Below are 72,089 nucleotides of genomic sequence, written 5' to 3'. Positions count from 1 at the left end.
ATGCGGGATCTAGCGTCTTTGATATTCAAAACTTTCTTTCAAAACACATACACTTTATCAGAGAAATTTTTGGAGCAGCAGCCCCTGCATATGAGTTCGGAGTTGTGACCATTGTAGGTAGAGATGTTTCCATTCCACTTTCTTCAACCTCGATTGGTTCAGGTAGTGGATGTATTGGGACTGGAGGGGCTCCGCCAATGGAATCTTGCAGGAGTTTTGGATGTTCAGAGATACCCAAAATTACCATATTGTCTCGCATAGAACGGCACCGGAGATCCGTGATATCATCTTGAAGTTGTGCATTTTGTTTACTTAAAGTCATATTTCTGCCTGTCAGCACTTTTATTTCACCCTGTATACATTGGATATTTTTATCGTGTGTTATCGAGTTTTTCATGACTGTGTCATATTTGTCATTGATGAGAGTTTGACTCGTAATAACGTCTTGGATTTGTGATTTTGCTTCGGAAATTTGGATTCTATTTGTGGAAATATCTGTTTCAATTTTCGTGAGTCTGGATAAAATCATAGATTGTTTGGTTTCTATATCATCAAGTTTGGATAATTTACTGACTACATAATCGAGTTTAGCAGATATATCGTCATGATAGAGCTTATGTGGGTCTGTATGATGGGGATGCTGTGCTTGGGCACCGACGTGAGGAGCACGAGTAACCCCAAACGGGTTCGAAGTTATGCAGCTCGTTGGAAATACGAATGCCGGAGCAGTTACATTTAGGGAAGAATTTACACTAGGCACAGTTTTAGAACTTGATGGAGTACTATTTGGCACTGAGGTTTGCACTTTATTCTTAGATTTCGCTCCTTTTTTATTGTTTACATCGGCGCTGGCCGCCATTTTTATTTCTATGTCTTCAGTGTCACTTGAATTTGAACCAATCTGGACCTTCTGACGTTTCCTTGGTCAAGGTCATATTTTACTTTGTCAGATTGTAGGTCGGTGTCCTATTTTACTATTTCATAATGGAGCTTAAAATCGATTCGTAAAACACTATGATGCCGCCCCATAACAAAGTTATGGTGAAATTTCTGAATTATGAACATTTTATACTGAAGGTCAAAGTTATTTTTAGGCCAAGGTCAAATTTCGCTCTGTCATATTGTAGGTCAGTGTCCTATTTTACTCTTTCGTTTACAAGTGCGAATATGTTTCGTCAAAGATAGAAGGCTCTACCTTACAGAATGAAGATATTTTGGCCAAGGTTACAGTATACCATTCTGAGGCAGACATATAAGTGTATGCAGTGGATGGAGCATGTTGGCGGCGACAGAGGCATAAAAATAAACGCAGTACATGGTATTAAGCTGATATTTTACGCATACATGACTTGATACAAACATGGTATACGAATGAATATTCCATTGTATATTCGGACAGGAAATAACACCTGGTTTTTTCGCCGTTACAGTAACCTAATTTTGGTTATCTTAAGGCCAAAAACGTCTTTCCAGCAGTACGCTCTACTTAATCAAACGTTTTTGTTTCAATTTATTTCAACATTAAGGACTCTCATTAATAATCACCGTTAATTGTTTAAATAATTAAGCCTGCGGGTAAACGTCGGTGGAGAGAATAAAGGCAAAAAGCGTACAGCTATATCGTTAACGTCTCGTGTTTGACAAGCGTTCACGTCGCCATGACAACGGTTGTCAAAGATCAGACGTTTGACGTAAGATATTGTTGCTAATTATGCATCGAACTGATTTTTAAATCATTTACCGTGTCCGCAGTATATTTCGTATGTTAACAATGACATAATGTGTAGCCTGACACGATGTTAATTATCAAAGAATGAACGACGTTAACGGAAGTCCAGCGCGCGTGCTATTTTACAATTTATTAGAAGTTGTCTCCCTTAACAAAAGGAGAAGCAAAGTACATGACAGTAAAAAGAAATTGAAAAAGATTTGAAAAAATAAATTAGATTGAACAAATTTTTGTTTTATCTTTTTATTAACTGTTAATTAATGAGAGAAAAAAAGAAAATTTGAAACTAAGAAAATCGTATTTTATCAAAAACGAGTAAAAAAGTTTTCCATATGATGTAAAAGGGATTGTATACATCACATATGTATGTTTACAATGATTATAAAAAAATTTATACAAACTCCCATCAGTTTAGATAGTTGACACTTTTCATATGTCATACTAAACAGTCATAAAATGTTTTTATTTTATTTAATTTAAAGGATGTGAACGAAAACCACGTGCACATTATGTATGATCAAAAGAATTGCTATGCAGCCTCAAAATGTCAAAACATTCTTGGTAAATGTCAACTGTTTTAATAATAAGATGAGAACAGTTCACTGTAAATCAAAAGGATGCAGAATAGTGTTGTATATAGATAGAAAATGAGATGCCGACACTGTCACGTCAAACGCCCTTTGTATAAATTAGACAAAGGCAGTCACTGTCATAAAAGTATGTTTCATTTTTTGGGTACATTTGTATCTGTAAATTTTATAAAAAGTACAGTTTTGCTAATATTTTCTTTGTCTGGTCGTTCATTATAGATGAAATAGTTGACTTTTGTGGCCAACTGTGTTCTTCCCTCTGCATAAATTATCATAAAATAGAGCAATATATCATTATATATCTATAAATACATTTGAAACGATCTAATCATAGCCCGTTATTCGCCCTCAAGCAATTTCGGACCACTGTATCAAAAGGCATTCCGCAGATGTACCGTACATATCGGTCTCGAAATCATGCATCTGGCGTCTATTTTTATGACAGATTTGACAGGTTTGTGTTTATTTCAACTGTCCAGTAAAGTCAACAGATCAGTGATATAGTGTCCTGGACACTTGGTATTCGTTACAACGTGTGAAAATGACCATTAGTCAGGAAGTTTTTGCAACACATGCATGACATGGGAATGTTCATGTCTAATATTAGGTCCATTTATTGCAATTATGACAAAATGACCAAATATGGGGCAAAGTAATTAAGTGATAAAGGTCAAATTCACCGTTGTTTACAATGCAATTACGGAACTTTTATGTAGCATTAATTGCTATATGTAAATAGTCCATCATACCCACTATAACAAAACAAAGTATGTCCGAAACTGACCGTATTTCAAAGACAAATATTATCATTTCAAAATCTTATCTAATCTCTGTTTCTTCAAACGTTATGCTTGAATCGGTTTTAAATAGAATTACACAAAATAAATAAAACAATATTGTGCTAGTTATAAAACTCGGATTTGAAAATGAAGAGCTGTTAATTAAATGGGGCGGAAAAAGAAAATGAAGGTCAGAAAGGTCGCCTTCATATGAAGCAAATCGCTTACAGATACCAGCATCGAATATGTTGGGTAATAACCGATTACTCAGGGTAGTGAGCATGGCTTTCACCGGGCGGAAGTCGATACATAAACAATGCATGCTTTGATTAAAAAGGGCATATCCTTCATATAAATGATGCACGTAGACTTCAGAATGCGCGCAACTGTAGAGAAGGATGCAGACACAGAATACAAATAGCTTGTACACTGCACACATCGGTAACACAGGGTTCACATAGCTTGTACAATGCACACATTGTTAACAAAGGGTGAACATAGCTTGTACAATTCAAACATCGGTAACATAGGGTGCGTATAGCTTGTACACTGCACACATCGGTAACACAGGGTGCATATAGCTTGTACAATGCACACATCGGTTACACAGGGTGCATATTGCTTGTACAATGCGCACATCGGTAACACATGGTTCACATAGCTTTCATAATGCACACATCGGTAACACATGGTGCATATAGCTTACATAAGCGTACATTAAAAGTACACAGGAGTAGACTCATTCCAACATTGAACACACAAACTCCATTAACGTCTTATTTGTTAACGAAAAGGTAAAGCCCACGTTACACCATCTTTGAACATTTGTGTGCATTTAATCTCAATAGTTTAAAACGTCACGACTTCAACAACTCCCCATGTGTGTACATCTATAAACAATTAACTTAGACTAATATTATTTTATATACCACTTAAAACAATTTCTTGCCTGTGGATTAAAATAATTCTGGTGTTTAAATATAGAATGAACCTAAGGAATTTAAAACACCAGTAAATCTTTATTTTCTGCCTAATTTACCTCAAATTGTGCGAATCATTACATGTTCCATTCATCTTGAATGTTGGTTTCTGGCGTTTCATTTGTCAAGAATTACTTTTAGAAATAATGAAAAATTGATCAGTGTATTCATACATAATGTATATAACTTTTAGAATTACAGTCCCATTTCGATCTACGAACAGAGTTGAATTTGTTCCCTTTTTTGATAACCTATACTCTATTCCAGTGCAAAGCCAGATTCAATATTTTTTTATTAAAAAAGAAAGAGAGAAAGTATGTTTCACCGAGCCAATCGTTAAAACATGGAGTATAATCATATGTCAGTGACGTTCTTGAAAATATTTAAATTATGCAACATTAAAGAAAACAAAACTTGGCAAGTCCACTCTGAATTTGTTATGTTGAAAAAGAGAAGCCACGAGGCTTACAATTTACATTACAAATTGAGAGTTACGTAGACATTCTTTCATTTGGATAATAAAATTGATATTCTAATAATATTTATGCAATATTTTCGGAGGTCAGTTTCAATATTTCCGGAGCTCAGTTACGATTGACCTTTGTCAGTGTTGTACCGTATGGCGATAGTATCGATGGTCTTGTACCATTGGAACATATAAGACGATTTAAGAATTATGAATCTAGATATAACTTGTTTACACCATGCGTGGTAACCAAATGGATGTGACAAGTGCACCATGATTTGGATACGAAACAATTACGGTCAAAGGTGTTGACCAAGCTGACGTCCTCTTACCAATGTCCACCGAGGTCAATGACCTGTATATTCGATTATTTAAGTATAGAAAATGTCATTAATACGCCAATGGGAAAAATGTTCGGTATAATTTTAGTCATTTATACCAGCTAATTATGCCATTTATTTTGGTAGCACTCGGTAAATTAACCAATTATTGACACTTAGATGAATGTACAAAAGACCACGTGATATAATGCTTTAAGCAAAGCAAGTTAAATGCATCTCATTATTTGGTGAAAAAAGAAAGACCTCAACAAATTTGGTTATTTTAGCCACCACATTCATTGTGAATATTTTACTTTTAAAGTGAATTGGTCTATAAAAGAAAGTATGTAAAACAATAAATAATTATTTTGATAGTATTAAGTATCAGACATAACATCATATACTAGTATGTTGCTGGCACGTGTTAGATATATGATCCCATATTACATATATTTATGTAGCAGTAAATTAAATTGTTAATGCTCATAATGAAAATGTTAGATAGTAGGTAGTTGATTATTCGAACTTCCAACTACCTACAAATTGACGTTCAACATTCGTACTACATGGTCTGACCGGCATGCTATTCCCTTAAAATAATGAATGGTTTTGTCCAAATTATAATTATGCTGGGCAAGTTCATTTAAGATACATGTAAAGGTAAGGTTTGTTTTCAAATACTACATCTACTTATAATTCAGTGTTTTTTTTCAAATGCAAAATGTTCTAAATGTGCCAGTTATTAATTTTCCAAATACTAAAAATTCTATTTTGGTAGTAATAACTTAAAAAACTGGAACCTCTGCAAGGCGACTGTTTTTAGAGAAATAAGCCCTTTAAAATAATATAATCAAATCTTTCCAAGCTAAGATTTAACTCTCCAGAACAAATCAGCAACAGCCAAAAGCTTTGCCTCCCTAATTGTGTTGCTCTACAAAACTAAGATTTAACACCAAATTTAACCTCTCTAGAACAAAACCTCTCTACAACAACCAAAATATTTGCCTGCCAATGGGTTTTGCTCTGCATAGGTCGTACTGTTGTCGACATTAAAGGACAAACCAGCTTCTTCATTAATTGATTGAGCTTATATTTAGTGTAAATAAAATGTTTCACGGTGAACGAAAAATGTCTGGGTCATTTGGTTAATCAGCGAAAATACAATGTTAGTAAAACTATTGCGGATTTTTTATGATGGTCTAGGTCTGCAGGCAAATGGTTACAGGCGAAAAAGTTAAACACTCCTTTCTGTTTGGTGTTTCTATGGGCATTGATGATTATTGATAAAAGAGGGCCTTAATTATAGGAGAATGAAAATGTTGTGTATTATTCAATTAAGTGGAAACTAGGCAACTTTCTTCAATGGCCTTCGTGACATGAACCGATTAAAGAACTACTCTATGTTATATACAGTATGAAATTTGTGGTATGGGGCGACAATAGATATATTTTGACTTGGTTTTAAATTGAAACGCGTCTGATATACACAACAAAGGGCTTCGGTGTTGGTAGTCATGAAGCTAAATGATAGTTCTCTCAATCTTGATTTATTTTTAAAACAACCATGAGAGACCTTTGAACCGTGCATTAGCCACTCAGCGTGTATATAGAGATGAAAATTGAGCCTTTATAGTTTTACGGTCAATACCGAAAATATAAAAGCGGATTATTTGTGCACTGCTAGAGCAGAAAATCTTTTTTTTTTTCAAAAATTCTTTTATATTTTAGATTTTGCAGAGTAAGCAACTCCATCATCAAAGTTCATGGCAAGCATGCTTCAAGGTTGCTCTCACTTTTGAAACACACGCTGAAGGTGAAGTTAGTTAATATTTGATAAAACTACACCGTTCATATAATTCTAAAATAAGTTTATCTCAATTATAATTGTCATTTTAAACCTCATTTACATGCAAAGTCTTATCCATTATAGAAAAAAATGTTGTTTGTGTTGGTGGTTGAAGGTGGTGGTTGTTGTTGTTGTTTAATTTTTTTATTATTATTTATTAATTCATTTATTTATTGATTGATTTCATTTTTTGTTTGTTTGTTGCTTTTTGTTGTTTTTTTTTTTTTTGGTTTTTGTTATTGTTGTATATTCAGTTTTATATTATGTACGTGTTTTTGTTTTGTGGTTAAATGACATTATTTTTGTATTTAACAAGAAACAGGAATTTTTGACAACAATTTATTGGACAGATGTTCCGTATACATTAAATAAGACAAGTAAAACATGTTTACAATAAATGCACTTACTACTGATGCGAAATGTATAATAAAAACAAGATTGTCTCGAATCCGAACATAAATAACCTTTATTTAATCCTTTCTCTGCAACTGTTCGAATTTTGCCATTTACTTTCATACGAAGAAGCTGTTCGTATGATTTGTGGAGGTTTAGTGCGTACCTTCGGTGGTTTCTTCCGAAGAAATACTTCACCCTGGAACACCTTATGTCGTTATTTTACAATTCGAAATGGTATTAATCAAATTGTTTTAATAATCTTTTCATTTTCGGTGTAAGTTATGGTCAAAATTAGTTTTGATAACTCTTTACGGTGCTGCTTGATTTTGACGGATGCTATGAACTTAATTAAATTGTTCTCCAGTTCGTTTACTACACTGATTTCAAAGGAGGACATATGGTCCGTACTTAAAAAGAACTCGAACGCACGATATTTGGACTGGGTGTCCGTACTCTCATTGCCAGATAGGCCGGAGGGACCCCCATTAAGCCTAGAATACACATATTAAATTTGGACTGGGCGCTAGGCACCTTAACTATAGGTCTTAAATACACAATTGTAATTAGAGAAGTATCTTTTAAATAATAGGACGGTATGTAAAAGGAGTACGTTTAAAAATCATCCGATGCGGTACACACACAGCGTGTCTGATAACTCGGTGTCAAAAGGGTAAATAAACAGTCTACTATGTGAACTATTGCGACACTCACACGGTATGTAAGATTAAAGGCTATATCTTCCTTATATCACGTTATACCAGCTGGGGTAACCGATATTTTATACTTATTTAAAACCAATGAAATATTTGATTATAGATAACTTTATCTGTCACAGTGATTTGAGATGCATCAGGGCCGCAAATCAAATTTGTTCCGTCGCATAGTTAAAGCAAAGGTCGTTGACCTATTGCATTACAATTCATCGGGACAAGAGCTCTTTGTACAGAATGAAATACGTCTAAAAATGACCTTCTGTAGTAAGAGTACATTTACCATGTCAGAGCGATGATATTGAAAAGAAATTATAGAAAATTATTATTTTTGTACAACTGTCTGGTGGTGCTGGTGGCGTTGGTAATTATCACTTCGGATCACGGCAGTAAGCCACACTGAATTTACCAGAGCACAGATCAGCCACCGCATTGTTTCTGGCGGCCAGGTTGTCAGACTGCGGATGTCGCACAAAACGCTTATGTCTTATATCACAAATTAATTACGTCAAGTACGGCCGCAACACATTTTCTTTGAAGTCACGCATAATACTAATATGTTTATACAAATGTAGTATTTTTCATCTATTTCAAACTTAAGATCAATCGGAACATCTTGGCTATTATCCGAAGTTCGCCGGAAAGGGCCGAGAGGATGTAATTGACCTAAGATGAGAGAGAAAAAACCTTTGTCATGGCCTCAGTGTCATAATTATATAGTATATTGGCTTTTTTAAATCTCTTTAATTCCAAAGGCTTTCTTGGATCAACGTGTAAGCTTAGTATGACCTGCATTTTATATGTTATAGTTTGTCAAAAGAAAAGTAGGTTCCTATAGTTCAATGACCTACCATCAGAATGTCCAAAACTGGAAACAAACAAAAACTTTTACCGTAATAATTTTAAGTTGAACATATTGTCATTCTTAATATTAAATAAGATTTAAAAACTTTTTAGTATGACATAATGTTAATACATTTAATTTAAGTCCTCTCTATTAATTTTGTTCTTTTAACTTGTTGATAAAAATTGAATTAAAATTAAGGTCAAAGTCAGGAGCACTTGAATCAAATTTATCATAATTGTAAATCATGTATAATAGAAGTTGTAAAGATTAAAAGCTAGTGAAATATTATACAGTTTCATTAATTTATTGCTACTTGAGTGGTAAGTAAAGTAAGAGCCTTAAGAGAAAACGTATATTATTTAAACGTTGTTGTTATTGTTGTTGTTGTTTTTGTGTTGTTGGTTTTTTTTAAATTATTTTAACTATTAGTTTTGATTCTAAGATTGGTTGTTTTACACACATTGTATGTATGGCACCTGCTACAAATTTGCAATGGTCTTGCACCACTACAGTGCCTTACCAAATCAAGTTAAGAACACATTAGTATCGAGTCTGGTTTTGCTAAAGACCCTTTCATTATTACCTTTAGAAAATATTTCACGTCTATCTTCACTCTCGTCAAAAGATGATTGGCAATAACGCACGTTGCAAAAAGCACGTTGCAAAGCCTTTGCAAAAACAAAAACGTATACAAACATGCCATCGTGGTAGTTTATAACAATTTACTTACCAGCGTGTCAGATGTAAATTGCTCAAACTTTTATACCTACTTCACATTTGAACAAATATACCATTGTTACATTGTTTAATGACATGATAAAAATGTCTTTTTAAAAGTGCAAGTTTATTATATGTAAGCCTATATTTGTAAATGCATGTACAGTAGAAAAATATAGATCAGGCAATAGCTCAAACAGTTTAACAAGTTCAAATACCATGCCAACTTTTAAAGCTTTGCACTCGCACACCCTTTCCTTCACACAATGCCCCTTGTGGCCGAGGGGTTGCCTTTACGTGTTGAAGCAGTTATCGTATATCCCTACGTGGCCATAAATGGCGACTTAATGGGTTCGAATTACTGAAATCTTTGCATCTCTTAGCTCAAGCAGGTGAGGTGGTCTTGACCCCTAGTCTTGCTTTCGATTTGTAACACCCAAAGTTAGCCAAAATCATATTTCCTGTTTCGGTGCCATGTGACCTAGATTGTGTTGTGCGCCGTAAAACCAAATAAAACAAAACTAAGCACCAGCTTGTTAATCAAACAAATACTACGGAGGAAAAAGAGCTCATTCCTTCAGTTCGTATTCTTAGTACAATAGTGCTTAATTTATAGCATTTGTAGTGCAAAAAAGATCATAAACAATTTGAAATTATTTAAATTTACAACTGACTATTCTATGACTGAAGATATTACTGATACCTTTCTTGCCAATTGATACCAAAGCAAGAGTTTACTCTCATCTATAATATTTTCAAAACCGTCTGGGATACTTCTTAAAACATTCAAATGACTATAGTAAATATAAAGTATTCAGGAAGCATAGACTGCGACACTTAGAAGTATCACGTGATGTGAAGCCATCCAATGGCAAAGCAGAGATAGAGAAAGTGCACGAACGTATAATTGGCTAAAAGACCCTTACGTCATATCGGGCTATAAATAGAAACAAACTACGTGTGGACATTTTGAGTGAATACAAAGAAATACGCTATCATGATCACAAGAAACGTGAAAACAACGATCAATTTATTGGCAATCATGTAGGCGACAAGGTGTTTCATACAGTTGTCTTTGATATCTACCAAAAAGAAAATAGAGAAGAAAAAAACAGCCAATGTGCCGTTTGTTCTATTAAAAGGGAAAATGATATCAAGGGGAAAACGATTGACAAAATAATCCCACAAACTTTTACAGATTTATTAAGATTTATACAGGAAAATCATCTGGTTTTACTGGTATGCTAATCAACTCGAACCTTGTACCGACATCCTACCTGTCAAGTCGGTTATGTTTGATACTCGAAGATAAGTTACCCCACACCGAGTGCTAGATTACTGGATAAACTTAGCTTCTTTTTTTTTCCTTTCCAATTTTTAAGTAAATGTATTTTATGGACGATGCATTATAAAGCCTGTGTTACATGCCCATGAAATGTTCTTCGACCTTATAGCTTTTGTCCTTCTTTGATACTAGGCTACTAAAATACACCAATCGCTTTTGAAGTTCACATTTTAGCACCATGGAATAAAACATTTTTCATGAACCAAGTTACACCGGAGTAAAGTATAACAATGAAGTTAATAAATTGGTAGTGCCGAACCCAGGACCAATCAAACCTGCAACGGGTGTTCCCCCATTAGACACTGCTCCCTAATTATATATAATTGTTATGTATGCCTGGTTATTCTTGGTCATATATTCCAGTTCATAAAGAAGATTGAAAATTAATATACTGCTAAAGCCGGTGCGGGGGGGGGGGGTAAGAAATATTATTATAGGCTCTCATTATCAGATTAAATTAATACGTTTTTACGACCCAATTATTTTAATTTGGTTTTCATCTAACTTTAAGAATTATGCTGACATTTTGATTTTATCTTTTGGCTTTTATAAAGGACTGGGTTGTATCGGCCGTTTTATTCAAACAAATGGCCGCCTTCCGGCTTTAACAAACAACTTGCACTTTGTATCTAAAACATACCATGTAAATATTTGTATCTCTAAATTGACACTTACGACTTTCTAAAGAAGTGCATGGTAAACAATAGATTCTTTTGTTACCTACCTCGTGACATGTTTTTGGCAATTTTTGTATCATTTATTTCTTTAGACATACCTTATAGATAATAATATTGGACATTGGAAGGATTTTTCCATGATACCTTTAAGGAGCATTGCAGATTAATTGCAAAAAAAACACAAGAAACGCCATAAAAAGTATTAAGCATTTGTTATGAAATGTTGAACCGGATATATTTTGTAATTATATTTTATGTTTGATTTATACTGATAATACAAATTAATATATATTTTCAAAAAAGGATTGTTGAATATCAACAAAAAACTCCGAAAATCATTGAACGTTTGATTTATAATCTCAAAGCGGATGTATTTTTGTAACATTACTAATTGGTTGATTTACAAAGCGCATAAAATCAAAAATGTACTTTCAAAAGGTAATATATTTAACAAATAATTTTCTAAATCATCAATTAACACACAGCTTTCTAAAATATGAAATTATTGGTAAATAAACATAACAGACACGCTTATCAGAATGACTTCACGACATCTAGATATTGAGTTAGCAACGAACAAAAGCCAAATCAACCAACTGTATAGAGCAAAACAAAACAACATGAAAATAATTAACATTCAAAACACATATTTTGTGTGAAGTAAACGTTTTTCTAAAATTTTCAGTGCATACCAGAATAACATTGTTAAAACGTATTTTAACATAACGTCATAACATAATTAATCAAAATAAACAGATACAGAATTAAATATATTATCTTTGTTATTATTGTTGCTTTTATTAACTGACTTCTGTCATGCAATATGTATTTCTAGGTTATTTCTTTCTTTACAACAGAAATGAAAATGCTAATAACTTGGCAAGTGACAAGGACAAAGACGAATACAGTCATCATACTCATTGGTTTGGCATCTATTTCCTTGATGGAATAAAAGTAGCCAATAATAATACTTCCTTATTATTATAATCATTGTTTTTCCTATAAAATGTTCTGATTCTATACTTCGCACTAACACAGTAGAGGACATAAGGCTGTTTTCAATGTTTACTAATGGAGGAAGACCTCAGGTAATTATTTCAGGCATGAACGAGCACCTGAGTAGAACCACGGCCGTTCCGTAATCTAGCTGAATAGTTTTCTCACATTTAAGAATCCTGGCGGGATTCGAACATACAGCATGTGAATGGCAAGCAGTTTGAAGACGTTTGCCATAACCACTTGCGGCCACGGACGCCCCTTAATTCATACATTGCTAGTCTTAAGGATTTTTTTTTCAAAAGCGAAAAATTGCACCTAAATTGTAATGAGAATAAATGCGAAGACCTTTTCACCTTTTTTGACTCACAATTGCTAGTCACAAAGCGAAAAATGCACCTAAATTGTAATGAGAAAAACAACTGCGAAGACCTTTTCACCTTCATATGTACACACAGCATGCAGTCCGAGGTGATACGAGCATGTTAATATTCCACATTATAAATTCGGATTATTAACGCATAACTTGAGAACACTATTTTACATACCATTTAAAATATACGATACTCATAAGTAGCTTTCAAAAGGATGATTGATGATGACTTTGCGTTTATTAGCATAGAATTAGCCCCAGTCAGCAAATTTTAACAGAGTTGATGGAGAGCCAATATCACAGAATAAAAGCTTTGTTAAGCCTAAACTAGAGGGTGAGCCCGAAATGAAATATGTTTTTGCACATGGATAAAGATATCTACGATTTGTTGTAGAAATGGAAGCGCACCTTGTATCAATGGGAACCATTGACATTTAAATAAACTTAAACAACATCACAATATGACACTAACCTCTTCTTTGGTGCAATTACTGACTTTTATCAGATGGAAGCTCACGTCGAGCTGACAAATAAAATCTGTTGTGATTTGCATAAGCAACACAGCGTGTTTTTTTTTTACCTAACAGTAACGTCTTTATTAATGTTGCCACGACCTTTGATGTCATTTGGTGTCTTCAACCGCACATTTGACAGAATGATGTGTTTGTTTTAAAAGAATAAAAGTTACAGCATCAGCAAAAAACGATAGAAAAAGGGCGCAAGGATGCGTGAATTTCGCGACAGGCAAAAAAATAAGTTGGACAAGCAAAAGGAAGAACATAACTTGCTATAGTAATCAAAACAAATGGAAAAAGACGTAAAGTAACGCAGTGGAATGCTGGGGATTGAGGCGTTTTGTGAAGGTGGCCATTTTGATAATGATTATGAAGTATATGAAAAAAGTTGTCTTAGTGTCAAGAAATTATTTGTTGTTTTTTGTTGTTGTTTTTGTTTTATTTATTCATTTATTTATTTTTTGTTGTTGTTGTTGTTATTGGTTTTTTTATATAGCTCTTTAAAATACTAACAGCACTGAAATTTTAAGATATGTAATGTAGCCAGGAAAAAAAATTATATGACGTATAGTATACCTTACACAAAGAACCTTCTCAGTACAGGACAGAAATAGAATCGAAAATTTGACAATTGCAAGTAAAAAACCACCCGAACGCATTTTAAAAATGTAAGAATAAAATTAACTTTGAATGAAACAGAAATGCACAAGCCAATTGCAAGGGAGAACCACAGTAATTTCAATTTGCTCTTTAAACATATTGCTGGAAACATTGTTCATGAAATTGTTGTTTATCATGTAACGAAAAGTCGCATTTCTGAGATATCTTCATCTATGTGCATGAAAAAAAGAAGAATTTTACGTGTTAAAAATTGAGTACCGCTCAAGCCGGTGCTAGGGGGACGCGTAAAGTATGTTGCAATTTTTCATTATCCTCATGTACAGACTTATTCAAAACGAGTATACAAATTTTAATGGATTTTGTTCTGATTAATGCTTCCGAGGGATCACTTTTGTGTCCAGATTTTTGTACAAACATGTCTTCAAAACCTACAACGACTTTGGTATGTAACAAATCAAATGTCATTTAAGGTTACAAAAAAAAGCGTCCTAGGATATATTCACGTTGCGTTCAAGAGCTCAGTTTGTATCTATTTAATCTTACTATAAACTTTTCACAGCTGGGTTTTCAGATTTAAAACCCATGGACTGTTTAATCAAGTATTGTAAGATATGTAAAATTCCTTAACGGGTTTAAAATGTATCGGTGCAAATACAAATGTAATTAAATAGGCGTTTAACTCTTTGAAGGAAAATCAAGCCATTCAATTAACAGGTAAATGTGAAACTTACAATTTTAATAGCAAATGTCAAAGGGCATTAAGCCGGCTTGCACAAGGACAAGTAAATGTTATTGACCAACTGTAATGATGACGTAGAAAAGGGACAAACTAGTGCAGCAATAGCTTATCTGTGATTTCATGAACAATCTTTCCATACTGAGGGAGGAAGGGCGATTAATTGATAATGTTTTCAAAAAATTTGTCCAAACACTTTTTATTTTTTCCTGTTAAGTCACAGATAGTAGCAAAACATATTTTGAATACTTTACTCAGCTAATTTTTACAGTCTATCAATATTTCAAATTATAAATCTAATATCGCCTTTTTTTATAATACCACAACTTGTACTAAAATTTAACAACAAAATGTAAACAAAAGAGGTTCAGTGCGGTGTTGTGGCTTTACGTCTTTACGTTTAACCAGGAGATGACCAAGAATTCGTTGTTTTTTTGTTTGTTTTTTTCACCATTTGTAATAAAAGTGCAAGTTGGTCGTTATATTGTGCACGTTGCACGGGACTCGTTTCAAAGATCACGTGCCGAGTGCAAAATCATCAAAATCTAGAGATTTAAAAAGAAAGTAATAGCTGTCGCACAGATGTTTACACATTCGCGTGAGGTAAGTATTTAGAAGGATTTATACTTAACATAACATAGCAGTACAACAAAAGATATACAAAGATACAATTGTATGTTTAATGACGAGAGATAATTTAAATGTCCTCTATAAATATAGGTTCACAATGTCAAGATATCCACCTGAACAAATGGAAAAGTAAACAAGACAAAACTCGGTGAGAAAATAAAAAATGAATGTTGAAATAAGGTCGAATGAAAAAAAAAAACACGAGAACTCCATGAAAGAATGGTCTCAGATCCTGGTTGATTTATACTAATTTATTTCATTTCGAATGTGTTAGAAGCTTTAGGCTTTTTGAATCCGTTCCTGGTACTAGAAATGAGTCTAACGTTTCTTGCTGGACAGCAATCCTTAGTCCGACTCATTAACCACTCGGCCACCCTTACAGTTCACATATATGTGTACTGGGTGTATATATAAAATACATATGTTGACAAGACGGTGGATTTTGTTATGAAGCAAATCTTTTTTGTTTCTATTAGTCAGATAACGAAATGTTTAGACGGTGTGCATAGTGTCTGAAAGGGGTGAAAATACCCAAATTGTGGCTGGATACGTTGCTTTTCAACGTTTGGTTTTCTATGATAGTGGTGTTATTGTTTTGTCCGTGTTTTTTCTTCTCTTGAAAAAGATTCCGTGGTGGTATGGTAATTGTTTTTTCTATGTTTGTTTCTTCTTTCTTAACGTTTCATATTGGCGCAAAAGCCTGGCTCGTGTTTTTTGTTTTCAGTTTTGGTATATAAAACCTTTTAATTCTACAAAGTGGCTTGCAGGCAAACATTCAAATCACGGCGTAATTATTCTCAAACTAATTTGAAACTTCATTTAAATGCCTTGTCCCATTATAGCCATTTAAATTTGTATTTATTTTTTACCGATCAACTCCTTCTTCGGTCTAATAAAATCTTATCAGGTGTTTACATCAATAAAAGGCCGCTTTCCGGCAGTTTCCAAAGTTGGACTTTGTATCATATACATATAGTGTAAATATTTGTATCTCTAAATTGACACTTATTGAGGTATTAAGACATGCGGAATAACAAATAGTTCCTTTTATCGCTACCTCACACTGTGCTGTTTAGTATAATGTATCAATTTATTTCTTCGTTCTTATCTAATTTGTCGTTTGTTTTTTGGTGTGCGTGTTTTTTTTGGTCAAATACTTCTCTTTTTCCATGCCAATTGGCTGTCTCTTAATATGTGTGTTTGTATTATATAACCCACAGATGAGTACAAAAAATATATGAAAATGATTAAACAATGCGATCAGATGTCATGGAATTCAAATGGCTATTTTAGAGTAACTTCCCTTGATCAGATCACGTGCCGCAAGCGTTTCAATGTCTCAAAAATGATAATTTTTAATTAATATAGATCTTAAAGTAATTTTTCATTGTCATATCTTTTTATCTACTTTTCACGTAACAAGAGTTGAATATTCGTAGTATTTGACATTTTCTGAATGGTAACTTTAAACGAACTATTTTTATTTAAATTAAAATTGAAATAATGAATGTTCCTTACGTCAAACTATGCTGTTTGCATAAAAGAATATTATAAAACACTTTTTCTTGTTACGTAAAGGTGTCAGTTGGTGAAGCTTTAATATTCATATATCCTTCTTTTTATACTTTATATTTTTGATAGGCAATCAGTCAAAAAATATTGCGGAGGATGATTTTGAGTACTACATACCACCGTCAACTTCCTTTAAGGCACTTTATGCCCCAGAAATGCTTTTATTTCTATTTCTAATTTCGGTTTACTTTTATAATTGCCAAAAAGTTACTCATTTGCTAGTTAATTACCTGAATCATCTTTAAAGATCTTCTAGTGCTTATTACAGTACAGTTATAGTGATTAAGTATTTTTTTTCTAAGTGTAATACTACTTTGTTTCCCTTTAGCGACATTTTTGACAAATTATTTCACATTTAGCGCTACTTTCTTCAGGCAACATTTGCCTAACATGCTCTAAAACCATTATTCAAACGTTATAAAATTTATGTTGCACTTTGTAAAGTAGTACCAATTTATTCATTTCTCTGTCATAATGTGCCTTTAATGTAATACATAGTAATTCCTTGATGTGTGTCAGAATTTAGTTTAATATTACCTTTAGAAACTTATGACCAAACTGCGGATATGCGAGTACAATGTATATGTACATTTTTTGTGCTACAATGACTATAAGTTCAACCTTTGTCGTGCGAAATACCTTAAATAGACTTGTCCATCTATCAATTTGGATAAACCATTCATTTTTATTGAACGTTTCAAAATGTACTGACTGAATTGCGCATTTTATATTTCTACGATCTTGACCTTAAAACAGACCTTCAACGGCTGAGTTAAATGCGCTCTTAGTCAAATCATCTGCCATTGGCCAATTTCAAATACGTATTTATCAAACAGTCATTCAAATGATCGCGCTTCAATATGGCCTCAGATAGCTGGTATCAAATCAGAATTCTTATGACATCCCTGATGCAAGGAAAACGTGAACTGACATTCGTCAAATTGACCGAAGTACAAGGCAAGGAATTCAAGATTCCTTTGCCATTGTTACATGTATTTTTGAAAGAAACGCCGATATACTTTCGACATTGGCCATAACCTTTGTCCTAAATGTAATAGCAGTGTCTTTTATTTTTGTCCTGAAATCAATGGCAGCTTATCATGTCAGCCTTCATATATTTTTTTGTCTTGAAAGGAATGTCATCCTAGTCATTTACCTTTATATACTCAAAAACAAATAAAGAAACAAAAAGCAAAAAAAAAAAAAAAAAAAAAAAAAAAAAAAAAAAAAAAACGTGACGTCATATAAACTTTTTTATCAGACCATTCAAATTACAGGTTTTCAACCAGTTTTATGGCAACAGTTAAACAAATAATCATATCAGATAAATTGACCACTTCACGCGCATCAAAGTACCGCACAAACAGTTACCAAATTCACACATCTGGATGAAATACCTGGCTCGGATACTTGACAGAATTAGGACAAACATGGAACAAGTTCTAACGCTGCCGGTACACCGGGATGATACAACAAAAACAATGTCAAGTGTTTGGGTAGATATGAAAATTGGTATGTACAAATATTTACGCACAGAATCCATCATAGTAAAACCAGGTGCGGTTAAGTCGGGTCACAAGTGGCGCATGTCCTCCGATCGGCTCATATACTATAGCGAGATGTCTACAGTCAGTGAAATCCATTCAACATCTTTGTCAAAGAACCTAAAAGTTAAAGTTCAACGTTATTTGTCTAAGGACGCAGAAAAAAACATTTTTTTTCAACAAATAAATCAACAAAGGCCATCCGCAGAGCATTGGGTGAACTTTTTTTACAAAGTTTGTCATAGACCTTACAATCCAAACTACTTCACATACATGTATATCAACCTAAAATTCAATTGCGTTTGTCAAAGATTTAGAGGGAGCAGCATTCGTGTACTACATCATTTCAAGAGTCCTAACTCTTTATTCAATTTTTTAGTCACGTTACAAGGCAATTAAACAAATTCCAAGGTAGCGTCTGTGGCCGAGTGATTAAGGTCGTTGACTTCAAACCATCGCTGAGGGTTCGATTTCCGAAAGGGACTTCGGATTCTTTCTTGTGAGGAAGCTATCCAGCTAGCTTGTGGAACGTTTGGTGGCTCTACTCAGGTGGAGGAAGACTTCAGGTGCCCCTTTATGCATTAATTTAAGCACGAGCGGGCACTTACAAAGAACCACTGACTCTCTATAAGCAAGCTAGATACAGGTGGACTTTGATTATACCAATACGACATTTGGTCGCAGCTTTTTGCCAAAAAAATAAAAGTTCATAAACTTCTTATACGACTCCGTATGATGAAACACCATTCAATCGAGGAAAATTCAGTGGTAGTCAACCTCAAACTTTTCAATTCCGGGTCCGCCCATTGAAAAGACGCGACGCTACCCAAACATACTTCCGGTGCCCAGAAACTAACGGAATATACTTAAAAATACACTCGTTTATAAACTTTAAAAACATCTGAAAATGTCAGCAACCCCAAACATTAAAATTTCAAATCACCATTGTCGTCTGGCTACACAGAAATGTCTATTTTCTACCTACTAGTATTTTCAAACTGTAAACTTTGATCTTGAACTTGTCAAAATTATGCAGGTAAACAAACGAATAAATCTACATAAATTTGGCTCAATTATCATTTATTGATACCTTTTATATTCCAAAACAGTAATACTTTAAAGAATTAATTAACTATTAAATGTAAACAGTGACAATGATTTGCATATGCCACCAGTAAAATAAACAGTTAGTAAAGAAAATACATGTAGTTAGTTTGAAAATTCAAAGCAGTCAGTTACAAAAATTCAGCAGTGTCAACGACAAGTAGGAATTTGATAGTAGCTATGTACATTGTTCCAATGGCCAGGGCATTAATTTTACACTCTGTTAAAATATTTGCCAACTTAAAAAAAATCAATCAAGGCCCTATATAAAACATTTCTTAAAGGTACATCTACCTGTTCATTCTATCATAGATGCAAACACGAAAATAATTTCAAAATATCTTATTTTATGTATTATGAAAATGGGTCCGAGCATTTACAATTGCCCAAACCATCACTCTCTCTCTCTCTTCATGCGATACATTTTCGCATTTTCTCTAACATCTTTGCTAAGAAAATGACAAGAAAAACAAAAAGGTCTTTAACTTTTATTAGCACTTATAAGATTAACAGTTATGATAGAAAAATATGACAGTAAATGGCTTATTCATCTAGATAAATGTAGAATCGTTGACCCTTAACCTCCTGAATTTGTATTATGAAAATATGACCTGCTTTTAATTGAATTTTGAACAGTCCATTCACAGTACAAGGGATCAGTGGATTTCAATTTCAAAATACAATTTGAATCATTAAAAGTATAGAGCCTGGTCAGACTGTGAGGGATTGCAGGCCGGTCTGGTACGGAATTGCAGTCTGGCCTGGTACGGAATTACAGGCAGGCCTGGCTCTATAATGTATGGCAAAGGCTAGTCACTTCCGGTTTCAGCAAGTTATGGGTTGTAAACGTTTAAAATCCACTTAAGACAAAAAATAAACTATATCTAAAATAGACATTTATTATAAATAAAATATAGGAATGTAAGAAAAATTATACAAAATCTCTCATTTAAATATGACACAGCAATAAATAGAGAATTATGTTAAAGTAATTCTTGAAGTATAAAGCTATATACATGTATAATGAAATATTTCATAAAATTAAAGCAGCATTCCTCCAGATTAATGCTAATTTTTATATAAAAGTAAACTATTTTGAAGTGAACAAACTTGCAGTCCAGGTGTATAACAAAAAAGAGATTAAAATATGCAAAAATAGCCTTACTGCGTTAGAAATGCAGTAGAAATATTGTGATGAATACTGCATAATCAATTATAAATTACACATAAAATGTTAATTATGACTTGTATCTTAAATCTTTTTACTTCTTTAACTCTTAGGACATTTTTTCTCAAAGTTTATTTCCTTAATATAGTTCGGCTCATCTGGAGGCATGCAGCTTTATGAAACAGTAAAATCATATTGTTCCAGCCATAAAAAAGAGTCATATCATAGAATATAATGTCACTGTTATTCTACAACAAGAGCTGTCCGTAAGACAGCGCGCTCGACTTTTTTATTGCTTGCCAATAAAAAAGTTTTTGCAGTAAAAGGCAATACAAGAATCTCTGTATTTTGTGAACTAGTTGTTTGATACCCTTGAATATTACAGCAATGTTTATATGACATAATTTATGGTAAAGTGAACAAGTGGATAGGAATGAATTTTTTTAGATTTTTTAAGTTTTTTAGTGCTTGCCTATAATACAAAACATTGACAGTTAAGGGCCATAATTCAAATAAAATCTTTGACAGAATTACCTTCTCCTGGACATGTTTGGGAATCATGATTGTAAACAAGTATTCCAACTTTCAAATTAATATCTCAAACAGTTCAGTCAAAAAGTGGACTGGTACTAAAAACTTAACCAAGATTCTAAGTCGATAAAAGGCCTTAATTTTTAAAACAAATCCTTGACAGAGTTACCTTCTCTTGCGTACAGATGGGGGTAATGATGTGAAATAGCATTAAAAGTTTCAAAGCAATATCTCAAAGGGTTAAGGCAATAAGTGGATTTTACCCATATTCAATGTATTTTCTAAGTCAAAAAGGGGCATAATTCTGTCAAAAACCTTGACAGAGTTATGTCCTCTTGTCTGTTGATGAAAGTCGTGATGGTAAACAAGTATGGTCAGTTTCAAAGCAATACCTCCAATGGTTTTGAAATAAAGTGAGGTGGTACAAAAAACTTAACCAAGCTCAATACACTTTCTAAGTCAAAAAAGGGCCATAATTCTGTCAAAAACCTTGACAGAGTTATGTACTCTTGTCTGTAGATGGAGGTTATGATGGTGAACAAGTATGGTAAGTTTCAAAGCCATACTTGTAATACTTCTGAAATAAAGTGGGGTGGTACGAAAAACTTAACCAAGGTGTGACGCCAACGCCAACGCCGACGCCGACGCCGACGCCGGGGCGAGTAGGATAGCTCCCCTTTTCATAGAAAAGTCGAGCTAAAAATTCATATTGTACGTAAATAGAATAGAATAAAGTGAAATTATGCTGCTATTTCAAGAAGGATTCTAACCATTTGACAAAGATTTCGCGCATGCGCCATTCGCTCTCAATGACATATACAAACATCTTTCTTCCATTCAGGTACCTTAGAACTTTTTTTTTCAAAATTAAAACAATTATTTTGTAAACTAAGGTGATCAGATATATAGCTTTATACACTTTAAGGATATTTCTACAAAAAGTCTTAACAAAGAGTTTCTCTAATAATTTACATAATTATATAAACAGTTTTAGTAATAAGGAGATAGGATAGAAAGTTTCATAACAAAAAGGGTCATTGATTATGCGATCATTTTCGAAATATTTTCCAATACATTCTTTTACAAACAATATTTTCATGATAAAACAGTTACATATCCCAAATTTGTTTCTTTGTTATAGACAACAAAATGCAGCTTTATACACTTTATCATCTTTTTCATCCATAAAACTCAATATATCTAAAAATCTAGTAAGAAAGTAAGAAAACAACATTTTAATAGAATTATAAAACATGCATAATTAAATACTAATATAATATCACATTATTTGGAATGCTTTCAGTCAATTGTTTGTATTACAGACTAGAGCGTTAAAATATATTCAATGATGTGGTCATTCACAAATAACATTTTCAACTATATTATCACTTTTGATGATTCTCCTAAAGAAAACATCTAAACAACTTTAACATTCTCTAGCACACTTATAAAAACGTTGAATATTTCGGAACAGTTTTGTATAGCACTATAATAGTATTACATGTATTCCTTTGTCTTTACATTTGTTGTCATAACAAAAACCAAGAACAGTCACCAAGAATCCAAGTCCAGGCCCGCCCTGATTTTGTTACCGCTATAATTGTTATTTGTAATATTGTCCTCCTTAACACACCATACTGTCAGCGACTGGTTCCATGTTGCATTTATATCATTCATATCACCATCATTCATATCAGCAACAAGAAAGAGACGTTATCATCTTTGAAAATGTTATTAGTAACTGTTATAATTACAAACAAGTATTATAGCACACAATCACCTCAGTACCAAGAGGATACTTCCAATCTTAACCATTAACTTTGCTTCAATATACGTTAACAATCATTCATCTTCAGACAACAACAACAAAAAGTTTAGGTCTTTAATTACAGTAACTAAATGCAGTGATCTTCGCAATATCATTTTATTTTCGTCCGTCTTTATCAGTTAAATGATCCGATTAAGGCACTGATAGTCATTTGACTTATGATCACAGAAATATAACGAAAGCAAGGAAAGAAATAATCAACAAATTCAGATTTCTAATTTTCAAACTGAATGTTAAACTGGGCTGCGAGCTCGGCAATTTTATCTTCTTGTCCGGTCATTGCGTAATATTCCAACAATCGTTCAGCCTCTTTAATCTGACTGTGCTTCTCATCCATCTGCTTTTTCTGCTTATCAACTTTTTTCATCTTCCTCTTATAGGCCAGTGCTAACTCTTCAGTAACTACTTCTTCAACGCGTATCATTTCCTTCTTCAACCGTTCAATCTTATCATGAATATTTGCCAAAGCTTTGTTTTTCCTTTCATTTAACGATATGCATTTACGGCGTTGCAATTCTCGGATGAACTCAGACGCGAGTGAATAGAAATTCACCTCAAAACCATCAGGATCTCTTTCAGCTTTACTTGTTTCTTTATCATTTTTTATACATTCTGAGGCTTTATCTGCAATTGTGTTTTCAGATGTGGTATCAGGATTTGACTTATCGTCGTTTACTATGTCTTGTGATGTTTGTGAAATAGGTGTATCAATATCTTTTGTGGTTTCTTCTTTTGTTGGAAATTCAAAGTCAGAATCATCGTCAGTTTGGTTCCAATCAAGTCTTCTTGTGGCACACTGCTTGTTATCAAAGATGAGTTTTAGCTTATGTCCAAGAGCATTATAAACCTCGTTCCGTATTGTTTCTGTTGATACATTAAATATGGTACGAGGCTCTTCAGTTTCAGTTTCAGTGTCACAATTCTCTTCCTTGTCAGTATTTCCCTGATGAACCATTGCACTGTCGTCTGCTTCCTTGTCGGTGCTTGACTTATCCTTATTATCATCTGTATCAATGTTACTAGCGGTTTTAGAATCTTTTTCCTCTACATGTTCATTACGTTCAGCTGTCTTTACAGTTTGTGCATTGCGTAATCTTTGGTGTACAGTAGCCATTACATCATCAGGAATGTTGTACTTTGCCATGAGGTTTTCAATGAGAGAATATATGGATTGGCCAATCTGATTCAATTTACCTCGTATTATTTCCCTCTTCTCTTCAATTGCAGTGACATTTTCATCACTAACAAGTTGGTCTCCCTGGTTTTCTGTTGTGTTTTGTAGTTCATCATTATGCAAGTTATTTGAAATATCTTTTGACTCTTCTGCATTGTTATCTTCATGTTTCTCACTTCCTTTATCAAGTTGTCCATCTGATAGGCATGTACTCTCTGGCGAAGTTCCTGTTTCATTTTCTTCCTTTTTTTCTTTATTTGCTTTGCTATCAATATGTTGCTTCTTGTCATTCATAATCAGAGTTTTATGAATCTCTAATAAAGTTTTGGTTGCATTCATCGCTTGAACCTCAGCCAGACCAGCAATGGATGCATCTTCTTTTTGACAATCCTCTATCCTCTCCTTGTCTTCTTCAGATGCTAGTTTAGCCTTTTTTGCAATGTCAAACAAATGCACAGCAATTTTTTCAACGTTGAAGGTGTACTCGGTTAGGAATAAAGACATTCGCTGATAGTCATCCTCTGCGAAGTAGGGATCAGAAAGATTTGCACTAAGGTCTTCTTGTTCTTTTACCACCTAAAATGATAGAGTATGGTCATCAGATTTTTCTGGCAACATACAAATATAAAATACCTAAAATTGGATTGTAATTGATTGACAGAAAATGAAACAAATCCTTCAACATACAGCTCTGAAGCTAGTTATATTACTGCACGTTGGTAGGGTCGATTTTCATTGGATAATCGTGAGGTTTATATAGCCTTTATACACTGATGCTGTAAACTTATGGCATGTTTTCATTTTTTCACAAATAGAGGAATTGTACTACATTAATAATTGCTATAAAGATTTCTGGCGGGTTAAATATGGCTTTGTATAAATTGTTGTTTGCAATATAACCCTCGCCAAGCGGCTTGGCTTATATAAACATTCAACCGTTTATACATGGCTGGCCATATCTCATAGAAAAAAAGTTTTATAACTATTTATTTACAACATAATAGGCAACAGAAGTAAAAGATGGTTCAGGTAATTGATCAATGAGTAACTTTACAGGGCATCAAAAAGAGAAAAGATTTTTTGACAAATAAAAGTAACATAATAAGCCTTGAAGATCAAGTAAAGTTTCCATTGACATTTACATAAACAGGGTACTGGTGTCATTTCCACCTTAAGAATTTCTTTATCAGCATTTTTGAGGCATCATTCTACGGGACAATAAAGGGTACAAAGGGGGATATTTTCTATATTTTACTAAAAGAATAAATATATTAGGTCTAACACTACATCCATGTACATGTGTACTAGTATTTAAATTTGATGTATGTTTAAAGATTAAACTGGTGCTAATCTGGGATTATTAAATGTTACTTTTAATATATTTACATGTCAATATGAAATAAAATTCATGAAAGGATAGTTTAATATGTTGATTTGTGGTAACCTGATGTTACTACATTTGTATTATAAAGAATAGTAAATGTAATCTGTGGTTTTGAAATGAAAGAAAACGTAAATAGATAAAAAGAAGTAAATTCATTGTGCATTTGTAAGCGTTCTGATCATTTAACCCTTTAGTAAAATATCTTTTTCTCTCTTTTGTCTCGAAAGAGGGTCAAATCATCATCCCTTAAGAGTACGAGATTTTTGGCAGGTGCTTGTTTTACGTAAGGTTAATTAGATAGCACTCAATAATAACTGTAAACCAATACACCCACCCCCACCATGCCTGCTGGGAAGTCTTAGCTAGTTATACTGTGTAATGAATGATCCCGTCTCTAGAAGTTTACACTATTCGATATCCCCTTACATTATGCGGTGTTATAAAGTTTTAATGTAACTACAGTCATTAGTGTACATGATCAGATAACCATGACATCTGTCTACTGACCTAGATAAACATTACCAAGCCAATAAAACAGGCCATCAAATGAATGTTGTTTTTAGACATACATACGCAAGATTACGAGAGAAAACTGCAGTATCATATGGGACATGTGTCAAATATTTATAAAGCAGAATAGTGGCTTTATTACAGCGATTAATATACTCGTAATAGACTAATTTCACTTCCTGCTTCCTATATACAGACAATGATCTTTGTACTTTGGTATGTGACAGTGTATTGACAAGATTCATATAATCCGATCACTTACCGTTATAAACCGATTCATCATAAGATTTCCAATCCATTCTTGAGGCTTTAAGCCGCCTACACTCTCCTCCAAGACTGTGTCCGTCTGTCCACATCGCTCGCACCGTAGAACTATCGTACCTGACTTCTGTTCCCCGCAATATGGGTGTAAACACGCCTTGCAAAACATTGAAATGTCGCCGGATCTGTCGGCAGATTCGTCGGTGTTTTCATCGTCGTCGTCTCCCATGAAAGCGCGCATAAAACCGCTCACATCAATAGTAGTTTCTGTTTCGTTCTCGTCGTGATTTCCCGAGGTCGCCATATTGTTTACTTAAGTATTGATTTAGTCAAGGGGAGTTACTCTTAATTACTTTATACATGGGATTTTCACAACAGACGTACTTTATAGAGACGACTGCATTAATCATTATTAAAACTTCTGTTTGTTATTTTAAAAAATAATTTAAAATATGTTTGTTATTTTAACAACCCGCTGAGGTTTAAAAAGTTGCTTACTTTAAACACGGCTTTAATTAGCCGTGCTATATTGATTTCATCGCATCCGCATTTGAAATATATTTGCAGAACGCTATGATTATTTATGAAATTTATATTATATCAGTTAGCTGAATCATCTTTTACAATTACTTTAACGTATGAACTGGTTCGATGTGCGTAAGGCGTTTTTTTCGGGCTTTTTTTTCAACAATTTGCATTGAACTCGAAATGAATTTGTACAAATTACAATTAATTATATATGTTTATGTACATATAAGACCATTACTTACATACACATTTTTATAAAAGAAAACAACTGCAACAAATACAACAATAAAATATTCTTTATTTAGTAAAAGTGCATTTATTTAGGTGCGCTATTGTGCAAGGGTACTTTATCCGTGTTTCAGGATAAATGAAAATAATCTACTTATTAATTTGCATTCTTTTATAAACAATTGTTTAATTATTGATAGAAAACAATAGTGAAAAATACAATTTGAAGGCGAGGCCCCCACTCATGTCACTATATATTCTGAATGTTTCATTTTTTGATTGCTTGTAACAGCGAATGACTGTTTCGTCATTTTAAGTAGATGTTAAAGAATGCCCCTACACTTCGTTCTGTTTCTTGACCCTACCATGACATAATAGCGAGAGTTGTTTAATAAAACATATCTAAATATACCCTTTTCTGTTTAAGTGTCATAAAATAAATCGGCAAAATAAACCAACGTATCTTAAATTAAACTGATATCCGCTTTACGGTTTGTAGATAAAGGTTTTCACGAACACATCTTTATATTTATTTCATCTATAAGTTTAAAATAAATTTGTGATGTTTTTAAACAATATTTATTTATTCATTCATCTTAAGGCTGTATGAATTATTCCCCATGCAACATTAAAGGGCGATTGCGAGTGTATGAAGTCACGTGATCAACAGCTGAATTCTGATTGGCTGTTAAATCATATAGTATACAGTCTGTACATGTACATTGTATACTGTATGTCACACATCTTGAAGAGTGATAACAAGACTGTTGAAGTTTTTTTCGTTACAAGTTTTCGAGGCAGTGAAAAAACTGAGAAACTATTGTTTGAACTGATTAAAATTTTCGAATGATGACAGTTTAGTGCAGTGGTTGTGATTCGTTGGAATAGAAGCATATAAATTTTGAAGGAAATAAAATAGCGAGCGGTCAACACAAGCGTTGAAAACATGTCGTAAGTAATACTTTCAAATTAATTTTATAGTAAAACCCAGAGGGCAAATTAGTGTGTTGTTAACATATACAATTCAACATATGAAAACACATTATATCAAAATATTGGCATAGTATTACAACATGTATAATTATTTGTGTAATAAATTTATTTTCTTTCCAACTGTCAAATGAGCGCGCATTTTATATATACTAATACAAAATGTTATATAACTGTTGTATGGTCTTGAAATGGTTCTTCTTATTTACGTTTTAAAATGACGGACTTTCGAGACTAATATATTGACGGCTTTAAAATATATTTATGTCGAGAATTAAAGCTTCGGATTAAGAATTTTTATACAGTCATTTTCTTTTCGATAAGATTATGACATAACAAAGTTATTTGTTGACACACGGACATTTCTTTTCAATTTTGAGATGAAGAAAAGAAAGAATCTGGCTAACGGAATGTGTTTTGTTATCACAATAAAAAAGGGTAACATTTTTTGTGTAAATGCACGCTCCCATTTAAATTACCGCTATTGATACAAAACATGTATACAATGTAGTTGTACTACATGTGGAAACGTTTTAGGGGTCAAAGCCCTTTTTATGACCAACCGAGCGTGTAAACGCTCTAAAGAACACAGAAAAAAAGATATGGCATATAATGCGCGTGTCATGTAAATTTCTTTTAACACATCTTTTGAGAGAGAAAATAAACTTTAAGGCCTTCTAAAACAAGATGAAATATTTATTCTTTATTTCTATTTTCGCATGCTTCTGGTGTTCGTTACTGTATGTTAATATAAAATAATACACCTATTAAAAATGGTGTCATATTTGTATATTACCCGTTGTACTTATCGGGAAAGAGTTCTTACAGATTATTTTAAATAGCTCTCGACTTATTTCTTACATCTTAATCTTGTACCTATCCTGGTAATAAATCATATGGCACGCTTTAAGTACTTAGTCTTATAAGTTATATACGACTCCGAATTTATGTCACGTTTTGTTTTGACTTTTAAATAAGAATTAATTGTCGGCTAACTTATACATTTATACTATTTAAAGAAGCAACATTACAACGTATACACAAGTATACAGCCAGGAATTCGTACACACGACGGTTTTAATGAATGTGCTTTAAGGTTAGAGTTAGGTGCTCGTACCCCATACCACTGGTCTTAAACGCGAACCCATTCTGAAATAAATCGGAAGATTAACCTTTTACCGTCCATTGGTGTGCAAGTTAGGAGTCTAGTGAAGAAGTTGTGGAGAAGAGGATCAGGCCAGTCAGAACATTGGAACGCTGTTTTTTTTTATAAAAACTTGGCAGGTTATATAACCCGAGAGTTATATCACATGCAGCTCCATTATATAACCAAATTCTCAAACAACTTACAATATCAATGTATATCAAGAGTTCATTTGTAGTCAATAAGTTACATTTGTTTCAACAGGAAACAAGGCGCATCAATTTCTGTCGCATTCTTTAACACTTCGCCCATAACCGATGATTGAAAAGGCTATTAAATAAACTTTAACACAACCATCTTGTTAGCATTACAAATCATAACAAAAATAATCAATTTATGGGATGATGGATTGTTTTGTGCGAAAGACGACACAGTTTTTGTTTCAACAAGATAGTGCTTGCGTTGCTCTTTTTTTAAATGCTATCATAATATATGATTGTCTACGTAACATTTAATGTACACCCAGTACCTAGACGCTTGCTTTGTTTGTTTCTTTCATCGCCCTAAAGTAACCCGTCCCACTATTGCTAATGTTACTTGTTTGCATGCGCGTTGAGACCCCCGTGCATGCTTTTTTTTTGGTTCTAACATAAGGCCGCAAAACACCCTCAACCCTGCCAAGACGCTTGCTTTTTGGATGACCTGGAATTAACATCAAGCCCACCAACGTTGCTTATGGTATATATGGGTCAGTAAAAAAATAATCATTTATGTTAGAATAAAACGTGCAGTTACCAAATATGACTGTAATGAATTTACATTAGAATGGGATTTTTTTGTAAATTTTGATGACTTAGCAACTTTGAAAAGAACAGAGAGGACCACCTAATAGTTTCTGCAGCTAGTGCTTTTTTAAAACGCACGGAAACAAACACATTGCTCAGTACGGAAATTTAGAATATCGAGCATTTCTCTTACATCACTGCGAACTTACAATACACGTGTATTAAGTTTTAAATCTTAATAATTAAAGCATATAAAATATTTCGCATGATTGTTTTGTCATACTTGTGATCTAAAATACAGATATGAAAATCTGTTAATGCGGCATATTTCAAACAATGGATCTCGTCTTTAAGCTTACATTAATATTCGTGTTTTGCGACCACTTTAAATTTCCACATCTTATTATTATATAAGGATGGGAAGCAAAATGCGACACCTTTGCTTACTTAATTATTAGGAAAAATGATATATTTTACTAATCCTAGGTCACGAGATCCTAAATTCGTCATATTTTGTAGAAATTTTAAATCCGTCCTATTGAAGTCTTAAATGCATTTTTAAGGGCCCTGAGAAGCGAAGATTTTTTTTCTTTGCCCTTGCGGATCGATTTTCAATAACCTATGATTGATAAAATTGAGGTTTATATTAATGAGCTGATAAATGGGTTTTAATTCAATCTAAGTAATCTAATGTTATATTGAATTGCCTGCATTTGAAACATTTGATTAAACACACTAAGTGGTCTGATAGTAATTTAAAAATACCATACCATTCTTTCCAATACCCAAAGTTAATGTAAATTAATTAAAACATTATATAATGATTTTCTTGTTAAGATATCGGACAGACATTTATTCAAAAGTTTTCCCGCCGAAATAAGTTAGTAATTACGTGGAAACTGTACTGGAGTACAAATATTCAAAGACTTGATAATATTAATAATATTAATTTTGACTTATAAACTTTCGGATATGCAATTAAATATCTATTTTTAAACATTTCTTTATTACATAGATAACACTTCCAGTGTAAATAGCACTTCCGGTCTGTGAGAGATGAATCAGACGACAAACTCCTGTTGTTGTTGTTGTTTTTGTTGTTGTTGTTGTTGTTGTTTTACAATGCAATGTACGTGTTGAAATGTTCATGGTCACAAACCGAAGGATGTCAGCTATGCTTGATTTATGTTAATCATTTTAAGAGATACTTTTTAATTCTTTCCGGCAATCTGTTGCATAAAGTTTATTTTCGGTTTAATTCAATGCGTCTGGACTGGCGTCTGAAGAGCTAATGAACCCAATCGTGCACTAAAAGCGCAAAGTAAAAATTGGTGAAAGAGAGACAACTGTCACAACAAAATACTTCTAAGCACATTAGCATGTCTTATTAAAACTTATTAATCGAAATCAGTATGTTTTATTTCATGATTTACATGCAATTAAAACAACGTTTTGCGTTTCCCTGATCGAATGTGTTTGAAGTGGAGATTATCTTTATTATTTATTGTCATATGAATAAAAGGTCATTTCCACATCTTTTCCTTAAACCCTACTATAAATAACTTTATAACTTTGACAGTTGATTTATTGTATGAAAATCTGAATATTAGCATATTAATAGTAAATTTCAAATCTAAAAATAGATTTTTTTTAAAAAGAAATTTATGGTACTCGGCAACAATGTAAACGAGCGACTAATTAACGTTTTCAATGGGTCATAATTAAAAGAATAAGTACATTTGAATTTATACCATTGATCACTAATTATATTTTAATTAACGAGCACTTCATGTTAATATTAATGTATGCACTTTACGGTGAAGTATGTGTAAAGACGGAAATGCAAAAAAAAAGATGCGTCACTTATCATTTCAGTTTAACATAATTGCGTTCTCCCAACTGTCATTATATGACAGATATACAACCGGTCATATATCGAATACTAAATGATTTATTGACCTGAGTTATAAACATGCTATTTCCCATAAATCCCCGTGCTGTAATTCATGTATTGCTGATGAGCTCAGCCATAAAAGTATTGACCTGGCTATTTTAAATTAAGGTGATAACTGGCACCAAACAGTGCATTCCAGTATTTATGATGTAGACCGAAGTATAACAAATTCTTATGTATAGCACGTTATTGCCTTGTTTAATAGATGGTCCTCATGCACAGTTTGAAACTTTTTTGGTCAAGAATAACACGGCTGTATTCCATTTGATGGCATGCTTTATTAGTAATACGACATGGTCTCTCCGGCTTGATGTTGGTCGAGCGTATTAATGAACCCCACCCCAGTCCGTTTCTTGGAACTACTCAGTACTTGTGTTAAATGATAATTCACATGGTCGTGAACCGAGTAGCGCTCGAACACACGACTCCTGGATCAACCATATGATGGATCAACCATATGACCACTAGTCTATGCAAGCAGGTTTTCACTCTTGTTTTACTAGCAGACGTTTAGACAAAGGATTGCATCACCTTGCACTATTAGTTTCTCACAGACTTATTAGATAAAGTGACCTTTGTTTGAGCGATAAAGAGAAATATGCCAACATTTGTTGTGTTGTGTCACAATATGGAATGTAAATTCAAAACAAACTGTTTATGATAATTATGCGCTATACCATCGACACAAAATTTAAGAGTAGATACTGTATTAGCTCTGTCTTAGTACCGTCATGTTCCGTACAAATAAGTATAGCATCATTTTCTTTATTTTTCATTAGAAACGTTTCTGTACAAATAACAGACGGACAGACGCCAGGTTTTTAGCGAAGCTGTCAATCAATTTTAATTCGTAATTCTTCTATTAAAATGGCTCGTTTTAATGTCACCTATTTAAAACAGTATGAGTTGTACCTATTCATTTTCCTAACTTTTTTTGCGTGTTTTCTTAACATTTTACACGACCAATCAATCTTCTGCGTTAACATTATTACATAATTAATAATATTTTTGTCATGAAAATTAATAATTGCCCAAAAATGTGACAGTTTTATTTTGTATAAAGATATTTTATGTGATTACTCATATTTTAAAAACTGTTATCTACTTTTTCATATATTTGTTTTTTAATTTATGAGCCTTTTTGTATAACGAATGATATAAGAGATGATGAAATTGTTATAACTGCTTTGATGAAATCTGAATTAAACAAGCTTGTAGCGTTTAGCAAAACATTTATTTGGACATTACAGACACAGACAATATGATGTTTTTCCCTGATCGAATGTGTTTGAAGTGGAGATTATCTTTATTATTTATTGTCATATGAATAAAAGGTCATTTCCACATCTTTTCCTTAAACCCTACTATAAATAACTTTATAACTTTGACAGTTGATTTATTGTATGAAAATCTGAATATTAGCATATCAATAGTAAATTTCAAATCTAAAAATAGATTTTTTTTAAAAAGAAATTTATGGTACTCGGCAACAATGTAAACGAGCGACTAATTAACGTTTTCAATGGGTCATAATTAAATGAATAAGTACATTTGAATTTATACCATTGATCACTAATTATATTTTAATTAACGATCTCTTCATGTTAATATTAATGTATGCACTTTACGGTGAAGTATGTGTAAAGACGGAAATGCAAAAAAAGAATGCGTCATTTATCATTTCAGTTTAACATAATTGCGTTCCCCCAACTGTCATTATATGACAGATATACAACCGGTCATATATCGAATACTAAATGATTTATTGACCTGAGTTATAAACATGCTATTTCCCATAAATCCCCGTGCTGTCATTCATGTATTGCTGATGAGCTCAGCCATAAAAGTATTGACCTGGCTATTTTAAATTAAGGTGATAACTGGCATCAAACAGTGCATTCCAGTATTTATGATGTAGACCGAAGTATAACAAATTCTTATGTATAGCACGTTATTGCCTTGTTTAATAGATGGTCCTCATGCACAGTTTGAAACTTCTTTGGTCAAGAATAACATGGTTAGTTTAATTCGGTTGTATTCCATTTGATGGCATGCTTTATTAGTAATACGACATGGTCTCGGTCGAGCGTATTAATGAACCCCACCCGAGTCCGTTTCTTGGAACTACTCAGTACTTGTGTTAAATGATAATTCACATGGTCGTGAACCGAGTAGCGCTCGAACACACGACTCCTGGATCAACCATATGATGGATCAACCATATATGACCACTAGTCTATGCAAGCAGGTTTTCACTCTTGTTTTACTAGCAGACGTTTAGACAAAGGATTGCATCACCTTGCACTATTAGTTTCTCACAGACTTATTAGATAAAGTGACCTTTGTTTGAGCGATAAAGAGAAATATGCCAACATTTGTTGTTCCATGCCACATATGGAATGTCAATTCAAAACAAACTGTGTATGATAATTATGCGCTATACCACCGACACAAAAACCGTATTAGCTCTATCTTAGTACCGTCATGTTCCGTACAAATAAGTATAGCATCATTTTCTTTATTTTTCATTAGAAACGTTTCTGTACAAATAACAGACGGACAGACGCCAGGTTTTTAGCGAAGCTGTCAATCAATTTTAATTCGTAATTCTTCTAATAAAATGACTCGTTTTAATGTCACCTATTTAAAACAGTATGAGTTGTACCTATTCATTTTCCTAACTTTTTTGCGTGTTTTCTTAACATTTTACACGACCAATCAATCTTCTGCGTTAACATTATTACATAATTAATAATATTTTTGTCATGAAAATTAATAATTGCCCAAAAATGTGACAGTTTTATTTTGTATAAAGATATTTTATGTGATTACTCATATTTTAAAAACTGTTATCTACTTTTTCATATATTTGTTTTTTAATTTATGAGCCTTTTTGTATAACGAATGATATAAGAGATGATGAAATTGTTATAACTGCTTTGATGAAATCTGAATTAAACAAGCTTGTAGCGTTTAGCAAAACATTTATTTGGACATTACAGACACAGACAATATGATGTTGAATTTGTTGTCCATAAATGGATACATATTTAAGGTCAATTTGCCACTCCATAGAACACATTTGTTATCATAAACATGTATAACAAGGTCAAAAGATATATCTTAAATACATATATATTGATGTATAAATCGCGTAACAGATGTTCAGTTTTCAAAGTCACGTTGTTTTTGACATATGTACTATCTATACGGGTAGGTGCTTAAAATCATTATCACACATTCATTTTGTAATCCAGGACATGAAAAGGTCAATCTTTGCATATATACGAGTTGCTCCAAAAAGCACATGGCTATAATTCAGTACACTATGATTACGAACATTTTCACGTCATTTAAGATATATACGTATCATTAGCTCAATTGTGGTAGTACTTTGAAGCTTTGTATTTAAATAATTCTCAAGTTGGCTTCTTGGAATTAACCAGTTCTGGATACATATGAGAAAACATGTTTGGGACCCCGTGGGGATCAAATATACGATCCTTGGGTTGTAAGGCAAACACCTGTACCGCCAGGCCAACTCCAACATTTATTCGATCGTTTAAGTGAAGCGAATAAGCTACTGTATTAGTAATTGATTTCGCGGAAGAAAGGTTCGTTTAAGGAATCTAAACAAAATGTTCGCGCTATTTTGATTTCGCGGAATTGACCGTCGAAAATCAAAAATTAGCACAATGTGCTCAGGTGAAAATATGAATGTCATTTTAAAAAATACTATAATTCACACATCCTTTGACAGGATTTACTTAATTAATAACATCTTTTTTTGTATTTACGTAAATCAAGCAGCATTGAAGTCAATGCTAGTTCGTGTTTAATAGAAATATGTTGCAGTAAACTTCCTTAAATATAGAACGAAGCTGATGCAAATCTGTGTATTTTGAATTAAAAGAATAGGAATATGTGCGAAGAATATCTTGTATGTGTGTTTTCAGAGCGGTGTCTGTGAGAGATTGTGTTTGGTTTAAAAAAAAACAACCAAGAACATGTTCAAGTTATATAACCAGTCTAAAGCAATCTTCTGTAAAAAGCAAGTCTGAAATTTGTAATTGTACTTGTAATATAACTTATATTTAATGTCAAACGTACACATTGATATTTGTTAACATATAATGTACCCATATGGCCATTACCTCAATCCAAATGGTAAAACTTTACAGTAACAGTAGTTGCATTGTTTCACCAAAAATGACATATTATGACAAGTATGAAATTAATTTAGAATAAATAATGTCAGTTTCGTCTGCGTAACGTTATAAAACAATCAGCCGAAACGTTCATTGTTTGTACAGACAGTTAATAGGAAGGGTAATCATTAAGGAATGAATTATGTACATTAACATTCTCTCCAACCATTGTTATCATTTGAAGATATATTCACATTTTAAAGGGACTCTACTGAGGTATTTTGACGTGACGGGACTGGCAGTATTTGTTCTAGATAAATATTCCAGTTTGATGAAGGTCTAGACCAATAATGTGCCTGCAAAATTGCAGATCGTTTACTTACTCCGTTTTTCCATAATACTTATTTTAATTGAGAAAAAATGACTTAAAATTAAAAAACGTTACAACGGTTTTCACTCAAATGGCTAAGAACGTCACAGATAACGATTTTCAATTTATTTCTAATTGTATTTCTTAAGAACATATTCATACCTTTCTGTAGCTGAACTATGTACAAAATTTAAATATTATGTTTCTATGATTTTGGACCTCAGTGGATTTCCTTTAATGTATAGTGTAAGAAACAGGGGTAAAACTGGTGTATTTTTTGGATACATTTTGTTTGAATCAATAACCAGAAAACACAATTTGTTAAACAATTCACGTTTAAAAAGGTTCACTTAAAAAATCTCATTTAAATATGTTATTCACATTCGTGTCCCTGTTAATCAGGGGGCTTTTTGTATATATCATTTTGTATATTTTTTAAGCAGACAGTGACCAAACAAAACTGTATAATTTATGCATGCGACTGGATGCATTTATATTGGCAAGCTTCAAGCAAAATATTTATGCTAATATAAAACCCCTGTCCACCGAATGCACATTAAAATTTGTCGGTAAAATCACTTTTTTTCGGACAGAACGTATTTATTTCGCTCCTGGTTATATTAAGAAGGCGCGGTGTCAACCAGGTATCAAAGTACTGGAGAATATCTGTATGTTGGAGACGGTGCCGAGGGCGGTTAATTCACACGGAAATAAATGGTTAAACCAACATTTATTTTGAAAAGTTAGATATACAGATATATAAGATTACATCCCTAAGGACCTAATTATCAGTATAATCTAGGTCAAATTATCGTGATGAATAAGTTTGATAAAAACCAACACTGGCAGGTCGTTGGTCCGTTTCAACTTTAGTGCTGTTATTTTAAAATGTTTGAATGAACGAAATAAAAATTACACAAATTCGTCTAATAATACCATTAAAGAAAACCTTACAAAGAAATGGTGGTAGACATATGATTGTATTTCGTATAATGTACTCTCAAATTACGACCTGTGATGTAAAAATATTCCGGAAAACGGACGGCACTAAGACGGGAGAAAAACATACATTTCCCGCTTTAATGTTTAAAAATGAATTTAGGTCTATTTCACAAGAGGCCATTTAAAATGCACTGACATTGTGCCCTACATTTTAGAATATACACTTGTTTTCCCCCATATCTACTTTTTAATTCAATTCTCACATTTCTTTTACTTATAGTATATATAATGTAATATGCATATTTATAGCTTCATATAATCAGACTATATCTAGATATATCATAATGTCATATTAGCATAATTTATTAGATCAGCTTATCAAGTTGTATCTATATAAATGGTATCAGTCACCTATCAGAATACATAATTTTAATGGATCTAATCCGATAGCATTATTAGCTGGTAATCCGTAAGTTAAACAAGGATTATGACACGCAGACGACAACAACGTAATCGTATTTAACAAGATTGTCATAACATTTTACTTGTAAATAAATAAGTTTGCACTGTGATTGTGATGGTTTCTTAACATGCACATGCAGATTTTCTCACAGACAAGGCGTGGGTTAAATAAGTACAAAAACCGGAAGTGTGACAAGTTAAAATGTCTACGGGTTATTTAAAACGGGTAGGTGGGAGATCGTGGATATAGAGCAGTGTTTGACAGTCTTGGCTCTATTTGAATGTCTTATTTTATTTTTAATGGACCCTGATTATTCTCAGAGTCTTTGTAATGAATATCTCGAGTAAATATGAGCCATCAGAGAAAAGTTTTTGTAAGGAAACCACCGCCTTATTAGTTAAATTCAGTTTAATCTGGGACCAATAAAATTCCGAGGTTTAATGATAATGCAGAATCTTTGTACTGTAAGTTTGGCCCCTAAAACTGTATTGAATACCAGAACTAATGGCTTCATACCGGTGTAAATAATTGGTCTATGAACTTTTATTAGAGACATTTGCCAATTTACGATGTCTGACAAGCAGAACAAAGGAAAACTATATTGCACCAGAGACGTCATGCCGTTTCACGTCAGACGGTCGGTGTAAAAGATGCGGCGAAATAATGCAACATTGTGTCACATGACATAAACAAACAGCCCGCAGACATCATTGCTGTACCTGTATGTGCAATAACTGGCAATAACAATTTACTCGCTGCATTATCTCGTTTGTACATGATAATATCCCGTGACGCAACGACACCATTCCGGCCTGTAGACTTTAAAGACCTTTAATTAAGATTTTACACTGATAATAATTTCACAACCATTGTTAATGTTAGCATTCCTGAGGCTTGACAATAACACAACTCTGTAACCAAACACATTACGGTTCGTTTAATTCTCATTTGTTCATATTTTTGCACGGCTTTAAACACCTATTTCCTTTGTGTCTTATTTAATGTCCCACTTTCCTTGAAGCCGCATTGCCCGAGGCTTAATTAGGATGTTAATGAATTTGGTACATGAATTTTGACAATTAATTAACAAGAGAACGGACAGAAGAACGGAGCAAAATGTCAAATACGCTTCAGAATCATTTATAATATTATAATAATTGTGAAAGGTAAAGAGTGTAGTATTAAAAGTTATAATGTTATGGTTGACAAACTGTTTTGAAAGGCCAGGACTAGTTGTTCAGAATCATGTTTTACTGTCAAAAAACTTAATGTGATTCTGTTTCCCTTTAAATGATACATTGCAAAATGTAGTCCATTGTCATTCTAACAGTTAAGTGCTACAAAAATAGACTGGAATAATGTAATAGATTTCATGACACTGTTTATTCATTTCGCGGTACTGAGTAAAGTATTTTCGTCATGTCATCTATTTAGTATGTTAATAATGAATGATGACATGAAACAAATGTGTTTATGTCCCAATAAATTTTCAATTTCATTTTGATCTTAAAGTGAGAATAGTTTTGAACTGATAATTTTTCATCTACAGTGTCATTTATTTTGTTACAAGGACATATACTTGAACGTATACTGTTACAGATGACTAAATTCATACATCTGAATTGTGCCGAATATTTGATTTAATATCAAACGATTTCATTTAATAAAGTATCAAGCATATACTAGTATATTATTATAAGATTATGGGCGTATGATCTCCTAGATATCTCGAGGGCTAGTCAATATTTGTCGGATACAGGCTACATACATCAAGTACGCAATATCTTACCAAAGTTCTACAATAAATCATCTATATATAGACACTGGTGTTCAATAAAATGATAAACGAATTTATTTATAACATTTTATTCGTTATTCCGGTCATATGCATCATAACTACGACAACAGTAAAGATGATATATAAGTACTATGTCTTATATCTTTAAGAATATGAAATCATTTCACCGAAGCTTTAACAAATTCATAAAACCAACGAGATATAAAACATTTTTGTTTTTGTTTTTGTAAATTTAGACCCTACCTTAAATATACATGTTCGAGCATCGACTTTGTGCCTAAGTTCATTAGCGAGTTTGAAGCTTTCTATTTACACGTTCATGTACATATATACACATCTATATCGGTGAAGATTTTTATCAATGTGCGACGCTATTGATTACGTTTTTCCTTCTCAATCATTTTTCGAACATACGAACAAAAATGCTATAATAGGCTAAACTTGTATTAATGTTTCTTTTTTATCTTTATTAAAATAGTTTCGATATATAAAATGGAACTTAGGTTTCTGCCGAGGACCAATATATCACCCGGGAACCAGCTCACGTGCACATTGCTGCGTACAGTGCTAACCCTACGTGAACCGTACTCGAAAATTCCGGAGTAACGGTATCCGGTTGCAATTATTTACTCTTCTTTTTTAGGGCCTGTTTACTTTAACAAAATAGCAAGGAATGCATAAAAGAAAGGACAAAATAAGCATTTAAGGTTACACAAGCTCCTTTATCATGAATTTATCTACGTTCTGTTTACGTTACTAAGCCGAATATATAGTAGTTTTGATAATTTAACGTGATTACAAAGATCTTCAACCTTTTATCTTGGGTTATTTAAATCTACTCTGAGCGTCTGAAGACGCGATTAGATATAAACACAACCTGAATGTCGTTAAACTGGAACGCTCCAGTTTACTGCGACGCCGCGATTGCTTGTTTAATATGGCAGTGTTTGTTCGAATCTCGTAAAAGAAGCGTGATTATTTCTTTGAGTACTAATAAAAAGGCGTCAAAATTTGAACTTAGAAATTAGTGGTTACTAATGTCTTCATCCAAATGTTGAGTAAACATGTTCAAAGTTATCTTGAAATCGGATCAGACGTTCAGCGACACAAACGACCTTTCCAAAATAAAAATTATGTGATCTGAACTTGCATTAGAACTTAGAACTATGATTGATACAGTTGTTTCTAATCGAAGATGAAAGCGACATTATCCTTCGCATCTGGTACTTTAAATGGGAACTAACTCTTAGCAGAGCTTCTGTGGCTGAACCGTGAAGATCGCCTGTGATTTTGAGATGCGCCCTTGAATTTTCGAAATCTGTGTCACACGGGTAGTTTACTAAGCAAATAAGATCCTTCCTCTAGTCCCTTAAAACCACCCAAAATAAAGTATATTGTTAAAAAAGGCCCTTTTGTTCATTTAGGTTGATTATTTAACTGGGTGCTGAGGCTGGATATATAAGGCCTAAATAAGTTGCAGGATTCATGAGTCAAAAAATGAAAATTTTTCCACGGACGTTCATGAATATTTGTACAGATGAACTTTCGTGGGTTTGTTGTTCTTTTTGTTTGCTTTACCCTTCAAGGCCGTAAAAATGCACACGGTCTCTGTGCAACTGTACGAATTAGCATTTTAATCACGGACTGTGTGAGCATCTTGTTTAATATCATACTGGTATTTTCATTTTATAAACAAGTTTTTCTCATAACAAACGTACGGAAGCTCTTGACATGTGCCTAAAGCTTTGTCGGGACCTAGTTTTATTATGCTTATGTTATTGTCTTCAAAGTTTACATATATTTTAGTTGACCAGACAAGCTGAGTCGGGGTCTCTTGGCAAGATGTACATTTGTACATGATTGCTTTACGACCTGTGCTATCGAAAACATTTTGTATGGTGAGATTGTAAAATGTCATTTATTGCGGCTATTTATGTCTTTCTGCGCTCGGATGATCCCCGCATGTTGACATTTTATTCAAAGTTTAATGGCAGGTTTTGATAATTTTCCTGTTGAAAAATAATTAGCGTTAGGGCTTGAAGAATATTTTAATTAAATTGGCATTAGCTACAATAACAGAAAGGCCATGTTAAATTATCAAAACTAATGTTATCTGCAAACGAATTGAATATTTAAGACATAGGTCCTACAAAAAACGTCTTCTGAGGGTTTGGGGGGATGGGACTGTACAATTCCGTGGCCGAGTGGTGTAGGTCGTTCACTTTAAAACACTTGCCCCTCGCCGCTGTGGGTTCGTTCATGTGAGGAGGCTTTTCTGCAGACTAACGGAATATCGGTGGTTCTGCTCATGTGCCTTCTCGTGCCTAAAATAATGCACGGATGGGCAACTAAGAGCTTTACTCCTCCATTAAAGCCATAGAGACTTTAGACTCCATGGATAGTTCAGGCTGGCCTGACTAAAGGCTAATTACCAAAGGTTGTCTGTACTTCAAAAAACATACAATTTGGATACGAATCTCAAACCCTTTTATTTCAATTTTCATCTTAATTGATTCGTTTTGAAAAAAAGGTGTAATGAATACAATTCTGAGTTTTCTATTTTCGTTCTCATAATGTTGAACAAAACCGAAAAACCCATTTCGCACGAGTCTATATGAGCATGCAGGTTAAAAACGAATTAATTTAAGATGCAGGTTAACAATTATTTTAATGCCTGAACTTTTTTGACAAGTTCATAGCCATCTGAATGTGTTTAACTCTATTTATACAAAAAAAACCTAAATTATACACCAGACCTGTATATTTAAATACAGTGTGCGTATATATTATAGAAGATGGACATGGTTTTGACCTTTCCTGAAAGTAATAAATTTTCAACATCATCTTATAAATCTAAAACTCGACAGGTGTGTTAAAACACACTGGATGTTTCAATGAAGTTTCATAGATGAATGCAAACGGTAACAGTGTTTGACTTTGACAAACGAGTGATAATCACGTGTGTGGTTTTTTTTGCTCAGTAAAAAAACAACCAGACTTGTCTCGAAGGAAAATATGCGAAATATTTCTTTCTTTTAAAGAAAAGAAAAAAATCTTAAAATTTCTTTAAACTATTAGACGGTATTGTATTCAATATTCAATGCTTTAAGAAAAATCATGAATTCAGCGGTTTCTGTTGTGTGTATTTTGTTTTCTTTGTCTAAACACTTGAACAACAATGCAGGGGCCATAAGTTCAAAAGTAAAGGGAGTGCAGATATATGGGTGCGTTTAAATTTCATCAGCCATTTTTTGCATGTGGCGTTAAACCGAGCATGGCTACCGTTGAGCCTGGACAAAGGCCTACTCTCTGATGACAATCTTAAACGCCATCGATCACAATAATCTTTTGATACGATAGCGTGTAACTTAACACGGTGGGCTGACTTTCAAATATTTGACTCCGGCGAACTTTAAAGGACTACAAACTTAGCTACAATCATCAGTGACCGAAAGGATTGCATCAGCCTTGAAAAGTTTACAGTTGTGAAAGTTATAAATGATTTCGATTTTTGTCGGTTGACTGCTTGGTTAGTTGGTTGGTTGTTTGGTCGGGTTGCTTCGGTTGATTGGTTGATGGATGGATGGATTGATTGATTGATTGATTGATTGGTTGGTTGGTTGGTTGGTTGATTGATTGATTGATTGATTGATTGATGTTTGAAGCATCGAGTTAATCTTACATAAACTTACAATTCTATTGTTGGCCGAGGACCGCTTACTTATTTCCCTGTGTGATACAGTAGTTAACCAGCTTATGCTTTGATCTATCGTCGAAATAATTGTCATAAAGTCGTTGTGGTTCACGCGATTAAAACGTTCATTATAGAGTAACTGTTCTATGTGATAAACGCAGTAGTCTTGTATATGCGCGTATAGTAGTATATTCAATAGGCCATTCAATATTTCTCACTAGTCAAAATATTAACATTAATAAAATCTTAATCCATATTAAAGCCTTATTAATAGTAAACAGTATTTAAAGGTAATAGTATTTAAACGACATAGTTTAGATCATTCGAAATTTTAAGTTGTAGTCCATCAACTGTGAATTAAATTTAACAGTCAAGGGGAAATAACTCAATTCTCGTATTAAATTTACGCATTTTACTTCAAGTAAGGATGAAATTGAATGAAGAAGTAAAGGCAATGTTTAGCTAGTTTGATGCATTCAGCTGATATATAGCTTTAAGCATGTTCGCTAAATTAGCACCGTTATCCACGGTGACAAAGACGACGTAATTGTGTTGTCAAGGGAAAAACCTAGGCATATGTACGAATAAAGTCAATGAGTAACTGATAATCCAAAAATGGTAAATAAAGTCACGTTTTAATGAACCTTACACACATGTTAAGATAAGCCATCCTGGCAGTGGAATGGTTTTAATGATGATTAAGTCAAGCAAAGTGTCTATGTCTTGATCAGATAAAGAAATAAAAACTGGTTGAAACTTAAAACTTTATTTTCGTACTACAATATTTCTTCTTTTTTTCTTTTTTCTCGCCAAACTGATAAGCTTTCAAGTGTATGATCTGACATGGCTCTTTAAACCATATATTTCTTATCTTCATTTTTGATGGAACCTAAGACTTTGGGATTTTTTTCATTTCAAACCCATTAATGTTTCCATAATTCCGATCACAAGCCATGGTTCTGAACTTTTTTTCATAAGAAACCAGATACCTTTTTCTTAAAAAAGAAAAGAACAACATTCGAACAATATTGGACGGACTTTTCAATATTGATCCATTATCTATAATATTAAATGTTAATTCTCTATGATAATTGTATTTTTCAGAGTTGGGTCAATCGTAGGCGGCTGGACGTCGTGGAACAAGCTCCGAGGTAACGATGACGACGATTGGGTGGATCGTCTTAGTCATATCTATACGGTAGTCATTCTAGTCATCTTCGGACTTTTCGTCGGCAGCGGACAATATGCCGGCGATCCTATACAGTGCTGGTGCCCCGCTCATTTTACAGGTCAGTGAATTCAAGTTTGAAGTATCTCATTAAGGATTTGTTGATTAAAGAAAGGGATGTAGACGCTGTTCTGTATACATGCATATACGTATGTATATTCTTTGACCATCCCAACATAACTATTACATATCAACATGAAAAGACACTGGTAAATCGCCATACATTACTCAAATGGCATTACTATCTTGCATATAAACTTATTGTTTCTTAAATATTGACTTATATGATAAAGCAAATTTAAGATTTTGCGAATACTTTCTTGAGCAAGGTTATGAATGGATTGTATCAGAAAAGGTAAATAAATTTTCCATTTCTCCGATTGAATATATTTTCTGATGCAGGTTCTTATGTGGCGTATACGAAGTCCTACTGCTGGATTAAAAATACGTATTATCTACCCATGCATGAAACAATCTCACCTGACAACGAGAGCCATCAAGAGAAGGAACTCACGTACTACCAGTGGATACCGCTCATTCTGTTGTTGATGGCATTCCTGTTCAAATTTCCAAGTTTTATATGGCGTATGTTGGCGGGATTTTCCGGCATTAACTTGACTAAACTAGTAGAGATGACGGCTTCAACCCAGATTGGAGACCACAAAAAGAGGGACCAGACCGTCGAACAAATCGCGACGTATGTCGACCGATGGCTAGAGTCCAACCGACAATATCATTGGAATGTTCTAGTGCGCATGCGTCACCGCGCTTCAAAATACTTCTTCCTGTGCAATAAAAGAGAGGGCACGTTCCTTACCGGACTGTATCTCTTCACCAAGTTACTGTACGTCGTCAACGTTATATGCCATTTCTTTATACTGAACTCTTTCCTGGGAGGATTTTTCGAAATGTGGGGTATCGAAGCAGTAAACAGTTTGGCACGAGAGCAGGTTACCAAGGAATCAAGACGGTTTCCAAGGGTTACACTTTGCGACTTCAAGATTCGTCAGTTACAAAATATTCAGGTAAAGATAGCACACAGTACGATTTCTTTTGCATTTTTATAGCAATTTTATGTGTTTTTTTTTTATTTTGGCTAATATTACATCCCCTTTATAATTTAATGTTGAGAGGGTGGTAAAAATGCCAAGTTTTACTACCTCTGGAATTTTCTGCTACAATGTAAGTGATTATTTAAAAAAATCATGCATTGTAATAATATCAATTTTAAAGTTTGTGTCAATATTTGTGTGTAGGTACTGTTCATAAACTCAATCTTATATGTTGCATTGCCGGCATTTAGTCCATTCAAACGCTTTCATTTTGATCTAAAATTAGATCGAAGACAAGAAACTGTAGATAAGGTTTACTAAATGCAATTCCTATTTCATCATTTCAGGATTACACTGTCCAATGCGTGCTTCCTATAAACCTCTTTAACGAGAAGATTTTCACATTCCTTTGGTTCTGGTTTGTCCTCGTTGCCATAGTAACCTGCGCCAGTTTCCTGCTGTGGTTCTGGAGAACGGTGTTCCGCAGAAACCGTGTTACAATAGTCAAGAAATATCTCAAAATCAGTGACAATCTTCAACATCCCGGCGATAAGAAGTTGTGCAAGCGATTTGCTGATAAGCATTTACGAGACGATGGCATATTCTTGATGAGAATAATTGAGAAAAACTCTAATGACATTCTCATGACAGACCTTGTGACAAAAATGTGGGAGATTTATCAAAATAAGCCAATGATCAAAAAGGAGAGAGAAGGAGAGTTGAATGGTGAAACTTACCAATGAGGGTAGAGATTTTTTTCTCAGTGGCCACGCCCACATCTATTTTTAGCAGCACATGTTCGCAAGAATGACAAAATGATTGCATGAAATGCAAACATTAAATTCATCTCCTGAAGGTTGTGTATCATGTTTTTAGCTTGAACGGAGCTTTAAATACAACTCATTTTCATATATTTGATTCTGATTGGCTAAAAATGAAGGTCTCGTTTTCATTTGCTTAAAGATATGTAAGCTCCATTCTGATTGGCTAAAAGCTTGATTCAGTCTCAAAAACTGAAACCTTCATTTCAATTGACTTTGCAAACAGTTTTTTTATGTATTCATTGTTGTCAGTCACTGTTTAAAAGGCGTTTTAACTAGTCTTTTACTTGTCATTTAAAATCATTTAGAACATATTGTTTTCATATTCATGTTATGCATTTCATCATTTTTATAAGAATTCATTTGAACAATGTTTGTTTTTACGTTCAAAAGTGTTTAATGGCATATTTGAGAAAGACTCGTATAAAAATGGTCACTATGTAGTAAGTGGTTTATTAGATAAATGACAGAATATATTGGCCTTCGTTACCTTTAAAACTTGTAATAGCTGACGCACCGTTCATTATGCTTTACTTAATTTCCTTAATTTCGGATAGTTACATTTCGGACAAAAGAATATATTCCCTTAGAATTTTTTTAAAGCACAGTTTTAGTCTACAAGCATTATGATTTCCTACTGTTTATAATGACTGACATGCTTTAATTCTTATCGGAAAAAGATCAAAGAAATGGTATGGCAGTACAAGATTTTATATCAATCCTTTATGAAAAAGTGAAGTGCATGTAAATTATTGGACCATTGGTCTATGATAAGACAATCTTTGAAGTAGGGATCAGTCATTAATATGCCAAAAATAAGGACAATAATTTAAAGCAAGGACCAGTCAGTTGCATATCTTTCAAAGAGTAGGTAATCGGTGATTGAAACTCTTTGAAGTAGGGACCAGTCAATAATATACCAAATAAATAACTTCAAGCAGGGACCAGTCATTAACATGTCTTTCATATAAGTTAAAGCATTTGTGATTGTAGTCTAATAAATTAGTTACTTTACTGATAAGCATAGATGTATATTGCCAGTATAAATATTATTTTAACAAACAATGTCTAGACTTAATGCCTGTACAAGCAGCTGTGGGTTGGTTGAACTATTTTTGTGTTTTTGATAACATACACTTTGTTTTTTGTTAACAGTATGGTGTATCTTTGCATTGTAATATGTTTTCGCGACTGTTGGGGCAAAAGTTGTCGATGGAAATAAAAAAGTGAAAGTTTTTTATATATATACAATGTATATTATTGATCATTAGTTTGAATGTATTAGAACATTTAATTTTTGAATTACATCTTACTATACTAGAGTACAAATTTAAGTTATGAAATAATAGAAAATACGTCAGCCAAACATTTGATTTATTTATCATATGGAGCCTCATGGCATTAGTTATATAAAAGAATGCAGTCGTTTTAGAAAAGTCACATTGTTAAATGTATTTTACATTAATTATCTGTTCATAGTTGCAACATTATTATTAGCTTAAAAAAATCTACAAAATTATATTTTCTTATACAAAAACTGCCAATTACGGTGCTTTCACATGAAAGAATGTAATCATGTAAAGGTGTGCATTCACGTGCGAGGACGTTATAATGTAAAGGTGTGTGCATTCACGTGCTGGCATTCACGTGCGATGACGTTATAATGTAAAGGCGTGCTTTCACGTGCGAGAATGTTTTAATGTAAGGACGTTTAAATGCTGATTCTAGATCATTGTGATTCTTGCTGTGATGTTTTCATTATTAACTAAAATGATTTAATATGTAAACAAATGAATACACCTTTTTAATGTTTGAAGATAGTTTACTAGTAATTTCCAACCATAAAAACAAATTAAAAAGGTAGGCTTTTTACAAACCTTAAAATACTGACAGGTATGCATATTCTAATCCTGAAAACAAACTTAAATGGTAGACTTATTCTGAACCTGAAAACAACTTAAATGGTAGGTTTATTTTGAACCTGAAAACAACTTAAATGGTAGGTTTATTCTGAACCTGAAAACAACTTAAATGGTAGGTTTATTCTTAACATGAAGAGACAATTTCATAAGATTATTGTTTTTTTTAGATAGGAGTGCAAAAAACATGTTATAGCAACAATATCAAAAAGTTTTTTTTTATCAGGTAACATGGAGAGAATATGTTTGATGAATGGCCCTTAAAATGGTGACCGAGGGAGATAAATCAGATAATGCATGTTATATGATATGTATAATAAGTTGCCGGGATTTATTTTACTTATCGCATCACTGTGTTGATGAGAGTGATAAATATTTAGGCCAGTTATTGTTTTAAGTTTTAATCTTGTTATCTTATAAGTAATAATTCAGTTCCTAGATTACAAAATATGTACAGTAGTGATGTAGAGATTTATTTTGGTGTGAGTCAAGTTCGTCCTAGGCCAGTGTTGTAAGAGAGCTGCGTAAATGATGCCATTTTTATAAATATTCTGAATATGTATTTTGTTGTTTGTTTTTTTTTAAGAAAAAATGATCAAATTTCAAGTAATTTCGTTATTACGTTTCATAATTATTTCGTGTGAAGAATAACTTTGGTTTTTGTTTAGATTTTCATTCATTATTTATCCTTTTTTGTTTAAATCACGTGGTGTGTTCAAAATAAATGTATGGTGCTCTTTTGTGGACATTATGCCTAAGATTTACATTTTCGAAAAGAGAATTTCTTTTTTTTTTCTACCCATTTTACGGAAATGTCTTCTTTTTTTCTGTCCATTGTGAAGAAATTATCATTCTTGTAACGAGTGCCATGAACATTGTATTGTTTTTTTAAAGGTTGATTAATTCATAAAAAGCCTTTTTATCATTTTAGATGTGGTTTTAAGAATAAAACTTTTACCATTCCATAGTAACTTTTGTCAAAGCAGTATGTAAAAAACTTCAAAAATGATAAATGTTTTGTCAGTTGTTTTTTTGCGTAGTCATTTTAATGGTCATTTTACTGTGAATCTGTAATTTTTTTATTCTTTGTTATTTCAGAGCTTTTAATTCTTAACGTGAAAGTCACGTGATAATATGACTATAATTGTCACGTGCATTTTTGAATTTTAAAAAAGTTAGCTCCATTTTATTCGTGTGGCATTATACTTGTTCTTTAACTCAAATCTCATATTAGAATTTAATATTATTCAGAGATATTTCTTGTTTATTTTTCCACACTTCTATACTGCCCGAATATTATTTTTTACGGAATTCATTTGGAGACATTCTCTTTAACATTTGTATCGTAGTAGCCTTAAGGACAAAAACAAAAGTGTACCGGACCATGTAATGGCATGATTTTATCTATACGTCAAGATCGGAGTCAATTATTGCATGCAGTATGGACCTTTTGGATAAAATATAATTATTATTATGTTACTTAATTATGACGTCATGTTTATTACATCATATACTCATCATGTAAATAATATATCATAGCATTTTATTTTTTCTAGTTTTGTTGTGCCTTATTTTTCTGTTGTTTTTATCATGTGACATATTTTGTCCTGAAAGAACTACTTTTTTAAGGTTTAAGGTATATAAACTTGTATATATACACACATGACTTTACAACACAGATATTTTACAGATCTTTTATTTTGTGTTCTTATAAATTTTAGATAAGAAATTTTAATGGGAAACTTTAAAATAAACAAAAGTAAATAAAATATCTCATAGAAAATAGCATTTTCAATTGTGCTTTTTTTCTTCAATGTTTGAAATTTACGTGCTTATTTTAGAACTATGTACAAGTGTATACAAATTATTACCTACCAAAACGAAAAGTATGTTCGGAAATTCCCGAAGATTAATTTTTTCTGATATGTAGAACGTCGAAATAAAATTCCTGTAATTGACAGTGTTGTTGGGTTGTAATTATTCTATAATTATGTGACTATATATATAATAGGACGTATGGCTATGTGTATTCGGAACTATCAGTATTTGTGTTGAAATATTGTTGGTGATTTTTGTGATAGAAATAAATTCTAACGCAAGAAAAAAACTGCCAAAAAATCAATAATTTATATTCTAGTATTAAAATATCTAGGATGAAAATGAAAACAAATTTTAATACTGACTTGCAAGGAAAAAAAACTGCCAAAAGAAAACTAATAATATTTATCTTCTAGAATTGAAATATCTAAATATAACTTTTATGATATCAATGACGTCACGTTGATACTATATTTAGCTAAATATTCTAAAAATAACTCATCGCAGAATTTTCTTCATTTACAACTTAGATAGTTAAAAAAACTTCATTATGATCTCATTTTGAATTTGGATTGTTTATGCCATAGCTAGAGCTCAAATCTCTAAAATAATCTTGCCGTGCTTTTATTTCTGTAGTTGAGTGAAGGATATTTTTTTTAATTTTTTTTTTAGATAGAGAACACCTGAGGAGCACATTTTGGTCAATAATTAGAGTAGCATTCACTTCTCATTACTGTATTCCTGAGTTGTGATTGCTTTTAGAATTTAAGAATTTGTTGCTTTTTAGTAGTATTATAGTTTGTTGACACAGTGCCTTGTTAAGGGCCTCATGGCTCGATATAGGTGATTTTAGTCGAACATTGTCATTGGTATTATCGAAATAATCAATAATCGATGGATCAGTTATTGAAAACTTTCTTAGAATCATGAACTACCGTAGTTTCATATAATTTGTTACGAAAGCTTTTGAAAAATGCAAGTCAAAAACTTTGAAATTCATATAATTTGTTTCGTATTATGTATTGTATTGTTCTATGCAAATTTGTTAACAAATAAAAAGAGAATAACAGTTAAGCTTTGTCAGTTTTTGATTTTCAAATTTGAACAGGGAAATGAAGGGCCATGTTAAATAAATTGATAGAAAATAAAAGAGTTAAACGGACATGTATATAGCAGCTATAGAGCGGACACATTTGTTTGCTTGAGACAAAAGAGTAATACGGACAAACAGAGCTCCAGTGGTCTAATACCCGGAAATAATGCTGTCTTCAAAACCAGGGGGCCGCATGTTCGGTTCCCGGCTACTCCAGTCAACTAGGGTAACTTGTATGAAGCCTTCATCTGTTCAGGAGCTATAGCTTCTTTTATCTCATTCATGGTTGCGTTTTCATGGAAAGTCCTTAGTCTACATTATGTTCTAAGACCAAAACTAAGATAAGTTCGTTTCAAAGAAAATGTCTTAACATAATAATGTTAAGAATCTTCAATTTCTGATTACCTTTACACCACATGGCAGATCTTTGTATTGTGTACCTTTTCTCTGGAGAATAAATTAAATAAAATTCTAAAACTTTCACTAAATATGAAACTATTTTGATTGAAAAGGTCTTAATTAAGTTAGACCTGTAGTTTGGTCATAAGTCTTAGGACTTGGAATACTCTAAGGACTTTTCTATGAAACGCAGCCAGTACTTTATGACAAAGATGAAAATAATAATCATCTCATTTCTAGGACGTTTCATCCTTGTATAAACATTTTCATTCAACATTTTCCTGATATATACCGCTCTGTCACCAACGTTTCCCTGATATATACCGCTCTGTCACTGATGTTTCCCTGATATATACCGCTCTGTCACCAACGTTTCCCTGATATCACTCTGTCACTGATGTTTCCCTGATATATACCGCTCTGTCACCAACGTTTCCCTGATATATACCGCTCTGTAACCAACGTTTCCCTGATACATACCGCCCTGTTAGTGATGTTTCCCTGATATATACCGCTCTATTGACCAATGTTTGCCTGATATATACCGCTCTGTCACTGATGTTTCCCTGATATATATTGTTCTGTCACCAACGTTTCCCTGATATGTACCGCTCTTTCACCAACGTTTTTCATATATACCGCTCTGTCGCCAACGTTTCCCTGATATATATCGTTTCTCTGATATATACCGCGCTGTCACCAACGTTTCCCTGATACATGTATATACCGCTCTGTTACCAACGTTTCACTGATATATACCGGTCTGACACCAACTCCAACCTCTTCCTTTTCTTCTCATAGATCAAGAACAAAGACAACAAAATGACCTCTATAACAGACTGAGCTGCTTCCAAAAGTGCTTCCTCAAGTGAAAGCAGCTCTCCGTCAGTCCAGTTTGACTTCCGCGCAACATTTGTAATGTCGGGCATACTTAAGCAGACGACGGTGACTTGTTAGAACTATTTCTTAGTAGAACAATAAAGAGAAATTATTTAAATACCCCTTTTACATTTAGACTTACGATTTTCTATGAAACGCACCCATTGAGGCTTTGTAAATGATTCGTATCTTAATTTCATTACAAAACTAATTTTCCTTTTGTTTTGTGAATATTTGAAAAGCTTTTCATAGAAATCACAAAAATGACTTTTAAAGATCCTGTATGTCACGGTTCACAACTGTTCACTATCTAGGGGAGAAGATGTGTAAGCGGTCGGATAGCTCAGTCGGTAGAGCCGCGGTACGGTATTCCGAGGGTCCCGGGTTCGTGTCCCGGTCAGGCTGCACATTTTTCTCACCCTGTGACCTTTGGCGCCCAACGGGGGACCGTGACTTGCATATAGTTCAGAGTTTAATCTACATTACTCTTTAACTATATGAAATTCGAGGACGAATTTCAATATAGCAGGGGAGTATGTCACGGTTCAGAACTGTTCACTATTTGGGTGTGCAGTTGTGTAAGCGGCCGGATAGCTCAGTCGGTAGAGCCGCGGTACGGTATTTCGAGGGTCCCAGCGCACGAGCCCCGGTCAGACTGCACATGTTTCTCACCCTGTGACTTATTTGTTATAAATGAGGTTGTATACCACACTTAAGTGAAATTTTATATATGTATATTATTATGCTTATAACCAATTTTCAAACATGAAGAATATGTGAAATATGTACGGCTAATATTTGTTCACATTGTATGTAATCATTAAAATGTATGCCTTCATTTCTTATTGAAAAAAATTGATTTAGACTTTATAGAAAATAAATTTCTGATTACCTCCTTTACTTATATGAAATATTAAATACGGTAATATCTTTATAAGCAATGCTTTTTAGAACTTACAACATTGATAAATCTTAATTTGAGCATCAACACCATACAAAAATTGTGTTACAGGATCTTTAAGGAAAAATGGGAAAACAGAAAAAGCAACGTGGATAACAAAAGCTTTATAAGGAAAATTTGACTGCAGCGAAAGAAAAAAGTGATGTTGTAAAGAGGGGTTTGTAAAGAAAATGTATCTTGTTTATTCAAATCTTAATCTAAATATAGGGAAAAATAAGCTTTGACTACCCTATTCAAAGAAGAACTCTTATCATTAATTTGAGTGTTTACAATACGACTTTCTAGTTAACGGGGGGGGGGGGCTTTTTTACATGACCTAAAACAAAATGGCGGCTGTATGGACTTTCTTTGCAAAAACATACATCTGTACCCAATCAATCTTGTCAGAATGTGGGTCATTGTCATTAAATATGTAGAAATCATAAAGCATGGATAACATGATATATCACATGATATCTAAGTATAATAAATTTGACAACCAGAATTAAGTCGTTAGTTACCTTAAGTCCCAACCCACTCCCACCTAAATAGCTGCTTTGTATATACAGTTAAACTTCGTTCGCTCGAACTCGGATCGCTCGAATACCTCCCTTCGCTCGAACTCATCGCCCAGTCCCGGCAAAATTCCTATATGATATATATTGTTTTACCACGGATCGCTCGAACTCTCGAACCTGACCTCTGGTCCCTTCGGCAGAATTATAGTGAAAATCACACCTGTTCGGTCGAACACAAAAAGACAAGTTGGTATGTCCTAAATCATTCGGAACTGCCACGGCTATTATCTATAATATTAACCTTGGAAACAATACGGATTGAAAGTAGTTCTACCACGTGGTTTCAGATGTAAACAGAAACAGAGATAATGTAAAACGAATGTATATATTTGACATCTAATGCCTGTTCCGGTACTCTTTTGCTTGAAAATATGTCTGACAACAATTTGTAATTTAAATATGCCCACTGATGTTCAATTTTAAACAAATCCGACGAAATGTCAACAGGTTGGTTTTTTGTACTTTCGGTTTCTACAACCATAATAATAAATATATAAATAATGAATTGTTTGCTTTTGTACCTATGATATTACTTATTTTAGATGAACTTTTACTACATATATTGGAAATAAACTTGTAAACAACTCCCAGCATTAAATTACTATTTGTTTTCATGTTTAGTTTCTTAGCGTAGGTTAGACCGAAATACCGCATCCGTTCTGTGTATTCATACTATTGTGTTCGAGGTCCTTATCCGAAGACTGACGAAAACGGCCGAGTAGTTGCGATTGGTCCTAAATAAATGACAGTCGGCGACGCATGTTTTTCACACCTCGTGATCCTGACAAACATAATTAAGGTTAATTGACACAAAATAAGAGGTGTTGTAACCGACTTATTTGTATGATAATATTGTTGATTTGCCGTTTATGGTAAAGATTAAAAGAAAATGACTTGTGAAATAAGTGAAATATGCATGCCAATAAAGAATGACGTTTACCCGGACGGCTTTAATTACAACCGTGGTTCATGTAAAGTGAATCGTAACAGTGTTATCTATTTATAGAATGATACTTGTATGTGTGTTTATTTTAGTAAATGACTACAAATAGATGCTGGTGTGATTGCGCGATCGAACTCAACCAATTACATTATGCATGAATATAAATTGACACAGCGTACCGTTAATACCTAATTAAAACACTGGGATAATAATTCTGAATATGAAATATTCGACGGAAAGATGTACTAACAAACAATTATATTGACGCATTTATCATTCGACCGATGTAAGCTAGGAAAACCTTTAGGCATATGATCAACACCTCGGTTGGCTCGAACTACCGATCTCTCGAACAAATTAGCACAGGCCCTCCGAGTTCGAGCGAACGGAGTTCGACTGTTTTTCTTATATAGTTTTCAATTTGCATCGATGATGTGAAAGGTTACATGGCGGGGACCTTTCACCATTGCTGTTGAGGAAAGCCTCGGGTACCATTCTGAGCATTATAATCAAACACGAGCAGGTACATTAAGCCTCAGAAATTAAAACGTCTTTTTTTCTCTCAAAAGAAAAGACAAACCCGTATAATATAATGAACTCATAATGGACTTAGAGCATATTAGATGCTTAACAAGCTAAGAAAACAACATTGAATGTGAAATTTTCAGTCATAAAGTAGCAAGACTTAATCAAAGTGGTATGTTGTCCTCTGTTCAATATACTTAACAACTATAACTTTACTTAAAGGATCATTATGCCTCAGAAATCCATATGTTTTTAATTCTTAAGAAATGTCAAACTTTTGTTAAATATTGTTCAAATCATGGATTAAGAGCATGTTAGATGTTTTACAACAGAAAAAGTAACGCTGAATGTGCAGTTATGTGTCGTAAAGGTAGCAGATTGTTAACAAAGTAGTAGTTTGACTTCCATACAAATACAAATTCACTATTATTATACCAATTGCTAATAAAACTCAAGACACAAAAGACAGATTATGTATATATATAGCAATGAGTATGTTTCTGGAAACTGTAACAAAGTGTAAAAAATAAACAGTTTCTGAATGATAATATTGATAGCATTTCTGAGGCATAATGGGCCTTTAATGTTCAAAAGGCAAACGATAGTTCAGCTTGATAGCTAATGAGGTTGGCCAATGAGTACCGTTTTGGATATTGTAAAAAAAATACCAAAAGAAAAAGCATTGTAGGGCTTATCAGCTAGGTCTTTCTCTTTGTGGCTGAGGGGTTGCCATTACGGGTTGAGGCATTATAACTACGGTTATTGTTTAGAGGCGACTAAATGGGTTCGAATTACTGGAGTCTGCATTTTTTAGCTCCAGCAAGTGAGGTGGTTTTGACGTCTGATGTTGCTTTAAGTTTGTAACACTCGGGGTTAGCCGAAATCACATTCCCTGTTTCGGCGTCATATGACCAAACATATACGTTGGTGCGCCGTAAAACCAAACAAAACAAATTAAGAGATGGCTATATGTAGATAAACGTTGTGTGGCGTAGACTTTCGATAATTGCAGTGGTGAACTCATTCATGATAAAATGATGAAGAAAACTAGTGTACGGTATTTTTTAACAATAAGACTACAGTGACAAGAGGCTTAGAGAATGCAGTAGCATTCATTAACGATATGTTCAGTGACGTCTAATGACGTGTCTCGGATATAGCGTCAAAAATGAAAGTCATTTTACCATGTTATAATTAAAGGCCTCATCAAAAAAGAAATTGCTTGGGGTTTTGTTTATATGCTTGTTAATTTATTTCAACTCGTAAAATACTCGCTAAATCAAACATATCAAAATATATCCTACTGATTATTAAGATGTATGTCTAACTACATGTTTTTCAAAATGTGTTTTGTAAAAATGCACCAGTTTGTGATAGGGAACCATGTTTAACCGCCCATTTACTCTCGTAGCTTGGAAGGGGTCGCCCGTGGCCGAGTGGTTCAGGTCGTTGACATCTAACCACTAGCCCCTCACCCGTTCGTGTCTGAAATCAGGCTCGGAAGGGCACCCAACGTCTTCCTTCACTAGTCAAGCTGGTAAGACGCCATATGACTTCTTCTGTGTTGGTACGACGGAAAACCCAACCAAAAAAATCTCACATAGCTTATTTTACATTGTAACCAGCTCATTTTATATGCACGGTTTACACGTGCTTACTGATAAATCGAGACATAGCTACGTAATTTTTAAATTATCTTGTAAATCAAGTTTTGATTACACACATTTTTTTAAACGACGCTCTGGTGAAATGATGATGTATCAGGGCTGTTATTTTACACATCATTATATTATCCGGGATATAATACATTGATAAATAAATAATGCAAATACACGATATGTTAGAAACTTTTTGAGGCGAATACGTTTCTTGTTTTATCCTTTATCTACCAGTTGTACATTCAACAACTTCGTGTGGGTTCTAGCCGGCCTCTTTTAAATTTAACATGACTATCATTTGTACTTGTTTGCCCTGTAAGTTCCATCACGTCTATTCTGCAACATGTTTTCTATAGACCGTGACATCACTTATCTGATAGTATGTTTTATTTTTTAACGCCTTTGATAATCAAAGCTTACTGTTAGTCGTAAAATATTTCCAGAAAGGCAAACTTAGCCTGTTCGTCTGTGTTACAACACTATTAAATTACTATAAAAATAGTTGATATAAAAAAATAAAGAAATCGAAAAGGAATTTGCAGAATGTTAAATTATTATTTTAGTGTAAGGGAGGCAACTAGAGGTCTAATAGATTTGGTACCGATACAGTTATTTCCCATTATACATAATAATGCGTTTTACTACTGACGTAATATGTTATGCGCGGTTAAAACGGATTTCTCTTTAATTTTAAAATGTTGATAACAAAATTTTGGTGATTAAATAACGAATGACCATTGGATATTGATTAAAAGAAGTCCATCGTGTAAATAGGCTCGTTAGAAGCAAAAATATATACATGTATATAATGTATATAAAAATGTGAAAATGTACCCCAGATTCGCTAGATACGTATGTTTATATTATTTTTATTTAAGAAGAAGAAGAAGAAGAAGAAGAAGAAGAAGAAGAAGAAGAAGAAGAAGAAGAAGAAGAAGAAGAAGAAGAAGAAGAAGAAGAAGAAGAATGAATGAATGAATGAATGAATGAATGAATGAATGAATGAATGAATGAAACATGTTGCTGCTCAAATTGAATGCTCGGAGAGTTAATGATTAAGCATGGATTATTTCTCCAAGTTTAGAGCTCTAAATAAAGTAAGTAAGAAAAGAAGCTAAATGTTTGAAATCCTTCACCAAAGATGATTTATTATAAACAAGTAACCTCAGTTCTTTGTAGCTTTGATTTTGGAACAGTCCCATTTTATTTTAAAGGTGCTTCAATTAAAAAAAAAACTAAATTTAATAAATCCACCTTATGGACTAGTTGCATATGCTATTAAACAGTTTACTTTAAACCGCTTAAAACACATTGGCTTTTTTCCGCCATTTCCCCACAAGTCCGCTCCACCCAAACGGAACCAATTATAATCCAATTACACGGCATGGCGCTACTTCAGTTAGTACACACAAAGGAAGCAATCTATTTTTAGTTCATTTCTTTAGTGGCGCGAGATTGTTACACAGTGTCAGTGTATTTTCTAAAACACGTAAAAATTGATTTTGAATAACTGACAATGGGGTTGTGACCAGAGTTGTGTGAAAGTTATAGATTGTGACAGGAAGAAATATAAGTATTTATTAAAATGTAAGTATGTTTTTTTGTCGTTAAATTATTTACTTTTCAAATAATTATTTTGAACTGCTAAAAAGGTTATCAGTTATTCGGTATACCCCGAAGTCTAATTAAATTAAATTTCGCGGTTTATTGAATAAAATGTTAAAAGTTGTTAAGTTTTAAATCTCCTAAAGTCACTTTCAGTTGAAAATTTTCAATGTTTGAAGTTGTTATGTTATATACCAATATATATTTATTTTAGTAAAATAATACTGTAGTTTTAAAGACAAGAAATACAAGGACGTTACATGGAAGAGTTTAAAGTTCAACTTTATTAATTTGGCATTAATTTGTTAATTTGATAGGGGTCATATGGTACAATTAAGGGGTTTATGTTTACATAAGACTTTTTTATATATAAAAATGAAGAGTGTTTTTTATTGTTTCATATTATTATCAGGTTACATTAATAAAATAATTGTTTAAGAATAATGTCAAATTGTCAATATTATTTCAAATAGTGTTTTTCAAAATAAAATAATGTTTTGTGTCAGCTGTAATATTTCGTCTTGAGAAGTCTGAACCAGTATATTTATTAACTATAATCTAAATATATATTGAGATTTTGGGGCAATCCCTGTTTAATAATATGATAAAAATTAACAATATTATTACAAAATAATAAGAATGTTATTGTAGCAAGGACATTGAATCCAATATTATTACAGTGTTAACAGTTATTAAGTTATTTACATTAATTTCATCTTTTTGATTGGGTTTTCACATATATATTTACATGTAGCTATAGTTCTGATCATTTAAGCTGACATGTATATCCCTAATACACACTGGCAAACTGTCGCTCCACTTCAAAATTGTGGTGTACTGAAATGTTGTTTGCTTATTTTTCCATACACCACAATTTTGAAGTAGACAACAGTTTGCTAGGTATGTAATAAACAAAAATTAAACTAGCTTGGACAGAAAAATAATCATTGCGCTATAAATAATAACATTTTAAAGTTGCATGCCTCCATATTTTTTTGCTTATTTTCGTGAAAATTTTGAAATGTATGAAAAGTAAAATATTTAATAGTGAACAAAAAAATAAAAATTTATACATTCATGATTGCAAACAGCACTTACAAACAATGTTAATTAATTATTACCAAAAGGAATCAAAATATGCAAAAGATAACCCTAACTGTATTAGTAACGCAGTCAGGGACTTTTTTGGCTTATTTTATAGCCGTTATTGGGTCATATTCCCAATTGAAAATAGTATATTATTTTCCCAATCCACAGGAAAAAATTCCCAAATGAAAGTTACAAAATAGAAATATTGAATAAAAGTTCTAAAATCTTGGCAAATAAGGGCTTCCTCACTGTAATATAGCTTAAATCTTTGAAGATGCCATCATAGACAGTAATTGTTTGCATCCATTTAATCACTGCAAAATTTCAGTCATGCATTTTTTCCCAATTTTAACAAAACACCGCTTTAAATTCCCAATTCCATGGGTATGGGTCGTGTTCCCAAAATCCTTGAAAAAATCCCTGGCAGTAGAAATAATTGGTGAACCATACTGCTAAATCGGTATCTCATGCACATCAACATGAAAATTATTAACTTTTATCTTGAATCTTTTTAATTTTCTTAAAACATCAGTACCTTTTTTTTCAAGTTTGATTTCTTGAAATCCTTGATAACATTATATTACAATATTTTCCAGGATTTCAATACTTGGGGGCATTAGTTGGAAGAGTTTGACCGGATCTACAGATGATGATTGGATAGACCGCGCCAATCACCTGTGGACGGTGTGTTTGTTGTTGCTGTTTGCGGTAGTTGTGAGCTCCGGACAGTATGTGGGCGATCCCATCCATTGCTGGTGTCCAGCTGAATTCACAGGTAAGTTGCTTTTGTGATTAAACTTGTTTGCAGAAAACAAATTTTAACTAAAGGCAGTAATAAAAGGCTTTTTATGTAATAGTAATTTAGTGCTTATTTTCATTATTTATTAAGGGAAGCTCAGCTGTGACTTGATAAATTTTAGTAAGAATTTAATAAGAACTTTCTTCATGTTCGACAATGCACAACTGGGGGATTTGTTTGGCTAAGTGGATCATTCACAAGGATTGACAAGGTCTATAGAAAAATATTTTTTTTAGTTAAAGCAGTAGGTGTGTTTATTTCTTTATTTGTCAAATGAGGTTGTAGTTTTTATAGACAACAAAGGCTTGTTTATCTCACATTGGTTGTCAATTGGGGTTGCAGTTTAAGCCAATAAGCTTGTTTATCTATCTCATTTGTTGTCATATAAGGTAGTAGTCAATGTCAACAGACTTGAGGTTGTGTTTAAGCACCAGGCTTAGGCTTGCTTATCTATCTCTATTGGTTATCAGGTTGTAGTTATGCAAATTAAGGCTTGTTTATCTCATTGGTTGTCAAATGAGGTTTTAGTTAAAGTCAACGACTTGTTTAATAATATATATTGGTTGTCAATATAGGTTGTAGTTTAGGCACCAGGCTAAGGCTTATTATCTATCTCATTGGTTGTCAAAATAGGTTGTAGTTTAGGCACCAGGCTAAGGCTTCTTATCTTATCTCATTGGTTGTCAAAATAGGTTGTAGTTTAGGCACCAGTCTAAGGCTTATTATCTATCTCATTGATTGTCAAAATAGGTTGTAGTTTAGGCACCAGTCTAAGGCTTCTTATCTAATCTCATTGATTGTCAAATGAGGTTGTAGTTTAGGCACCAGGCTTGGACTTCTTACCTATCTCATTTGTTCTCAAATGAGGTTTTAGTTAAAGCCAAATAGACTTGTTTATCTATTAGTATAATTTCAAGTTATTTTATTCAAATATTTGTTTTATCTTTTGCAGGAAGATAATGATATTTACACTTTTCCTTTTACAGGTACCTTTGTTGCATATACTAAAAACTACTGCTGGATCGCAAATACTTATTATGTACCAATGGAAACTGGGATACCCCGCGACATTGCCAAGCGACAGAAAGCGGAACTGAACTACTATCAGTGGGTACCACTAATTCTTGTTTTTATGGCATTTATGTTTAAATCGCCTCATATTATGTGGCATTTGCTCAATACAAAATCAGGAATTAATCTTAGCAAAATCAATGAGCTAACCGATTCTGTGCATGTTGGAAAACCGGACGATAGGGAGGAGAGTTTGAAGCATATAGCAAAGTATGTTGATCGATGGTTACGTCAAAACCGGAATTATCATAGGAATATAATGGTGAAAGTGCGACAAAGAGTTTCGAATGTTTTTATTTTCTGTTTTGCAAGAAGAGATGGTTATTTCCTTACTGGATTTTACCTGTTCATCAAACTTTTGTATTGCACGAACTGCGTTGCTCAGTTTTTCATTCTCGATTCATTTCTAGCTATGGATTTTGGCGGATATGGCTTTGAAATTCTAACCTATTTCAGAGACCACGGTGAGTGGAAAGAAACTCCAAGGTTTCCACGTGTAACATTGTGCGACTTTAAAATACGTCAATTTGAAAATATTCAAACATTTACTGTACAATGTGTTTTGCCGATAAATCTGTTCAACGAGAAGATTTTTGCCTTAATTTGGTTCTGGATGTTTTTGCTGTCAATCCTTACGTTTTACAACCTCGCCTCTTGGTTGTTTTATCTCTTATTCCGCCATAATAAAGAGCTTTTTGTCAGAAAATATCTACGCGCAGTTAATGAAATCCAGTCCGGCTTCGACAAAAAGTTGTCGAGACGATTTGCAAATGACTATTTGCGGGAGGATGGCTGTTTCTTGATGAGAATAGTTGGAAAAAATTCTACGGATATAATTCTCTCGGATTTGATTAGGCTTCTGTGGTGTATGTTTAAAGAAAAACCGTTTTATAATCGTAATAATATACATAACGATGACAGCTTTGAGGACACTCTGATGAAGAACGATTTATCATCACCAGTCATTTTACGGAGAAAACCGGACAAAATAATGAGTGACGTTTGAATAATTTGAGGAGCAAAATCTCACGTACATGTGCATTTCAAAAAAAAAAACCCAAATGTGTTCAGATATTAAATTTGCATACAATCAAAATTGAATTTAGTGGTTTGTTGTATTGTTTATGAATGTATGTTTTATGGTTGTACTTGGAAATAAAAATTTCCATATATATTAGGGTATTAATATATTTGTTAGTGTAAATTTCAAGAGCATAATAATATACAGAACAGTATTTTGTACATATTTTTTCATGGATTATTTTGTGGGGCATATGATTATTTTACAACAATCAAAATGTAATATATATAAATTATATAATTATATTAGGTGAATAGTCATTCAGAGTGAAATTTGAATTGGAAATATACATCATTTTTTTTTTATGTTTTATTTCTGATGATCTCATTCAAGAACTCTAAAAGTCAAGAATTCTAATGGTAAATGGCCTAGGAAAAATAAATATCTAGTCCAAAATGAATTTTTAAGATTTCGTTTAGAATAGTCTTTATGTATATATTATGAATTTAGATCATTATAATTACACTGGACCCTTAAGATTACTATATAGTGCATTACGGTATGATTACCAATTACAATATTAAACCTGGGGTAGCCTTTGTACATTGTGTCTTCCTTTGCCAGAAGTTAAATCTTGGACATAAAATTTTATGTCCCAGGTTAAATCTTTTGTTTCGGATTTTTGAATTTCACGTGTATAAACTATTGACAGCAAAACTTTTTTCTCTGTCTTCAAAATTGCCCTTTGGACTTTGAAAAAGACATCCCTGTATAATTTTATGTCAATTTCAACTTCCCTGTTATTTCATTTTTCCTACTTGTGAAGAAAGACCAGACAGCTGTTGTGAGTATAATTGACATATATTAATATTAGGACAATTTAAATTGTTGAGACTTTATATATGTAATACTGCAAATTTGTGACATCACTTTTCATTGGATAATGTTTATATATCTTTATACATGGCTGCTGTCAATTTATGAAGAAATCTTATTTTTTCCTCTATAAAGGAAGTTTGCTGAATTATAAACTCATAAAGATTCTTGACAGCTTATATGGCTGGATATAAATGTTTAATATATAACCCTTGCCGCTACATAAAAAAACTGTTTATATATGGCCATATAACCTGTCACAAATCTTTATAACTAATATTATATCTGACATTTTACTTTAGCTGTAAAAAAATTGGCAAACACTTCCACATTGGACTTGCTTTTAAATACATTTACAGTAGATATTTAAGTAATATTACGACCTACAAAATCTTTTTATAATAGTGGTACCAAAATAGTTGTAAATCTCCCAGAGCTGCTTTATGTTATAGCCAGAATGCTGACTTTGCCTTCATTAAATTTCAGTTAAAAGCAATCTGACAATCCACTTTATTTGTCTGCACCCTGATTCCTTGTTTTCAGTGGTTACTGCACAGGGTTGTCAACAAAATGTTTCTGAAACGGTCCGTTTTAAATTTTAGGCAGTCATTCTGTAATATCACATACAACATAGGGGTACATAGAATGTTGTACAGGGCGTCCATGGCAGAGTGATTAAGGTCATTGATTATCCTCACCGCTGTAAGTTCGAATCCCACTAATTGTACTACTAGGGACTTAAGATTTTTTAATGTTAGGAAGCTATCTAGCTAGCTTACGACCTGTACTGTGTGCGTTTAAATGTGGCCGAAAATACATCTTAGCTTACAGACGCCTCTAAATGACAACCCTGTTGCAATTCATCAATATTTTCTTGATCATGAAAAGGGGTTATATTTTTGTTTGCCATTACCTGAAATAATACTCCCAAATTTACTTAAGAAAATCAAAATCGTGTGAGTTAAAAACTTAAATTTATTTACGTATAATATAATTGTCTGATTGTTAGGACCATGACAGAAGTTGGGGCCAAATTTTGGTCACAAAAATCGTGAAATGAGGGCCCTGAAAATTGTCTCAAGAACTTTATATAATTAGCCAGTATATATAATATAACAGTATTACAATTATTCCAAGACATTGTTTTTATCTTTTTTCATTTTTTTTCCCCTAAATGTCGCTAGAATTTTATATCTGGCAAACATGGCATTTTTACAAAGTATGTTTTTAGTTTCTTGCCTTGATTAACAATATTTAACTAACTGTTAAAACTGTGTTAAAAAGAGATAGAAAATGTGCGACACGACCCTGTGCGACACACTTGCTTTTAAATACATTATAGATATTTAGTTCAAAAATGATTTCAAATATTGCAAAGTAAATTTCATATATGAACATCATTATGATGAACTGTATTTTGAAATTATCATGTATGTATTAACACAATGATAATAGTTAGATCTGTATTAGATAGCAAGATAGTATATTTGTTTCATTATAATAATAATCATAATCTTAAGAATTCCTTTTAATATAAATAAAACCAAGTTTGTAATAATACTAGATTTTTTTTGATTTTTTTTTTCATTGTGAAATGTTTGCTTTGTGATAATATAACTTTGCAATACTACAAGGCTTTATGATACTCCAGTCATTTGTATATTAGTTACCTTGGTGAAGTGTCAGCTTAATTAGTACATGTATATACATTTAAAAAATGTAATTTTTTACAAATAAAAGATACAAATTTGTATTTCATTGCAGTCGATATAATGCAACTTGAACTAACACTGGCTTAATATTTTCAAACTATAGAAAATTGATTTATTAATCTTTATTAATAAAAATTGTGGAATTATCGCACATATAATCAATCTTTACAGACAAGTGCATGTATATAAAAGTCGTATATAATAATAAATGATATGAAATATAATGATAAAGGAAGAATTTAATGCAAGTTAAAAACTGTAGGTTTTCCCAATTGAAATCGCAATTTTGTGTATTTGAAAATGTGAGCATGTGCAAAATCAAGTTAAGTTCTATAACTGTGTTACATTACTTTTTAGCTCACCTGTCACAAAGTGACAGGGTGAGCTTTTGTGATCGCTTTTCGTCCGGCGTCCGTAAACTTTTACTTTAAATGACATCTCCTCATAAACCACTAGGCCAATTTCATCCAAACTTCACAGGAATGTTCCTTTGGTGGTCACCTTTAAAAATTGTTCAAAGAATTTAATTCCATGCAGAACTCTGGTTGCCATGGCAACCGAAAGAAAAAACTTTAAATATCTTCTTTTAAAAAACCCTAAGAGCTAGAGCTTAGATATTTGGCATGAAACATCTTCTAGTGAGTGTCTACCAAGTTTGTTCAAATAAAAGCCCTGGGGTCAAAATTGGCCCGCCCCAGGGGGTCATTGATTTTCCCTATATGCATATAGTAAAAACTTAAAAATCTTCTTTTAAAGAACTCAAATAGCTAGAGCTAAGATATTTAGCATCAAACATGCTATAATAGGTGTCTACCAAGTTTGTTCAAATAAAAGCCCTGGGGTCAAAATTGGCCCCACCCCGGGGGTCATTGATTTTCCTTATATGTGTATAGCTAAAACTTAAAATCTTCTTTGAAAAAACCCAAATAGCTAGAGTTTAGATATTAAGCATGAAACATCTTCTAGTAAGTGTCTACAAAGTTTGTTCAAATAAAAGCCCTGGGGTCAAAACTGGCCCCGCCCCAGGGGTGTCATTGTTTTTAACTCTATGTGTATAGTAAAACTTAAAAAAATCTTCTTTTAAAAAGCCCAATGAGCTAGAGCTTAGATGTTTAGCATGAAACATCTTCTTATGGGTGTGTGTGGGGGGGTGGGGGGGGCTATATACAGGTGAGCGACCTCAGGGCCATCATGGCCCTCTTGTTTTATCTTCATTTTTTTATGGGTAGATAATTTAATGATGCAGGTATTTCATATAAAGCTAGAAAATAATATTGTATGATGGGTCGAAAATACGTATAAGATAGTTACAGTACAAATAAATAATAAAAAATAACTAAAGAATGCTTAACTTACAGTCGTATTTTTTTCAATCTTCAATTTTATTCTTTATAATAAAAAAAACGATATTTATCAATGTTAATTTTTTTCTGAAGAAGAAAAAATGCCAAAAGCTAAGACAAGCATTTGTTTTTTTTAAAAACTGTTTTTACAAAGTAAATAGAAAAATTTATGCGTAGGTTATGCAATTTGTAATAAGGCTTTGTAAAATTTAAGTTTTAAATTTTTAACTTTGCGTTGTTTCGTGCAATTTTTTATAGGTTAAAGATCTATTTCCTCCATCATCTTTATTCATTTTATACTGTATTGAAACTCGATCATATATGTAAGAAAGATTATATGCACTCGTAGGCATCAAATCAAGATATATTATTCTTGTTTTGTTATGGCGGAACAAAGAGTTTTTTCATGTCGCGCTGTCAATCAACGTAAGAATTTATAATAAAAAATAAGGTGAACCAGACAGATTGATAATTTTTTATCAATTTTGAGCATAGAAATAATGATCACTGACTGAGTGATTACAAAGGCGTGTATACATAATATTTACGTCAGTAGCCAGGTGCATTTCATTTGTTAATTTACTTTCTATAATTGATTTTGTAAAGAGAATCTTTCTTAATATTCGGCCGAAGATCAAGTGGGTTTTATTTTTTGCTCTCCATAGCTTTTTTTTCTGCATTTTATTGAAGCAATGATTAAATCTAGATATGAAAGTTACGCCCCCACACACACAATTATTCCGATGCTTTAAATTTATACATATGCGTTTTGTCAATACAGATAAAGCATTTTAAAGAAATGATCATGTTGTTTTGAATAACAAGCTTTTAGCTGACCTTGATTTGTTATTATATAGACCTTGATTTGTTATTACATATTTATGTTTACATGCACTACCAGGTTGTAACCAAGTTATTTTTTTTCCTGTAAAAAAAAATGCAATTTTGATATATGTAACAAAAATTTTCAAAATTGTACTCTTAACTGTAATATTAATAAATTGCTTTGTTTCTATAGTAAATTATATTAATTTTACTTGCCATTATACAGTGTAAATTAGAATTCATTATTCCAATGTTGAATATCTAATAAAGACTAAAGTAAAAAACAGTTCCTGGTTTGTTTCTGGAAATAAAAACAATTGAGTACTGGTGTAGACTTTACCATCAATTTGGGAAGTAAATTCTCAACAATTTTTAACTGCAATATAATCACAAATGGGACTTTAAGCCACAACTAGAGTTAGCTAGTTAAAGACTTAATAGAAGCAAATACATTTTACTTGTTTTGTTCTTCTAAGATGCCAAATATTGACAGGAAAACTGAATTACATCATTTGTTTCTTAAATTGATACCTGATATTAATGTCCCCCCCATACAAAGATGTGTGTTATGATTTAGGGACAAATCTGCTCTGTTTTCGGACCAGTAGGTTACAAACAAGAACAATCAATTCTCTAAACTACTGAGCCAAAAAAAAGAGTTAATTTTTGATTCATTGACAGTGTTGTGTATAGATTATATCTGTAGTAATGTAGGTACTTGTGCACTGAAAATAATAGTATAGTACATAGTGAGTAACTATACAGAATTTATTTTTAGTTTTTTTTTGGTTTTTTTTGGTAGGAAGCTATAAACTTAAAAGACATGCTCTCAAATACATCTGGAACCAGACATTAGTAATCAATAAGTGTAAAGTCTCTTGCTGAACAAAAAAAGGCTTGCCCCCCCCCTCCCCTCCCCCCCCCCCCCCCCCCCCCCCCCCAACAGGGTTTGAAGCCATGTGGCAAGTGATCCTTAGAGTACTAGTTTGATGGGTTAACTTCTCAGTAACTTGTCTCGACCATGGTGAATTTGACTTTGCAAATTGTTATCCTAAAATCTTCAAAAAAAGTTCAGCTAGTTTATTTTGTAAAAGTTTATTTAGAATGTCATTGTTACTAGGGCTTTTACCAACTTGTATTCATAAAAAGTCATAATAACATCTGGAAATTGTTGTGAAAATCATGAGCAGTGTTTGATAAATATTTTATTGTATTTTCTTCCCATGAACTAAAATCAAATAGGCTGACATGTGTATCACATCACATTGTAGCAGCTGCTATGTTAGATTTCTTTCTTTTGCACATAAAGTCAGGCAGTATTTGGAATGTTTTTCCCAGAAAAAAAGTTCCATGAAGTCGGTTATTAAAGGGACTCCACTTGGGTTTTTTTCAACTTTTTTGATACGAAGGGACCGAAAGTATTTTTTCAAGATATTTGTGTAACTAGATGTAGGTCTAGACCAACTCTGTGTACAAAATTTTTGATCAGTTGCTAAATCTGCTTCCCTGGGATGAACGATTCTATTGGGCAAATTGACTAAAATTGAAAAACGTTACTAAGCTTTTAACTCAATTATATGACATAAAAAGTTGATTATCAATTTAATACAGAGTATATTTATATATTATCCAGTACATAGTTTTCCATTTTGAGTCCCTATTTGATTTATGAAAGAATTTCAAATTTTATGATTTTAAGCTTTTAGACCTCAGTGGAGTTCCTTTAAACTAACAAGTTAGGGTACAAAAGTTCCTTCATAATCATTTTATGAGTGCAACAAAAGTCTACAGAAATCTGAGAAATCTAAGGCACTCCTTTAAATATGTTTACATGTTCACATGTTTACAGCAGTTTCATGACATGACAGAAGCATTAATTTGTCATAATATCTTTGAACATATGCATGTCCTAAGTTTGTTGTTTTAGCTCCTAAAATTGCATCATTCCTCTGTATAATTATATATGCCTAACAGGTACTGTTTTTTCTGTTCTTGCAGTAAAACATTGACTCATGATTTTGTCTGATGGTGATTGTTGCTCACAGACATGTTTCTTTTATCTCAGTCAGCTTTTTGATTGCAATAAAACTTCTAATGTCATTGTTTTGTCTGAGCGCGCAATTGTTTTGTCTGAGGGTGGCAAAAGGGATGTAGTTATGAATGAGACATTTTCACTGCAGATGTTTTGTCATTTTTTGTAGGTTTTTTTTTTATGTCAAAGCTCTTTTGCATTAGAGATTACAATGATATTTTAATCCAATTAAGTTTATGAGCACAACATTTTATTTTATAAACTTTGATTTAAAATTAAAATTTATAACTATATAATAGTTAAAGCTTAGTCTTATCAAGCATTGTTCGAAATGTTGTTAAAAACATTAAACTTACTTCTTAACATTGTATCATAGTTTGGAAACCTTTCTATTGAAAAGATGTCTAGAGTTAAATCATATACATACATGCACAATGCGTTAACTGGAGTGCAGGTATTAGTTACCTACAGTCCAGATACCGCATTGTGTGTCGGGGATGAAAATAGAACATGCTCATTGATTGGCTCATGTTTTTTTCTGGGGTTTACTTATTGTGACGACAAGGAAAGGGTCTTATTTAGATGCTTTTACATTGGTTACTTTTTATATGCCCAAAAGAATTTCGGGCATATTATGTTATACCCCCTGGCTTCCTTCTGTTAGCATTTTTTTTTCCGGAGCATAACTTAAGTTCCATTTGGCCCACAATGTTTAAACTTCATAGTATGATTGTCCATATTGGGTAGAAGACCGCTATTGATTTTGGAGTCACAAGGTCAAAGGTCAAGGTCACTATTACCTTAAAACTGAAAACAGTTTCCAGAGCATAACTTAAGTTCCATTTGGCCCACAGTGTTCAAACTTCATAGGATGATTGTCCATATTGGATAGAACACCCCTATTATATTTGGGGTCACAAGGTCAAAGTTCAAGGTCACTATTACCTTAAAACTGAAAACAGTTTCCGGAGCATAACTTAAAATCCATTTGGGCCACAATATTCAAACTTGATAGGAGGATTGCTATTTGAATGAGGTAATATTTTATTTAATTCCCATGTCTTACAAATGCTTCATCCTTACTCTTTTTATAGGGTTTCATATTGCGACGACAGGGAAAATTTTATTTTTGCCTATGATACAAAAGAGAAGGAACATCAAAACAATTGTCAATCTGACTTATACTCTGTGTAGCCCCTGCGTTCAAATCAGAGAGCCTCTTGTTTCAATGCTCTTTCTATTACATAACCTGTCAAATATTTTATACTATTTATGATTATAAACTTAACATTACTATAATTACACATGGAAAGTACACTTTATTTGTGATAATTAATCATAAATGGGAAAACAACTTTTATAACCCGTCACAACACAGAGATAAATGGTAATTAGCAAATAAACCTGTTTCATTATTTAAAATGATTGTACTGGTTTGTCCATCCATGTTGAAATCACAAACAATAGTGTGTGGGCAGGTAGCTTTAATTGCATGCAAAATTGCTAAATAGTTGCAAATCAATTGAATGTTTTTAGTAAAATTTACGATCCTTAAAAAAGTGGAAAGCCTGGACTTAATTTTATAAGTTATTTTAAAACTTAGTATGATTATTTCACTGACTGAACAATCATAATGTTTTGTCCATTTACACATTTGTAGGAACGTATATAATTTTCTCCCCCCTTCTGAATTGATTCAAAAGGCGGGATTAAGTTATTATGTCTTTGAGAAAACGTTTGTTATTATAAGTACTAGTACATTTTGTATGTTTTGATCTCAAGTGGTGCCAAGTTTTTCATATTTCAATATTTAAGGTGATCGAAGGAGCCATTAAAATAATTTATCGATTTAATTGATATCTGTCTGATATACTAGTATACAATATATATATATACTCTCTAATGTTTGTTGTTATAGTAATTTTACTAACACTTTAAACGTTTGTGGGTTCATATTACAAAGTCAAAACTAGCCTTTCTTAAATACTTCACTATACTTTTTTTAGCTCACCTGTCACAATTTAAGTCACATGGTGAGCTTTTGTGATCGCTTTCCGTCCAGCGTCCAGGGCTTTTTTTCACAGTTTGGGGAAAAATTACACGGTATATTTGCAAAAGGAGAAGAAAAAACTTGATGTAAATTCAATTTTTGGGGAAAACTGCATGGTTTTAAAGAAATTTTCTTTTGGGAAGCAGCCCTATACCGGCCCCTGTTATAGAAGGTAAAAAGGCCCTATTGTCTGAGTGTCCTTCCGTAAACTTTTACTTTAAATGACATCTCCTGTTGAACCACTGAGCCAATTTCATCCAAACTTCACAGGACTGTTCCTTTGGTAGTCAACTTTAAAAATTATTCAAAGAATTCAATTCCAAGCAGAACTCTGGTTGCCATGGCAACCGAAAGAAAAAAACTTAAGATATCTTCTTTCAGATAACCGAAAGAGCTAGAGCTTAAATATTTGGTATGAAA

At 32.9% G+C, this 72,089-nt stretch overlaps 3 protein-coding genes across 3 annotated transcripts; 2 read left to right on the top strand and 1 right to left on the bottom strand.

The window, feature by feature from the left end:
• Nucleotides 1–23,073: 23,073 nt before the first annotated feature.
• On the bottom strand, nucleotides 23,074–26,683 carry LOC132725638 (uncharacterized). Its single transcript, XM_060710813.1, has 2 exons — nucleotides 26,351–26,683; nucleotides 23,074–24,770 (listed from the first exon to the last, which is right to left on the bottom strand). Exons 1-2 carry the CDS (start codon nucleotides 26,651–26,653, stop codon nucleotides 23,235–23,237), a joined length of 1,839 nt encoding a protein of 612 aa, XP_060566796.1. The 5' UTR covers nucleotides 26,654–26,683; the 3' UTR covers nucleotides 23,074–23,234.
• Nucleotides 26,684–27,762: 1,079 nt separating this feature from the next.
• Nucleotides 27,763–51,305, top strand: LOC132725641 (innexin unc-9-like). The gene is made up of 5 exons (XM_060710818.1): nucleotides 27,763–28,056; nucleotides 44,498–44,682; nucleotides 45,024–45,646; nucleotides 46,021–48,113; nucleotides 48,166–51,305. The coding sequence occupies exons 1-4, from the start codon at nucleotides 28,052–28,054 to the stop codon at nucleotides 46,414–46,416; spliced, it is 1,209 nt and encodes a 402-aa protein (XP_060566801.1). The 5' UTR covers nucleotides 27,763–28,051; the 3' UTR covers nucleotides 46,417–48,113; nucleotides 48,166–51,305.
• A 7,343-nt stretch (nucleotides 51,306–58,648) lies between these two features.
• Nucleotides 58,649–63,383, top strand: LOC132725639 (innexin unc-9-like). Its single transcript, XM_060710815.1, has 3 exons — nucleotides 58,649–58,833; nucleotides 60,537–60,715; nucleotides 61,726–63,383. Coding segments are annotated over exons 1-3 (1,272 nt in total). The 5' UTR covers nucleotides 58,649–58,831; the 3' UTR covers nucleotides 62,817–63,383.
• Nucleotides 63,384–72,089: the final 8,706 nt, after the last annotated feature.

This window comes from Ruditapes philippinarum, unplaced genomic scaffold (assembly GCF_026571515.1).
Source record: "Ruditapes philippinarum isolate M1 unplaced genomic scaffold, ASM2657151v2 ctg133_1_1_1_1, whole genome shotgun sequence".
NCBI classification, from domain to species: domain Eukaryota; kingdom Metazoa; phylum Mollusca; class Bivalvia; order Venerida; family Veneridae; genus Ruditapes; species Ruditapes philippinarum.
The sequence above is the reverse complement of the archived record's forward strand: the minus strand, read 5'-3'. Positions and strand labels throughout refer to the sequence as shown.

Coding starts and splice junctions, on each gene's coding strand:
- LOC132725641 (XM_060710818.1), top strand. Junction 44,683..45,023: donor GTGCCCCGCTCATTTTACAG/GTCAGTGAATTC, acceptor TTTCTGATGCAG/GTTCTTATGTGGCGTATACG. Junction 45,647..46,020: donor GTCAGTTACAAAATATTCAG/GTAAAGATAGCA, acceptor TCATCATTTCAG/GATTACACTGTCCAATGCGT.
- LOC132725638 (XM_060710813.1), bottom strand. CDS start 26,653: ATGGCGACCTCGGGAAATCACGACGAGAACGAAACAGAAACTACTATT. Junction 24,771..26,350: donor TGATGAATCGGTTTATAACG/GTAAGTGATCGG, acceptor CTATCATTTTAG/GTGGTAAAAGAACAAGAAGA.
- LOC132725639 (XM_060710815.1), top strand. Junction 60,716..61,725: donor GTGTCCAGCTGAATTCACAG/GTAAGTTGCTTT, acceptor TTCCTTTTACAG/GTACCTTTGTTGCATATACT.